Source organism: Coptis chinensis, chromosome 2, assembly GCF_015680905.1.
Source record: "Coptis chinensis isolate HL-2020 chromosome 2, ASM1568090v1, whole genome shotgun sequence".
Classification (NCBI taxonomy): Eukaryota; Viridiplantae; Streptophyta; class Magnoliopsida; order Ranunculales; family Ranunculaceae; genus Coptis; species Coptis chinensis.
In genome coordinates this window covers 77,933,385-78,004,522 of record NC_141457.1, presented here as the reverse complement: position 1 = coordinate 78,004,522, position 71,138 = coordinate 77,933,385, and the positions used below count along the sequence as shown (strand labels likewise).

Sequence of the window (71,138 nt, the reverse complement as noted above, 5' to 3'; positions counted from 1 at the left end):
TACAAACTTTTACTTCTTTTCCAAAAATATAATGGCCCATATAATAGGTTATATGTTTGTGAATTGAATTATAGTGTACTAACTAATTGGAATTGGAATTGTTTCAATTTGTGTTTTGTGAATTGTGATTATAGTGTACTAACTAATTGTTGGAATTATTTCAGTTTGTGTTTTCAAGGGAATGATCCTTGGTGGGAGCGACACCACATCGGTGGATTAACATCGGTCCTTTCTCTACTACTAAAGGCCCAAGACGAATTGGACCAACATGTTGGAGAGAGGAAAGTGGATGATTCTGATATTAATTATAACAATTTGGTTTACCTCGGAGCCATATTGAAAGAATAGATATGGCTATACTATTAAAATATATTATGCAATATCATAATATCTATTGGATTGGAATAGTCTAGATTTAGATTAGTATGGTAAGATTATATTTCTTAATCTAGGTTAATATGGTAAGATTTTATCTCTAGGATTTATTTATAATCCTCTCTGTCCTATTTTTCCATATTGATATACTCAGCCACATCTATTTAAACATTTGTTTTCTCAATGTAAATGATCCAACTATCAATAAATAATTCTCTTTATTTAAATTTCTACATGGTATCAAGAGCTTAGGTTCGATCCTAGGGTAATTTTTTTTTTGGCAGGTGGCCGCCACAATGCTACCCGCCAGACTATTTTCCACACTTTCATAAGATATTTTTCTTTGGCTTAATTGTTTAGTAGAAATAATGTTGTTTTTTATTCAACTTCAACTCCATCACCATGTTTGAACCAAAAGTATATTTTTGTATGAGTTTTATTTGCCGTCATTATCTCTTTGAGGGATTTAGTATTGGTTTTTGTTATACAAACATCACCATAATTTGATATACTCCGTTGTTTATGCTACCTCACGAAGAGGAGCCTTTTGTTGTTGGTACTACCTTATGAAGAGGATCCAACTATCAATAAATAATTCTTTTTATTTAAATTTCTACATAGTATCAAGAGCTTACGTTCGATCCTAGGGTAAATTCTTTTTTATGGCAGGCGGTCGCCACAATGCTACCCGCCAGACTATTTTCCACACTTTCATAAGGTATATTTTTCTTTGGCTTAATTGTTTAGTAGCAATAATGTTGTTTTCTATGCAACTTCAACTCCATCACCATGTTTGAACCAAAAGTATGTTTTTGTATGAGTTTTATTCGCCATCATTATCTCTTTGATAGAATTAGTATTGGTTTTTGTTTTACAAGCATCACCATAATTTGATATACTCTGTTGTTTATGCTACCTCATGAAGAGAAGCCTTTTGTTGTTGGTACTACCTTATGAAGAGGATTCCATCGTTGTTGGTGCTGTCTCAAAAAGAGAAGCCCTTTGTTTGTTGCTACCGAGACGTGTGTCCAGAGCTTGTTTATCGGGTGTTATCGTTCATGGATGGTGCTTTGCTACAAACAACATTTGTCACACTTTTGGACAGATTTTCCAGCTTCAAGTTTGACGACATTTTATTATGGTGTTAATCTCATGCTGTCTTTCAAGCACCATGAGATTAAAGGGGATTATTGAAATATATTATGCAATATGTGCATAATATCTATTAGATTGGAATAGTCTAGATTTAGATTAGTATGGTAAGATTATATTTCTTAATCTAGGTTAATATGGTAAGATTTTATCTCTAGGATTTATTTATAATCCTCTGTCCTATTTTTTCCATATTGATGCACTCAGCCACATCTATTTAAACATTTGCTTTCTCAATATAAAGGATTCAACTATCAATAAATAATTCTCTTTATTTAAATTTCTACATATACCAAGCTGACCTCTTTTCAAACGTGAGGCGACAGAAGATTGCAATATAGGAGGATTCCATGTTGAACGTATGGAAGGTGCAACAAGATCCTACCGTGTGGTCTGATCCTTCAGAATTCCGGCCAGAGACATACCTTAGTGGAAACTCGGTCATCAGCATGGATGTCAAGGGTCAGCATTTTGAAATTGGAACTCGTTCCATTCAATTCTGGTAGGAGGATGTGTCCAGGGCTAGGTTTCGCCCTCAATGTGATCCACTTGGTGCTTGCTCATCTCCTTCATAGTTTCGATATGGCAACACCATTGAATTCTAAGGTCGACATGACTGAAACTTCAAGTATTACCAATTACAAAGGGACCCTGCTCGAAGTGATACTCACTCCTCGGCTCAACTCTAGGCTCTATGATAATTAACTTGGCGACATGGAAATTAGAATACCCAATGCCATAAAAAAAAAAATAGCACTTTGTGAGGGAGTAATATACACTTACAGTAAATATTAAACACATGTCAAGCACTCCAGGATGATCACACGTAGCCACACGTCCGGGTCGCTGATGATTAGTTCATACAGGTTAAGCGACCTCATCAGCACCCTAAACACTTTTCTCCCAGAACGTCCGCGTCCAGAACGTCAAGCGTCCAGAATGCTAAATCTAGCCAGCATCCCAACGGCTAGTAATGTATGTTGCAGGTGGCATCATCAAGATTGGAGCTTCAGCTATGCACACCATTACTCCACCACAGGACGCCTTCATGGCTCATTAAATGTCATCAAGTCCAGAACTTGACCTAACGCGAGAAAGGAGGAGGCGAGGGCACCATTGCTTATATAAAGAAGAAGAGGAATTACGTGAGACCTAATTCAAGTCTCCCCCCTATTGAGAGAACTTGATACGTAGGCAGTTTGTCTAAATGAACTCGGTCAAACCCAATCAATCAACCCTTCTCCCCCAAATTGCCTACACCAGTAAGGTTAAACGAAATACAAACTTTACATTGGCGCCGTCTGTGGATGGAATTACTTGAAAATTCATCTACGCAAATTTCAATTTCTTCCAATCATCTTCATAAAATCGTCAATTTTTAAGCCCACGAAGCATGGAAAGCCTACAATAACAAATGAAGGTTATGGTCACCCAAATGGGAGCCATGAACGACATCATCAACAACTTGCGACAGGAAAACACGGCACTAAAAAATCAGGTCGCTACACAAAATCCGAATGGAGTCACCGCTGAGGACAACATAAACAAGGTGAACCAACAAATCAATGAGCTATCCCAGCATATCGAGTAGAGTACTGTGAAGAAGGACGCCACTCCGATTGTCCAGAAGATGTTGAAGACATACAGAGCGTCCCCATTCACAGCAGAGGTACTCAGTAAACCCTCTCCTCAGGACTTCATCCAGCCGCGCTTTACGATGTATGATGGCACTACGTGTCCCGTTCAACACGTAGTTCACTACATCTAAAGCCTCGCACTTTATAGTGCACAGGAGTTCGACCACCTGCAAGCCTGAAAGACGGAGCTCTCGACTGGTTCTATTCACTGGAATCGAACTCCATTGATAGCTTTGAGAAGCTAACCGATCAATTTGCTAGCCATTACGTCCACAATAGATGTAAAAAAGCCGACCTCGACTCACTCTTCCGGCTTTCCTATAAGAGCGATGAGTTAATATTCTCCTTCTTAGGACGCTTCAAGACCGAGTTGTTGTCAATGGACACCGACCTCAAAGAGTCCTTCGCCACCTTGGAATTCACTAAGGCTATACAGAAACACACATGGCTATACAGGTCGCTAACAAAGGAGCGTCCTGAAAAATTGGAAGACCTGTACGCTCGCGTGTACAAGTATATCAAGTTACAGGAAGCGCTAGACAATGAAGGCGAGCAAGGGGAAGTCACAGCAATCTCAGAAGCTGCCCCATCCTCAAATAAGCGACCTAGACCATAGGGACAGAAGTCTGGTGCCAGGACGCACAGGAAACGCGAGTTCACTGTGCTGACAAGATCTCCAAGCTATATACTGGAGAAAATAAAAACACAGCGGCCTATTACCAACCTGAGGTAAAACAGCCAGAAGACACACTAGGAAAGTCGTACTGCGCTTTCCATAAAGCAAAGGGTCATGAGACCAACGAATGTCGTGGGCTCAAGCACTACCTCTAAGACCTCATTGAGGCAGGGCATATCAAGCACTATACTAATATTACCGACTGCGACCTGCACCACAAGCTCATGGCTCGTAGAGAGCAAAGCCGAACTCCACAGCGCAACACCAATAGGGAACACTCCTATGCTCAAGGACGCTCAAATGAGCGATCTCGTCATGAGCGCCGCCAGCACTCATCTGACAGAGATAATAACATGACGATCAACCTTCCAGGGAGATTTTGTCACGTTCTCCAGGGAGACATAACCTTCACTAAGGTCGACCTCAACAAGGTTTGCCTCCCACACAATGACGCCCTAGTTGTCCACGTCAAAATTAGCGACTAGACAGTCAAGCGCTTCCTAATCGACCCAAGCAGTTCGTGCGCCATTCTGTTCTATCAAACCCTCAAAGAGATGAACTTGCCTAGGTCGGTCATGATTGATCCAATAGCCCCCCTCTATGGCTTCAATGGATCTCGAGCTGACCCAATTGGAGACATAATTCTACCTATCTCAGTCAGATCACACGAAGATAAAGTCAGCATCAACACGTGCTTCAGCGTTCTAGATGTCAACTCGTCCTATACTTCTATTTTAAGACGTTGTTGGATCCACAAGATGCAAGCAGTGCCATCAACACTCCATTATGTTTTACGTTTCCCTGGCCCCAGAGGCATGATGGAGCTCAGAAGCAACCATCTCGATGCTCACAATTGCAACCAGATCCTCTCAGTTAACAAGCTTGCTAGGGATTTACTCAAAAACAAGGGAGAGATCGCCAAAACGAAGCTGGCAGAAGACTTCATCTCTGAGGTCAAGACCCTGACCAAAACCCCTGGAGGCGATCTGCCAAAGGCAAACACTGGGGGCTCAGCCAAAAACATTCCTCCAGAAGCCAAGATCCCAGAGGTCGCCCCACCCCTTCAAGTCAAGGACGCACCTCAAGAGACCAAGACCCCAGAGGTCGCTCAGCCCACTGAGGTGGCTGCTAAGCCCGAATTGAAGGAAAAGGTCAACCTAGGAACCGAGGAAGACCTTAAGTTCATTTATGTAGGAGCTAACCTTGATCCTACTCTCAAGGCATAACTTGTAAGCTTTTTATTATTAAATAAAGATATTTTTGCTTGGTCGTACATCGATGTGCCTAGAATTAATCCCAATGTTGCATGCCATAAGTCAAATGTTAACCCAAATGCTAAACTAGTTCGCCAACGACCTCGAAAGTTATCCCTTATATTTCAAAAAGCAATCAATGAAGAGGTCAAAAATCTCAAAAAATTTGGCTTCATTAGGAAGGTCGATTACCCTGAGTGGGTCGCTAACATAGTAGCAGTCCCAAAAAAGAATTGCACAGTTCGCCTTTGCGTGGACTTTACCAACCTAAATCAGGAAACTCCTAAAGATAGCAAAGAATCGACCGACTTGTGGACCAGACCTATGGCCATGAGCTCTTGTAATTCATGGATGCTTATAGTGGCTACAACCAAATCCTACTGGCAGAAGAAGACCAAGGGAAAACCTCATTCGTAACAGAGCAAAGAACTTACTGTTACAACGTCCTCCCGTTCGGCCTCAAGAACGCTGGAGCAACCTACCAACGACTCATCACTGATATGTTCTAAGACATGTTAGGTGACACCATGGAAGTCTACATAGATGACAAGGTCGTCAAAAGTAAGAAAGCTGGAGATCACTTAGATCATCTCACACAAGCGTTCTCCAGACTTTGGCGAACTCAGATGAAACTTAACCTCAAGAAATGCCTCTTTGGAGCGTCCTCGGGGAAATTTCTAGGGTATCAGGTCTAACAACGTGGGATAGAAGCAAACCCAGATCAGATTTGAGCATTCTTGGACATGCCCGGTGATAAGTGCTCAAAAAGTACTATTTAACCCTCGATTATGCCTCTTGTTTAGCCATCTTAGTGGACTAATAGTGTTTATAAGTTGTGTTTTAAGACTCTACAGGTGAAAAAGAGAGTTTTTGTAGAATATTAGAGAAAATGGGGTAAAACGAAGCAATTCGGAGCATTAAGGATCACATGGGAGGCCCGTGGACAATCATGGAGAAGGCCAAGGAATTGGAGCTGTTAAATATGCGACTTGGACCTATATTAAAGTCTATTTGGAAGCCCAAGGCCAAAGGATTCGTTGCTTGGACCAAAGCCCGCAAAAGAGGATAGAAGGATAGAGCAAAAGAGAGAAAATCGGCTTATCGCGGCACGGGACGATGTATATCGAGCCCCCAGACGCATTGAATGAGTCAGGGGACGATAGATCGAAGCGGCCCGACGCATTTCTTGAGTCCGAGACGCATGGATAATGAGTCCGGACGCATGGATCGACATCGTAGCCAATTCCTTCTCGGTTTGGACATGAAGTTGGACTCGAAAAGAAATCTATTTGTATTAGGAAATAAATGACGGTTTGGAATGCTTCTAGAACTCATTGTAACCCCTATAAATAGAGGACCTAAGTGCCTCATGTAATTGGCCAATTCACTTATATTCTTGTCTCCAGAACTTGAGGCAGAGAGAGATTAATAATAAAAGATCGGTTTTAACTAGCTGAGTCTTAATAAGTTAGTCTTTCTAGTCTTATGTTCTTCAACTCTTCTTCTTCTCGTTCTTCGTGTTCTTCCTTCTTTATGGAAGGCTAATCTTCTCCTTCAAAGGAGGAGATGAAGCCAGTGCTTAAGGTTTAATGATTCTTCTGGTTTATAGTGTTCTTCAATCAGGTTAGTTCTTTATGTTTTTAGTTATTAGTTCCATTGCCCACACCAGGGGATGGAAGTATAGATTAAGGTTTTTATTTATTACAATTGAATATCATGCTAGTTTAGGGTTTTATTTATTGCAATTGAATATTTGCTAGTAACATGCTTTTATTTATTGCAATTGAATATAATGCTAGAATAGAGTTTTATTTATTGTAATTGAATATTATACTATTATTCTCTACTTTTCTTCTAGTTGTGTAGTGTTTTAGAGTAAGGGAAGTATTCCTTGTGTTTGCCTTAGATGGTGATTCATTGAATAGCTGCCCAAACTCACATAAAAGGAAAGAAGATACTAGTAACATGAACATAGGAACAACCTTAAGTAGAGTTAATTGTTTAACGATGTTTCACCTAAAAAAGGCATCTTTCACTCGATTGCCCGATTGTAGTCTACTTGGAGAACAACATGAAGCAAAAGGTCATTGAATAAAAAGCAATGGTGGATTTGAATCTCTTGAATCTATCTCTCTCATATTCTCTCCCTATTTCCAATTCTTAGCTTTAGTATAAGTTTAGTTAGTTTAGTTTAGTTTAGCATTAGAATCTACTATATCTATAATCATAGTTTTTAATCCCTCAAACCCCCTTTCCAGTCCTGTCCTTCATATAAACATACACTTAAAAGTGGAATGATACCCTACTCATCCTTTACTCATTGAGGGATAATTAGGTTTTGATAAGCTTCTCTTTTGTTCAACGACTATACCATTTACATACACAAAAGGAGGTTGTGTCAATGGCGCCGCTGCCGTTTTAAAGTTGTTTATGTTTAAGGTTTTCTTTCAAGATTAGAATTTTGGATCTTGAGGTAATTTTAGCCGCATCATCCATCCTTTTAAGAAAGAAAGAAGCTTGAAGGACATCTCGAAGACAAGATCTACCATCCAGGTTAGTCAAATCTTCATTCTTTTTATTGCTTTTTAGTATAGTTGCATCATAGTTTAGTTTTATTGCTTTCTAGTATAATTGCATTTAGGATCTTTTCAACAATTGAAGTTGTAAGCCAACACAGCGAAATATCAGACTCTAGTGTTTCTTGTCTGAATCTTGACAAACGGACTATCGTTTGGTGGGCGTGGTACTTAAGCAATCCAAGTGATTCACCATAGCCCTCGAAGAGACATTTTTTAGACAAACGGGCAGGTACTAGCTGCAAAGCCCAACTCAGTTGAAGAAAAGTAGTTTTACATTCTAGTATAAGTTAGAATAGTTGCATAGTAGGATAGTTTATTGTTATTTTCGCATAGAATTTTCTAGTGTATGCCCCGTCGTCCATATCATCGTCCAGTAAGAACACAACAGTGGACAAGGTTTAACAACCGACTCACAAGAATACTAGACGAGATTGATACAATGGCCGCACGCAATGATGGAGGTGTTGTAGACACCAATAATCCTGAAGCTATCCCACCCATGCAAGCACAACAGAGGAAGAAGTTGAGCGATTTCTATTCGCCAATCATTGGAGACCCACCTAGCAGTATTGTTTTTCCAGATCTGAAGCTAAACCGGTTTGAACTTAGAGCATCGGTAATCTCTATGCTTCCAAAGTTCAATGGTTCGCATAATGTTCAACCATATGTTCACATGAACAAATTTCTATCGATCCACCTCTAACTTTCAAGAACCAGATATCAAAGATGAGAGTATCAAGTTGATTCTTTTTCCGCTCTCACTAGAAGGTAAAGCATCTGAATGGTTAACTGCACAGCCGATCAATTCAATAGACAACTGGGAGAAGTTGAGAACAAAGTTTATGAACAAGTTCTACCCACCCCAGAAGACAGATGCCATGCAGCAAGCTATCAGCAATTTCAAAGGAAAAGTGACTGAAGAATATCATCAAAGCTGGGAGAAATTCAATAATTTGTTAGTCTCATGTCCACATCATGGTTATGATAAGAGCACACTTGCTCATTTTTTCTATCGAGGACTCTCGATGATGAACAAGCGAGATGATGATCCCAATGCACAAAGGCAAGTTTACATCAATGGATGGAGAGGAAGCTTACAACTTTCTCGAGAATTTAGCTGAAGAAACACAACAATGGACTACTAGCAACGAGGATGTCGCTAGCATGGAGGGGGAGCCAAAGCAATTTGGTTACCAAGCACATGAACAATCAGATCAAGAACTGAAGTCTACATTGGCCAGCCTGGCCACCAACATTGAAACTCTGAGTAAGAAATTTAATCAGTTCTCTATGAATCCCTCCAAGATCAACAAGTCTCAAGCTAAATCTCTCCCAATCATGCAAGCTAGCCAATGCTGCGAAGTCTGTTCGGACACTTCTCATGCAACTCTAGAATGTCCTGGTTACTATCAACATGCATCAGTTGGAGAGTACAATATAAACTCATTTCAGAGGCCCAACCAAGGTGGTAATAACTTTCAAGGTAATTATTGGAGGCGAATCTTTGGACCCCGTGTTCTCAAGATCAAAGTTATATTCCACAGACAAGTCAAGTTTCACAGTTGGTCCCTCAACAACAATTATACTCTCAACAAAATTCCAATACAAGTGGAGAGTTAGTGCCTGATCCTAGGAAAAATTATGCCGCACCTGCCAACCTGGAGAATGCAATTACTTTGCTATCACAGAAAAATCAGAAGTTTGAAAGTGTTCTAGAGCTTCTTGCGGTCTCTCACTCAATCTCCAAAGCCAATCTCGGGCAAGTCAATGTTCTAGAATGGAGTCTCTAGAGGCTAAGGTCGACCAACTCACCACCGCTTTGTGCAGAAGACACAAGCCACTCAACCTAGCTTATTGGAACCAATATTGAAGAGTGAAGATGTATGCCACATTGGGACAACTTCTAGTCTTGATCAACTCCATGATCATGTCATTTCGATTACTACTCCGGATCGATTGAAGGTTGACAACAAGGTTGACTTACCTTCTCATGATGACATTGCTACAGAGCAATCGGTCAAGATTTCAAATGAAGTTCAAAAGGAAGTGGGAGAAATCCTTTCCACTCCCATTTGTCAAGATGACCAAGACAAGATATGCAAGAATGCCAAAGAGAAAGAAGAGCAAACACATGCTGATGTGTGTTTGTACCGGCGCACCTTTTCCTATGTTTTTTGCTCAAAGCAAAAAGGACAAGCAATTTTTAGAGATGAAGGAGGCATTTGAGAAAGATCACATCAATATCCCCTTTCTCAAAGTGATCAAGCAGTTGCCATCATATGCCAAATTCTTGAAGGATGCATGCAACATAAAGAGAAGTACTCATGTTCCAAAGCAAGCGTTTCTAGCTGGACAAACAACATCTATTATCCATCGCCAAGCTCGGTCAAGCTCAAAGATCCAGGAAGTCCTACAATATCATGCAAGATAGGAGAAAAATTCACGGGTAATGCTCTTTTAGACCTTGGTGCTAGTGTTAATCTCTTGCCATATCATGTGTACCAAGCGTTGGGCCTGGAGAACCTAAAGCTTACAAAAGTCAAATTGAAGTTAGCTGACCGTTCTACCAAGATTCCCAGAGGCATAGTTGAGGATGTTCTTGTTCAAGTAGCCGATTTCTACTATCCAGTGGATTTCATTGTGATAGACACCAAGGAGGCCTTTGATAAAATTCCTATTATTCTAGGCCGACCTTTCCTCGCTACCTCAAAAGCTTTGATAAATTGTCACAATGGTGAAATGAAGATCAACTTTGGTAAGATGTCCATGGACATAAATATCTTTCACCTGTTGCATAAGGATTGTGATGAAGCCGAAGGTGGAGAGGTGTACTTCCTTGATAGCATGATACAAGAATTCGTCCCATTCGAAGATACAATTGAAAGTGCTCAATCTACAAAAAACTATGATGAACCTGAGAACCACACCACAGAGGCGTTGCTAGCCATGTTCTTGGAATCTCTACAGAAAATTCAGAATTTATGTGAGCAGAATGAAAAATTGACAGAGAGAGTATCATATCTTGAGAAGATGAACTCTACATTTCAGGATGAACAACAAACTACGCCCGAGAAAAATCGGTTACTAGAAAATCAGCTTAAAGAAGTTTTGAAAAACAACGTAATCTAGAAACTGAAATGAGTCTTCTAAAAACGAGAAAGTGAACCATATTGATAAGGAGAATTGCCCAGCTTCTTCTACACCATCATTGTGCGAACAAGAGAAGTATGTGAACGGTCCCATCGCCCACCCCCGCGTGTAGTCGACCCGGACATCCATTATCATCACCGTGGTGGTAAAGGGCACATCGATACTATTGTCTGTTAGAAAGAGAGATTTTCGTCAACCTTCTACCGCGGGGAACCACAAGGCCTATCACACAATCATCAGACCTGAAATAATGCAAGGTAGAGAAGCAACTTCACCAACAATCTTTCCAGCATATCAAGGAGTATTTTTGATGACCCACAAGGTGAGACCTCCTCGTCCTCCAAACATTCGTCAGATTTGGGTGAGAAAATCTGATCTCCTCACTCCAAATTGATAATGCATGATATATAGTCTTGAGAATCTGACTTTAAAAGACTCACATTACGTCTTGGGGATCTGACGTAAAAATTCGGCATCAATGGTAACATCTTCCCTTTTTCTCATTCATTTCATATACTTAATTTCTATACATTGAGGACAATGCATATGTTAAGTTGGGGGAGGGTATACTTGAGAAATGAATTTCGAAAATTAGTTTTCAAAAACTAAAATATTTTTGTTTCTATATCAGCAGCATGAGAAAAATGAATTTTAATGATGAGTCTGGGATATAGATTCTATACTGCTTAGTGTTGAGTTTGATAGATAGTTGATATTATTGATTTCATTACCGCTTAGACTATTTATTATGCTCGGACATAGTTCTTGTTGATAGAATTCTTTATTAAGGCACCACCATAATACTTGGTCAGTTTTGTGTACTTTTACTTGAAGAGAGATTTAAACCCCTAGTAAACTGGAAGTAGAATTTTTAGACTTAACCCGTGAGACTTGAGCTTTATACCCATTCTTTGGAGAGTTCTTACGAAAAATCCGAGTCTTAGTGACTCAACATCTTTCAGTTCTTTATGTCGTTGCAATATAGTCTCATTATTCGTTGATTTGGTTAATCACGAAGTGACATCAACTGGGGAGATAGCTATTAGGTCTTGTAGTCTATTCGAAATAGAGTATCATACTGATAAGTCAAGTAGTGAACCCATTCAGCCTTTATCCCACCTAGTAGGACCATCATGTTAAACCCTTTTGAGCCTTACAATAAGCCATTTTCTTTCATAAAACCCTTCACCCGTCACCCAACTCCAGACAAGGAGTATAGCCAAAATCTTTATCAGCCATACCCATATGTTTCTGAGAATACGAGGGGCACAAGGAGGAAGAAAGACCACAAAAGGAAGATTACAAGGAAATATCAGAGAGATACAATGAAGTCCATCATTCTGTTCAAAGTGAAAGAAGCTAGTGGAAAACAAGCATATCCCAGTACTAATCAAGGATATACCACCGAGCTTAAAAGCTTTAAAAAAAAAAAAAAAAAAAAAAAAAAGTTGAGCGAGAATGGATGGAAAAGCTAAGACAAAGGAAGAATTTTCTCTCAATACAGAATTTGAAGAAATCTTCCAAAGAAATAAGCAAAACCCTTAGTGTTTTTGAAACAACCTTAGAATCCTTTTTACCTTTCCTTCATAAACCAATACCCAAGCCAAGTTACAACCCATGACTTATCACTACAAGATGGTACCTAAGTCTAGAATAGGTGAGAGGATGCTAAAGTGAAGGACCCGACACTTCATATGTGATTGACATTCTTTCCATGAGACTACTTTTATTCAGAAGTCTGTCTTTCAAGGTAGTATGTGGGATGTTCGTATGCATTATTCTTTTCCCCACATACATGAGGTAAAATAGTAGACCATCTTCTGAGAGATTCTTTTTTCGAGAGTATGACCCGGTGAGGATTGAAAGTCAAGATTATCTACCTATGGTAAACTAGGGATTCCGTTTCTTGGATAGGAGAGTATAGAAAATTGACTAAGTACACACATAAGCCTTGATTGAGAATTTTTGTCAATTTTTACTATCTCTCATCATAATCTATGAGTCTTTTTGCAAAGAATGTAATTAGCAATGGAGATTGTCTATTGGAGTAAGCACAAAGTGGGTAAGGAATTTCTCTCACGAAAAAAATACTATCATTCTTGAACATGCTATTGATTGATTTTGTGGGTATATCACCGAAAAACCCTCACGAGACTATAACTTCGTCCTTTTGGGGAACTTAAAGGTTTAAAGCCTTGTTGCATATGGTAAATGCAATCGCGATGCCTGCGAAAATGAGTTAGGATTTTATTTTTGTTATTAGGATGTGATTTTGATCACTTATCTATTTTTTTATCTTATTTGCTAAGAGACTAGCAAAGGCCCAAAAACAAAGAAGCAGATACATAAACTGTCAGGAATGGTGGCAGCTCTAAACCGATTCATATCGAAAGCATTAGACAAATGTCGACCTTTCCTGCAAATTCTCAATAAGGGTGAACAGTTTTCATGGAACGAGCAATGCCACCAAGCGTTCTCTACTCTCAAGGACTACTTGTCAACACCACCTGTGTTGGCAAAACCAAATGATGCTGAAACACTAGGGCTATACTTAGTTGTGTCTGACTTCGCTATCAGTTCAGTTCTCTTCAAAGAGGAACATAATGCAGAGAAACCGATCTATTTCACAAGCAAGACATTGTTGCCAGTTGAGAAGTACTACTCCCACATTGAAAAGGTAGTACTTGCATTACTTTACTCAGCAAGAAAGTTCAGACCATACTTCCAAGCACATCCAATCAAAGTGATCACCGACCTCCCACTAAATAAGATCCTTTTTAAAGCCAACAAAACAACTCGCATGGCAGTATGGGTAGAAGAACTTGGTGAACACCACATTAAGTTCACCCCAAGAACCTCTCAGAAGGGTCAAGTCGTGGCAGATTTCTTAGCAGATTTCCCAGTTGACGACCTGAACTGGGAACCAGAGGTCGACTCCACGACCTCTACACAACATAATGCATTGGTATGGTCACTCTTCGTAGATGAAGCTAGCAATCCATGTGGCAGCAAAGTCGGAGTAGTACTAGTGTCACCAGATGGCTCTATGGTGGAAAAATAAGTTCGCATTGATTTTGCGACCTCCAATAATGAAGCTGAGTACGAAACCCTGATCATGGGACTCTGCATGTCATTAGAGCTTAAAGTTTAGGAGCTCAAGGTCTTTAGCGATTCACAACTGGTCGTTCGCCAGGTCGTCAATGAGTATACCACCAATAAAGGTAATCTTTCTAAATACCTCCAAGTTGTAAATCAATTACTACCTTCTTTCAATAAAGTTATCATACACCATTTTCTACGGGAAGAGAATCTCCATGCTGACAGCATGGCGTACCTCACAACCCGAACTCCAAAATATGACCCTAGGAAACTACTCATCGAAGTAATTGATAAACCTGCTTACTAGCATGTCCTAGAAATCAGCAACCTATGCCCACTCTCTGACACTCAGATAAGTCAAACATGGATGCAACCTATCATAGATTATATCCAGCTAGGCAAATTAAAGCACCAACAGATCGCACCAAGGCCAGACAGGTTCAATACCAGTCAGGTCGCTACTGTTTAGTAAACGGCAAACTTTTCAGAAAGTTCGCCCGAGGACCCCATCTAAGGTGCATAAGCCCAGCATGGTCAAATGATTTTCAATTCGCAGAGATCCATGAGGGTAAATGTGGAAACCACACAGGAGGTCGCTCTTTGTCTCACAAAGCGATCTCACAATGATACTTCTAGCCATGAATGTAGATTGATGCTAAGAAGTATGTACTCAAATGCATGAAATGTCAAATATTTGGCCACAATATCATCCAGCCAGCTCGAGCACTCATCAACATTACCAGCCCTTGGCCATTTCACATGTGGGGCTTGGACATCATGGGTCCATTCATTCCATAGAAAAGCACATGCTTCCAGTTCGTCCTAGCTACAATAGATTACTTCACCAAATGGGTGGAAGTGATTCCCTTGGCTCATGTCAAAGAATCTAATGTCAGAAACTTCATTTGGACCAACATCATCACTAGATTTAGCCTACCCCACGCATTGGTCATGGACAATGGCTCCCAGTTCAAGGGAAAACCATCAAGGAATTTTTGGCTAAGTGGAAGATCGTTCACGCGTTCTCCACCCCCCAGTACACTTAAAGCAACGGTCAAGCAAAAGCCAGTAACAAAGCAATCCTAGAGAATTTAAAGAAGAAGATTGAAAAGAACAAGAGCCAATGCCAATATAGCTAGAAAACATCCTAGGGCTCATAGAACGACAGTTTATTCTAATACAGGCGAGTCACCGTTCTCACTATGCTACGGTACTGAGGCCTTCATTTCTACTGAGTTAACAATTACGACGACTCGATCTGAGATCGCCGAATCTAGTCAGAACGATTTCATTCTTGCTCGAGAGGCTGACTTACTTGAAGAACGATGCGACCTAGCAGCCATTTGAGTGGTATCCTACCATCAAAATCTGAGGAAAACAAACAACAAGTGAGTAAACCCTCGAAGTTTCCAACATGGGGACCTAGTCTTGAAAAAGACTAAGGATGACTTGAAACTGGCACCAATATGGGAAGGCCCTTACATAGTTGAACGAGTCGTTGGCAATGGAGCATATTGGATCAAAACCCAAGATGGACAGAAATTACCACGTCCTTGGAATACTTTCTTGTTAAAGAAATTTTATCAATAAAAAATTCTATTTCCATGAGTTCTTACTCTTAACACTATACACATAGTTTTTATTTTGCATCAATGCATTACAGTCTCTCAGTGTTATTAAATAGACGCACAGCTCGCTCTCTAAAAGCAAAACGATAACTCGAACTAAAACACTCTCTAGAGCTCAAACGTTCTCTAAACAATTAAACGCTCACTCTAGCTCAGGGCTACTAGCTAACACACTTCTCACTAGTTGGATACCTACACTTCTAGGGTCAACTCAGAGCAGAACGCTCTCTAAGAGCCAAATGATTATTTGAACTTAAACGCTTTCTGGAGCTTAAACGTTCTACACAATTAAACGCTCACTCGAGCTCAGGGCTACATAGCTCACACACTTCTCACTAGTAGGATACCTACACTTCTAGGGTTAACTTAGTGCAGAATGCTTTCTAAGCGTAAACATGCTCACTTAAGCCCTAAATGCTTTCTAGAGTCAAAATGCTCTTCAAAGTAGTATGCTCAAGCGAGCCCAAATACTTCAATGCATCCTAAGTCTTCTTAGACGACAGGACATACATCTCCAGGTCAAAATTCCTACTGAGATGTCAAAATAACATGCAACAAGCATTCAAGCAAAAGTAAGCTAATACTTCAATGCAAACATGCATTTCATAAGTGCAAAATACGAACTGTCTGAACATACTCAGGAAACCAGTTCTTTAAAACTACCAAACTGTCACTTATGTGAAAACCAGTTCGTTCAGATCTCCAACAGATAATATAGCAGATAATAATGGTGAACTACTTAGGTCGCCCCAGGTTATCTGTTCTTAATGTATCTGGCCAAAGCCATGCAACAATAATAAAGGCGAACTGCCTAGGTCACCCCTAGGGGTGGAACTTGGGTCGGGTTAGCCCAAGCCCGATGGGCTAAAACCCTATTTTTGCTGGTCTTGGGCTTGCATTTTAGATCCATGGTCCGGGCTCAGTCTTGCAAAATGGAAGCCCAACTCGGTTTTGGGCTGGGCTCGGGTTAGAATATCAAATAACCGAGAAACCCGAGCCCGTGTACCTATATACATTCCTTCTTTCTATTATACACTTTCCTTCAGTAGATTTATTCTTATCAAAATTAAAATTGAGAATATCCTAGGATTATGGAATCAAATCAATCAACCACGTTACTTTCCCTCTCAATTAATCAAATCCCCTTGATTTTGTCAAAAGATTGCAACTACTTCGGTGCTATTTGCATATATAATTGTGAAAAGGTGTCGAGTTCTTTGCAATTGAATCATTCCTTCAGCTGCCTATTTGTTCATATCTCTTCTTCTCTTTTTACTGTATTTTTCGTTTTTGTCTTATTGTTTGTTCAATTCTTCACAATATTTTGCTAAGTATGAAACCAAAAGAAATATTTTGTCTTATTGTTTGTTCATCTGTACCTTGCAGAATAAACATTCTCAATGGCGGAAAATAATAATACCGAGAACAACAAAGAAATTGTTGTTGATGTGATTGATATTAAGCATGCGGACGAAGCAAAGAAACGTAAAAAGCCTTACAAAGGAACTTATGATGTTTGGGAGCACTACAAGAAAGTGTTGAAGCCTGATGGATCATCTTTTGGTCGTGCAAACTGCAAGTATTGTGGGAAAGGTCTAGGGGTTGTTAGTTCACAAGGAACTAGCACCTTATGGAGGCATACAAATAGTTGTAAGTTGAATCCCAATCGTTCAAATAAGGATAAAAAACAACTTGTTTTGTCATTCTCTAATAGTGATGGTGAAACTAATCTTTCTAGTTGGAAATTTGATCAAGAAGCATGTGTAGATAGCCTTGCTCGCATGATTATGATTGATGAGTTACCGTTAAATTTTGTTGAGCACTAAGGCTTTAGACGCTTTTGCAACCTTATGCAACCTAGGTTTCAGCACAGGTCCCGCCCTACTATTAGGAAAGCTTGCACGAGATTGTATCTGAGTGAGAAACAAAAGTTGAGAAAGATGTTTATAGAAACTGATCAACGAGTATGCATTACCACTGACATGTGGACATCCATCCAGAATCTTGGATATATGTGCATCACTGCACATTATATTGACAAGGACTGGAAATTACATAAAAAAAATTTCAATTTTTGAGTTAGTCCAACTCCACATAAGGGTGAGTATATTGGGAATGCTATTGAGTTATGTCTTTTATCTTGAGGAATCGATAAGTTAAACACAATTACTATGGATAATTATAGTTCAAATGATGTGGCTGTCCAATAATTAAAGAGGAAGTTCATTAAAAAAAATGGTTTGTTATTGAATGGTGAATTTTTTCATATGCGTTGTTGTGCTCATATCTTGAATCTGATTGTCAAAGATGGTGTTTATGAAGTTCGTGATGAGGTGCAGCGAATTCGCAGTTGTGTTAAGTTTGTGAAGAGTTCACCCTCATGTTTGCAAAGATTTATCCAATGTGTTAAGCATGAAAAAATTTCCAACAACAGGTCAGTGTGTATGGATGTCCCAACCAGGTGGAATTCAACATTCTTCATGTTACAATCTGCTTTGGAGTTTCAAAAGGCGTTTGATCGCTTAGAAGAGCAAGATCCACAGTTTCAAACTGAAATTGGGAATGAGATGCCAACTGATGATGACTAGGAGATAGCGAGCCATTTATGCAAGTTCTTAGAAGTGTTTTACAAGGTAACAAAACGCTTGTCAGGGTATAGGTATGTAACTTCTAATGCATACTTTCATGAGGTGTTTGCCATTAAAGGACTTTTAGATGAGTGGTCAAAAAGTGAAATTGTTTCTTTCTCTAACATGGCTGAAAAAATGAAGCTGAAGTTTAACAAATATTGGGGTGGGGTAATATTGATAAGATTAACATGCTTTTAATTGTTGCTATAGTTTTGGATCCTTGTTACAAGTTGGAATATGTGAGGTTTTGCTTTCTGAAAATTCATGATGAGAGTACAGTTGAAGACAAGATTGACAAGGTAAAAGCTGTCATAGTTCGTCTTTACGAACAATATCGTTCTTCTATTTTGCTTTCTAACTTTGTTGGTGAAAACAAGTCTCAAAACAAAGGGAGTGATGGTGGTTCAAAATTTACGTTTGGGAAAGCAGCAAATGTGAAGAAAGCTTATAGGCAATTATTGCAAGAACAGCAAGGCACTTTAAACAAATCAGAACTAGAACGTTACCTTGGTGAGGAAGCTGAAAGTGATGATGAGAATTTTGATATATTGAACTGGTGGAAGCTAAATCAATCCAAATACCGAGTTCTTTCACATATGGCGCGGGATATATTGGCCATTCCAATGTCAACAGTAGCTTTGGAGTCAGCTTTTAGTACCGAAGGTCGCATACTTGACCATTTTCGTAGTAAACTGAAACCTGGATTTGTTGAAAGCTTAGTTTGTGGGCAAGATTAGTTTTGCGTTTCTACACCACTTGAGGAGGATGAAGATTTCGATGAAGAGGAGGAAGGTATGTACAACTTTACTTTATAATATCATATAATAATTTTAGTCCATACATAATTCTTGCCTTCTAATATCTTTACATTTTACATTTTCCAGTTGAAATTATCGAAGGCAACCATGCCGGTTGAGTTGATATTTATAGCTGTTTCAGTAGGAATGGTTCATCTTAGTCTACCTTGTTAGGTAATTGGATTATTTAATTCAAGAGTAAGTTACTGTGATACTCATCCCTTTAGTTGCTAACCATGTCTAATAGTATTTTTCTGGAATATTTTCAAGTACTTAGCGATGGAATGTGCGTGGATGGTTCATTGACTATAAGAATAAAGCTAGGCATTGATCTGTTGCTGCATACATCATCTCAATAAAATAAGATGTTTGAGATGAACTTTAGAGATTTGTATTTTTATTTATATTGAATAATCCCAGTTTATGTAACTCCGAAAGAGTAAATGTTATTAAATCCTCATTATGAGGAACTTAATCAATTTGATGCAGTTGTTTTATTTAACTTTTCCATAATGGTTTTGTCATTTTGCTCTCTAGTTATATGTTTTGCTTTGGCTGTTTAAGGCTATATGTGAGTTGTTGTTCCTTTAATCATAATGTCCATGGCAATGTATCTGACATGTGACTAATTCACGGCCTATCTTTCACTGTTTTATCAGAAAACTCGAAAACCCAACCCAACCCGACCAACTCGAGTAGGGCTTGGGTTGACATATTTTGGTCGGGCTAGGGCGTAGGCTGAAAATTTCATGACTGACTAGGGCTTGGTCCCGGGCTCGGGTTGATACATTTGAAACTCGAGTTGGGCTCGGGTTATAGGCCTCAACCCGACCCAACCCGCCGGAGCTCCACCCCTAGTCACCCCGGGAAACCAGCTCTAATGTTTCAGGCTCAAGGCCAATCAAAAGAAGGTTACTCATACAACTTCCTTAAACAACATTGCTCAAAAGTGTCAACCTGAAGCGGTTCCAATTCAGTAGATGAGACAAGTTCAGTCGAAGTCACAGCAGGAGGGACCACAACGCTAGTTGCCAGTTCGTTATCAGCAGGAAGGTTATCGACGAAAGCAGCAACAACAGGCACAAAGGAAAGAGCAGCATTGGCATCTACGACTGAGAGCACCTCCCTCCCACCTAAAGACACATGAGCATACTCCTCCTTAAGCTGCTCATGCTTCTGCTACAACTCGTCTAATTCGACGCACATCGAATCATACGCCTTCTTAATCTGTAGGATGACCATTTTACACTTCTCAACAAAGTCGTTAACTGTGGCCATCTTCCCCTTCAAGTCGCTCAACTCATTAACCACGACCGTTCTCTCCAAAGTCATAGAAGCGATCTGAGTTTTTAGATCGTTGAGCTCCATCTGCTCAGACTGCTGCACATCACGAACATTGGCCAGCTCGTCTTTCAACCTTTCGATCTCGCCTTTCTCCACCTCAGCAATCTAGGCCGCAGTCTTCAGTTTTTGGTAACCAGCTATAAGCTGCACCCAATTACACACGATTACAAACCCAAACACAGCATGTACAGATAAACAGAATCAGTCAAGCTGTGAAAAGCTTGGCACTTACCAAACAGTGGGCCAGGTCCATCGTTCTCAAATTCTCTTCCAGGTCCTTAGAATCCAAGTCCTTCATGTCCCTGTCCAGAATCATCCCCTCCAACAAATAGGCCGCTATAGGTGCAATCGTGTAACTACAGTCCGACCTCTTAACAAGCCGTTTCTTCCTCATGCCCTCATCTACATACACCAGGTTACGTTCCAGGTCGTCCTAACCTTTAATAGAAAGACACTTCCCAACCTCCCTGACATCCAGTCTCTCCTTCCCTTTACCACAAACAGTATCCCCCAAAACCCAGGACACTAAAATCGACCTAGGCCCTCGACCTCGGGACCCGCACCATTTTCTCCCTAGTTCACTCAACACTAGCAACGCCAGAACTGCTCCCAAGAACGTGCTCAACCGCTTTAGCGACCTTTGCAGCTCTCCCATCAAACTCATCAGCCTTTTTCTTCAACAAACTCTTCCGTTCACGAAGACTGGCGGAGATGTCATCCAGATTGAAGGGGGAGTCCTCCTGCCCTCTCCCCCCTTGGAACAGCCTCATACCTTTCCACTTCAAGTCGCCTCACCGACCTACTACCACCAACACCACCGCCAAGTCACACCTGCCTAGACTGGCTCCTATTCCTAGCCTTTCTACTGACAATACCACTGTCTTCACGCTCCATGCTTGAGTCACTCGACGATCTGATGACATCCTGACCTCTTGACCTCTTCTTCTGTTGCTTCCTCTTCACTCTGATCCCTCGTCCTCCCCTTTCAACGAAGTAGCTCGCTACTTCTGGCAGTTTCTTCCTCTTCTCAACATGAGTAAGACAAGCATACTTCTCGATCACACCACGTTCTTTCCTTCTGGTAATAGCGACCTCTGCAACATAAATAGTTCAAAGGTCAATTCGTTATAGCACATATTTCTCAGTATACAACACAGAGGCATGATACAACAAACAACCTAGTACGTACCAAAAACATTACAACCCCTAGTCTAGACACAAAACCCAAAAGCACAATAATTCCTAAGTATCAACAATAGCCTCTTCTCCCAAGGTTCGTTACTAACCCCATCCAGAACGCTTGACTTTCCAGTCAAAGTCTGTAAGCTAAAGTTGTTAGCTCTAGATCGTTTCACAGCAAAATGTTCAGCAACATCAGCGACCTCAATATGGTACTCACCACTTTCATTCAAAAGGTCGAAGACTCTAAGCAAACGCCACGTGTTTCCAATGAGCTGGCACGGTGCTTTCTCACATAAATTTAAAAAATCACATGTCAGCCTCGACAACAGTAACCTCAACTCCACTCTCAGTTGCCCCTTGCAGATAACTATCGCATAATCCCGGGGAACGAACAAATTACTAAAAACGTTAGCGTCCTCTCCCAGTTCATGAATTTCGACGTCGCTCATACGAATATCATACGCACGCCTCAAATCAGCAAAGCTTCTTAGAGCTCGCTTATCTACTATCCTAGGAGGCAAACCACTAGAGGATTGTAGGGGATTTTCTGAGTATCCCACAATCTTTTGTTGATGTATTCACACCGTGTTCTAGTTCAAAGCGTATCTACTGAAACCAATAGGAGTGTTTGATAATATGGACTGAACCACGAAGTGGCTGCCTACGTATCCTCTTTCAGGAATCAAGTCTGTCGTAGTTCTTTATGGGGCTGAATAGCATACTAAGTGGGGAAGAAGAGATGACCAAAAGTTGGCCTCCAGAGAGCCGCCTTTATAAATTGGCCATTAGGGATCCGTCCCCTCTTCTCATATTGTTGCTTCCTATATACAGTGACCTGTGGAAAGCCCTATAATAAGGTTTCCTTGGCTATCAAGAAACCATCTTCTAGTTAGGGTTTCCTCTTTCCTTCTCAAGATAGGATCAACATCAGAATATAAGTTATCACATAGAGGAGACATAGTTGGACTAGGTTTCCATAATAAGCCTTTAGACCTAAAAGTTTGCTATAAATGGAACACCTATTCTAAACATGTCCAAGAGTCCTTCTAATACTGAAATACATATGTACAAGGTCGTTATCCAGTTCTTGACCAATTCCGAAACTGACCTGCCCAGTTCCCGAACTACTTCACAGAACTGACTAGTCAAACTAAAGGAACTGTCCTGAACTCGTAGGAATTGACCAGAACTTACCAAATCAGTTCTAGAGCCATTATCTTATGCTCCATTCTCTTTCTAATAATGATCCTTCGGTGTAATCTCACTCTACCACGTGTCTTTAGGACACTGACAAAATATTACCCCTACAAGGATGATGCAACCCTATCACAAGAACTGCTCGCCACCGCGACCACAGAATCAGAACCAACCTCCTCTACCTCCTCATTCAATGAAACATCTCAAATCTCCTTAGATTGAGTATCATCTAAATCAGACATACTTCCTCTTCTTATATAACTCACCAACAACAAAGAATGACAGCTAAACCCTAGCGAACCCAACAAAAACAACTAGCAAAGAAAATAAAAATGCAAAGAAAAATGGCAGAAACTAACCTGTATCTTTCGAACTCAAAAGGTGCAAATGAGGAACGCTTCACTTCTCCAGGCGTATATCACAAACAACTGGTTCGTTTTCCAAAGCAATGCAATCGTTTTATTTAATCCTAACGTGCCACGTCTCCCCACAAAACGAGGTGGTTCAATTGCGACCTTTCAAATCATCCGTACCACGTGTCATCCACGTGCTAATTTAAATCTCTCACCAGATCACTATCCATTACTTAACGACCTGCTGAGAGGGGGCTATGTGAGGGAGTAATATATACTTACAGTAAATATTAAATATGTGTCAAGCACTCCAGGACGATCACACGTAGCCACATGTGTCAAGCACTCCAGGACGATCACATGTAGCCACACGTTCAAGTTGCTGATGATCAGTTCACACAGGTTAAGCGATCTCATCAGTACCCTAAACGCTTTTCTCCCAGAACGTCCGCGTCCAAAACGTCAAGCATCTAGAACGCAAAATCTAGCCAGCATCCCAACGGCTAATAACGTATATTGCAGCTGGCATCATCAAGACCGAAGCTTCAGCTACGCACACCATTACTCCACCGCAAGACGCCTTCATGGCTCATTAAATGTCATCAAGTCCAGAACTTGATCTGACGCGAGAAAGGAGCCGCGGGCACCATTGCCTATACAAAGAAGATGAGAAACTACGTCGGACCTGATTCCAATCTCCCCCATGTTAAGAGAACTTGATACGAGGCAGTTCGTCCAAACGAACTCGGTCAAACCCAATCAATCAACCCTTCACCCCCAAATTGCTTATACCATTAAAGTTAAACGAAATACAACATTTACACACTTCTTTGTACATGTTTACAAGTGTAGCTGAGAGCCTGTGACGCTATTAATTACGTCATGATACGTAGGCTCTTTATTAAAGCAGTGGTGTTGTTTGATTCATTGTTGATCGAGACGGCGATGGAGATTGGATAATAAGTAAATACTGAGAATTCTAGAGAAATCAGTTAATCATAGAAGTATAGGATGGAGCATTAAATATTGTTATAGACTTGTCTAGCGCTTCTCTAACCTCCATTCCTCCACAGCCATTAGCCTAGCAGCCCAAGATTAACACGAGTTCCTAAACATAACATTTGACACGTGCAAGACTTCCATGGTGAAACACAAAAAAGGAATGTTGCACACGAATAAAAATCTCAAAATAAGAGAAGCCTCCAGAAAAATAAAGACAATTTTCTACTCTAATTAGAGTCTAAGATCAGATGACAAACGATAACACGCTACAAGGCCTCGGAAGCTGGATCAAATCTCCATTTACAGCTAAAATACAGCTAAAATGGAAGAAACAAATCAACTTCCCCATCCATGTCCAAGCCCATAAGCGTCCATGTAGCTAGGTGCATGATGATGCCCATGCCCTTCATGGTGTTCATGACCATGATGGTGGTGGTCATGGTGATGCTCACCACTCTTTGCCTCATCAAGCATTTTCTGAACATGCTCTGGTACAGGTTCTTCAACTTGTCTATTGGATTTAGGCAATGAAGAAACAAACCGGGTAATAGTTTCAGTTATCTGTTCTGCAGCATCTTCCTGAAACCAAAAAGCATCATGATCATATAAAACCAGTAAGCTTTTAGAATATTTTTTACATTAAGTACATATCTCCCAATTTTCCTTAGGTTCTAACAAAATGATGTACAGCAACCTATGTAATTTGGAGCACTGACAAGTTGGCAGCAAGAATGAAGAAACAACAAGGAGTGGTAAATGTAAGTCAGATAATTGTCAAGTGAACAGAAAAGAGTTTAATCAACTTAAGATCGAAGCTTGAAGCTTCTTATTTTTCAAACAGACGAGATACGTGCTGGCCCGATCATAAAGAAGCTCATGTAGCTCTAACTGAAATGTGCAGTTTCATTTAAAAATAAAATAAATGTTCATAAAGGTAGATCTCCCAAGGAGTTCTCTTTCCTTTTGCAATCTATATAGAGACAACAAATCAACAATCAGTCCATCCAGATAAAGCAAAACTTTTTCCAGTAATAAGTATCATGGCATCAGTTTTGGACATTTGAACAACCTAGGATAATTCACAACACAGATGGAAAACAAATAAAACGAGTAGCTAGTCATTTTATTGTATTTGAAGGAAACAGATCATGGACAAAATGGACATGGCATACACAAACAAAGAGCATAGCAGTTTCGACTTTCTACAACAACACGAAGCTATGAAGAAATAAGAACAAAGAAGGGTGTTAAGACATTTTCAAACCTCAATGAAGAAATTGAGTGTTGTATACGAATGAGAGAGATGTTAACTAATAGAAGGAATAGAGTGTAATGCAGTGGTCAGGCCTGACGCCACTCGCTCCTAACGTCAGGAATGATGGCCCATATATGGACGAGGCCAGAGTCTCATTAAGCTGTAATCATGGATCATCAACAAATCCCTAAATGCTTCTTTATACTGTAGCTGGATTGCCCGCCCAATAAAAAGGGGGTCTGCTTTGATTTTCTCGAACAGTAAAAAACACCCTGTCCACTCGAACATAAATTGCCTTAGCAGTATTAATGGAGGGGGATTCATTAATATGTAGGGGCATCAATTTCTTAGGAAACCAAAATTATGGGATGTCTTAAAAAGGCTCAAATTGCGACCTTTTAAGTTGTAGTTTCATAGAAACAATCATGGGACCGGCCGATTTCTTTGTCACCAAACAAATACAATGAGTCCCCCTCAACACAAAAGCTTCCTGATTCCTTACCCACATCATTCCCTTGTGACGTTCACAGGTTTAACATAAAAGAGTATGGTGTAGCCATTATGATGGCCACAATCTCATCAAACTTGGCATGTGTCTAAAGGAAACGTGATAGATCTTACAAGTAACCTTTTATCTACTCACACAGGAATTTTAAATAAGTTGGATCCATGAGCTCTTTTAAAGAAGGGGGTGTTTCAAAGACAAATGGGAAAAAAGGGGTAGAGATATTTGTAAAAGGAATCATATTTGCATTTCTTAATGTGCTCCTCTAGCTTCTGTGAACACGATAGATATGGTGATCTGCACTGCTGCACATATGAAGGATCAACTGTGATAATCTAAGACAACAACATCCTACTATTACTGAAACAACAAGGATTTATGAATAAGATATGGTGGATAATGCTTCTCATAGTAGTCAACTCAGAAGAGATGAGGTTTTACACGACAGTGTTTAAATGCGCCCCCCAATACAACATCCATACAAATGATATTCCCAATGCAAGATAGAATTTAGAGATGCCCCGTCTAGTTGTAATTACCCTGAGGCACCTCCTTTTTAGAAGGGACACACGGCAACCATTCAACCTGTTAGTTTCTCAAGGCAAAGGATTTTAGTCAATGTATTTGTAGCAGACATGATGCATTTGGGCAAGCATGTGGCGAACTGGCACTATAATAAAATGGGACCAAGAAATATGATGAAAACATTGGTCCACAGAAATTTCAATCAATTAAAAGTTTTAAAACTTTTAGACCATAAGTCGGACAAGAGGTGGTTGTGCTCATCCAAACAAATTATCAGTAAAATTTCAGCATTGGTCAGTTGATAAGCAGATATAATAGCATGAAAAATAGCAAGCAAAATATAATAACACCAAAAGAAAGTTGCACCTAAAAAATATTAATTTTACCTGAGGCCACCTTCCACCGGAATGCATAATGAATCTTGCTTGGGGAAGTGCACTGGAAACCAAGTTTCCTTCCTTGCTCCACTCTTCCGACCAACTACTAGACCAAAGCACTTGAATTGGGACACTTTTCACTGTCTCCATACCAGCCCACTTCCCCAAATCAAAAGTAAAGTTCATTTCCTTCCCCACTCCAACAATAGCTCTCCTACCATCCCTACCATTCAAAAGAGCCCTATGAGCCTCCACAACATTAGACTCAATCGTTCTCGAACAACAAAACCTAAGCAACCTACTATAAACAAATGAAGAACCCAACACAAACTCTCTAATAACAGGCATTCCCAATAACCCTAACGGCAATGCCATCAATCTTGGACTCGAATCAACCAAAGTCAAGCTACTAACCACTCCCACATTCTCTGATACCCAATTCGCACACATCCCCAAAGCGGAATCATGTAAAACCAAATGCACGGGTGATAAATTCATAGAATCAATAACTTGTCCAATAACTCGACCCATCTCTTCTGATCCTAATTTCAACGGTTTAAGACTCTTACTATAAATCACCCTAGTTTCAAGCTCTTCATAAGGTATTCTCCCTTGTTCAACAAGCTGATCAAACCCCCAAAACAAACCTTTCTCTTTAATCTCACTATACACATCCCAAATCCCACCCCACCTCTCATTTTCCTCAAAAGAAGACTTATCCGAAAAACCCGAACCCGGTATATCAATAGCAACAACATGGATTCCGCGAGAACCCAAATATTTAACCACATGACGAAATGAATATGAACTACAACCCAACCCATGGACTAGTAAAACAGTTTCTCCATTTCTAGGACCGTTTTCGATTGCGAAAACTTGTATAGGTGGACTAGTTGGGCTAGTTTGAACTTTAATTGTTCTACCTTTGGAATAATGCTGACGTAGATCATTGGGCAAGCTTAAAAACCATGATTTATCATCTTGTGGGGAGAAAGAAGAGAGGAAAACAAAGAAAAGTGTGATGAGTGAGATGAATAGTGTGAAGTATGCCCAGAATATGAAAGCATTTGCTGTTGGAGAATCATGAGCTGGTTTTGAAGAAGGTGGTAGTTGTGGGGTTTTGTTGGGTGTGGGTTTTTCTCCTTCTTTGATGATTGCCATTAATGAATGGAAATTTTAAGGTGTTTTGGCAGATGTGTTTTGAGTTAAAAGGTAGAAATGTCGGGAGCGTGTTACGTGAAAAGTTGGAGAAATAATCGAAAATATTGCCATACAAATTGACGTCAATAAAATTGTGGTAGAGGAGACTAATTTTTCGCTTCTTACTTTATATATTTATTATGTATTTTTGGTTTTGCAGTGTGGCGATATTTCTTTCGCTTGTTTTCTGATTGTAACTACAGGTCTACAGTATGTGCGATTTTTTACAACAGAAGGAAACAAGAAATAAAGTGTTCTTGAAACAGTGCATGTTTCACAACTAATCGCTTAAAAGAAAGGAAAATAAGCAAATAGTAACACGGTGTTGCAGTCAAAAGTTGGCTTTGCCTATCTGTATCTGTTTACAAAAGTGTTTCTAGACTGAGTACTCTTCTAGACTTTCAGCAACTCCTGAACATCAAACACAAGATGAGAGCATGTCAGAATTTTTTTTTTGAGAAGACCTTCAACAGAAAATCCAATGAGATCGTTAATATGTGAAAATGTGGAGCATATCAGAACAATACGAGTGACAATTGACTTGAAAAACAAGCTAATGTCTAGAATGCCATATATGGCTGACTGAGTTGTAACGTTCTTTGTGCTATGAAGTGTTGTTATCGTTAGAGTTATTTTTTTTAATTAGTATACAGTAACACCCGATTTCTACCCTTTGTTGTGAATCTTAAATAGTCAGTTTTAGAATTAGATATTAAGTATGGTTTACCTTCTCCTTCTGTTTGAAGATTGAATCAATCTTTTTCATGTATTCATCTGTCATTTTCTGCACAGAAAACCAGTCTAAAATGTGAGGAGGCAATTGTAGCAAAGAGGAACACAATCAAACTTATTGGCAAGTTAAAGCTGAGACAGAGATGGAGAGAGATGCAGCGTCACCAAACCTATGACAAAAAGTTTTGAACAATAATGAGTGTCAGAAGTTGCAAGCATACCTGCAAGTCACCTGACAAGTCTTTAACAATGTCTTCAGATAGTTTTTTCTCCTGATGGATAATTTTATTACAGAGTAGAAGACATTTAATCATCAATAAGATCTCAAAATAATATAGAATGAAAGTGACTTTCTATACTTTCAAGTAGTATTAGAAATGCAAACCTTCTCAAGTTTCTCGTAGGATTTTATGGCATCTCTTCTGATATTCCTTATTGCAACCTGCATAGATTAGATACGTGTCGAAACACAGTTGCAAAGATACGACGACTTCTCAGAAAGCCATTCCCGGAAAATTCAAGCTACCAGCGGAGTGTATCATATGGCACATATATGGAAAAATATAGAACCTTATAATATCTATTCCTCACTTTATTATAAAAGGACTCTACCTAACAAAGTTAACACTTTGGGGAATGGGAGCTACCATTCAAATAGCCACTTGCTGTGGCCCAAACTTTGAGAATTTTGGCAACAATTCCATACCCAAGCAGCAGCTATGGCCTGATTATCCATACCAGATTCCCAAGCACATAACCGGTTGGGACTAAGCAGCAGAATACCTACGTGGTTGGGACCAAGCAACAGAATTCCTACGTTGAGCCGAAAAAAAGGTTGAGCACCACTCTCAACCTTATTAAATGGTGGTAAGACTGTAACAACGGCAGGAACTATAGTAGCTCTTTCATGGGCTGCCACCTTAAAGCATGTATTACTCTTCTTCTTCTTCTTTCTTTCCCTTTTTCAAAAAAATAAAATAAAAATCCGGTAAAACAAGATTTGAAATATATAATAATCTACCATCTTCATCCTGGGTAAATGCAGTTCAAAGCCGAAACACTCACCAGACCCACGGCTTATTTATTTGGGTCAGAATACACCCAAGACTCATGGGTGATGCAGATTGCATTGTAAAGTTGATAACTGAAAATCGCCAAGAACCATACATACCTTTCCTTCTTCAGCCTGTTTAGCCACAACCTTTGACAACTCCTATATCAATATAGAAGAACAAGGGATTAGAAATGCATGATGGTTTTCACGAGTATTAATCAATAAATATGTGTTCGTAAGGAAAATCTATTTATCACATTTGTTTATGACGCATAAAATCTCTCTCATATGATTATCCAAAAGTATCACTAGAAATAGCGTATCAATAAATTACGGCAGTACTATTTAACCAATATATACTGTTATACTAACTGCATACAGTATTTTACAAACTAACATTTATAAAGTTGGACTTCAACTGTAATTGATGCATAACAATAAAAGCCAAAAGGTAAAAGCATAGGAATGACACACATGAAGATGAAAGTACCAGGTCAGAGATGATTTTTCCATTCAAAGAGGCATAAATAAAGGACATTTGAGTGGTCGAGGAAAGAAAATAAACCAAAAGGTAAACTCTTCTCCATTTCTTTCATTGTGCATTTCTTGTCACAGTTGAACAAAGTTTTAATAGCCAAATCATATAATTACAATATATTCAGAAGGCTAATACGCAAGAAGGAATTAATAAGAGATAAAGATACATAACACACTGCATCTTCCATGCTTGGCATTAATTCTGCATGGACACTGATATCTTCATATTTACCCCTAAACAAGAACCGTCGAAAGAAACTGTAGTAATTATAGTGGTGAGATTTATTCTGGAGATGGGTACACTTTAGATAATCAATCAGTGTACGGCATGTAGCCTATAATAAACAGCAACTGCAAGCTATGTGGCAAATGAGTCCACGAAAGATGGGTTTAAAATTAAGATTTTCCTGTTACTAAATTCTTAAAAATTTATCGAGAATTCTTGAAGCATGTGATTGATAATATTACACACCTTCCTTCTATCTGATGTCAACTGGGGAACAGATAACCGGATAACTTCTCCATCATTGTTGGGATTTAAACTACGATCAGAACTGACTATGGCCTTCTCAATGGATTTTAAGCTGAAAACAAGTGAAATGTGTCAGGGAAAAAATACATTCAAACAAAAAAATGTATTACCAAGCTTAATGCGCTAATCATAAAATTCAAAATTATTCTCGAGATGCCTGAATGACTCTCCAGTCTCCCCAATTCCCACGCCGTAGACTTGGCACCACGAAAAAAAAAGGTCCTAGCAGGAAGTTTTGTGAATAAAATATGAGAGGAATTTTAACATATCATGCCTTTGGATAGAATGGATATGATTAACAAACCAGAAAAATGACATCCGAGTTATTGTGTCTTCAAACAGGTGATTTCTGCCCCTCCCAATTCAAAATATGTAAAATGAATTCAAACATCAAATTCCCAGCCTTCAGTCACCCACATCTCTGTATGCAATATTCACCTTGGGTGTAAAGGGAACAGAAGAAGGCACAGACAGAAAGTCACATCTCATAAGTACCTAGCATTTCAACCGTGTCACAAAGTTTGTACCTAGATTTGTCGTATGGCTGAATGAGGAGAGAGCTTGCGTCTGGAGAACTGATCTGTGCAATGCTCTTTAAGCTGACTGGTGTCCCGTAATACTCAACCTAAAATTTTGTGGAACATACGAGAAAATTCAATGAATGTACCATGAATTTAATAATTGACTAAAAAACTATGAAAACTGGATAAGAACAGTAAGGGATAAAAATAATCGCGTAACAACAAACTATCAATTTCAACCCACTTAATTGTTGAATAACACACCTAATCAAGCCTAGCTGAAAGTTAAAATAAAGCCTAACAGGCTGACGCCAATGAGATCAAAAACCATAAACTCTGATAAATCCTTCTAACCAAAATCGGATTGAATTTCATTGGTCCATGAAAAAATCCTGAATCTACTTGGCTGGAAGTAGTTCCAATTAAATTTCTAAGATCCTCAGCATAAAACAAAACAATGAAATCCCTAGTAAAAGAATTTTCAGTTTCAACATTCCTTCAATGCAAAGCAGTAACAAGAACTTCAGGGACAGCATACCTCGACCCGATCAAGCATGGAAGGGCTTGCTCTTCCTGTCCTCACAGCATTGAAATTTTCTCGAACTGATTCAATTGTCTTTTCCATCCTTGTTTTCTAAAGAATAATGAAAATGATGAATGTTTACACATAGTTAGAACTTAGAGCACCTTGTAAAATCCTTACTAGCATTGATCATAGTAAGAGTATCTACTTCAATTTTACGCAGAAAGTTTGGACTTACAGCATCTTTCTCGATACTAGACTTCTCAGCTTCTATTTCTTCAATTGTTGCACACTTCCAAATTCCTCTTCTGAAACAAAACGTAAACTCGATTTATGGGGATAAAAGTCCAGGTGTGCATAATGATGAACTTGCTGCACTTACAAGTTTTAAACAAAATTAATTTATGCAGTTAGACTTGCCTTTTATGCACCAACGGCTCTGTGACAAAGGGCTTATTAGAAAATTGGGAGGCGCCAACCGTAAGTCTCACATAATTTGAAGCCGAGCTCCATGTGCACGCATTCTTAGAAATGGGAAAGCAGTTCGCCTTACTCGCTCCTCGTTTATAAGAATCTGAAAATGTTATATTCTTTTTAACGACTCTATAACACTGCTTGATTCACCACTACTGTTCATTCTCATTATCATACAATAAAAATAAAAAGTAACATTTTCAAGTATGTGTGTACTCACCTTGAATTGGTTTGTAGAGTGAGCCTGCTGACGACAGCGAAATAGCCATTTAATAAGCTTACCAGAAAATTATGGAACCGAACTCAACTTTCTTTTTAAGGTCGTGTTTTAGGGCGAACTAGAAAACTGTCGAAAGCAGGCCTTGTCTAAGGAGGAAATTGGATAAGGTGGGCTACTCACTACTGGGGGGAACTTTACCTCACTGTTACTTTTTTTAATGGTAATTAACTAATTACCTCAACCTTGCCACGTGTAACTTGTACCCGGGCATAAATACTGCGTTAGTCTACTGCACTAGCGCATACGGCATACATATTCGAGTTGCGTACTTGCATGATCTGAAAACCAAGGGCCATATACATGTGAATGCAAGGCCCAAAATATCGACATCGATCAATATATCGGTGTACCCAAAAATCGATATATATTGGATATATCCATTATTTTGGTAACCATTCTAAATTATTTAAAATATCAGAAATATCAGATATATCGGACATATAATATCAAAAATATCGGAAATATATTGAAAATATCGGATTTATATTAAAAAAATGGTCAAAAAGCCAACCGATATATATCGTAAATATTGGATATATCGATTATATCGGTGATATAAAGTTTTATATCGGAAATTTCAATATATATCGGAAAAAAAATATTCTATATTCGGTGGATATATATCGGAAATATCGATATCGGTGTACCAAAATACCGATATATATCGGATATATCGGCGATATTTTGATCCATGTGTGAAGGTACTGCTGCCAGACATAGAGTAAAAGTGGCTCAATCACTTGGTAACAATTAAGTTCATAACAGACATTTTGAGTATAACAGATAATTGTGTCAGTTTTGCTAAGGAACAAGCAATGCGTGAATATCACTTTTGATTTTCTATATTTACACGTTTAGCTACCTCATCTCTCAATCTCCGCCTACTACTACTTTCTCATACGTTACATTGCTGTTCTCAGTTCAGTTTCAGCAGTCATGGGTTTTCTTAAGAAATTAGCTTTGATGTGTGCCGTGCTAATGGCAACTTTACAAGTCTCAGTGTCTGTTGTTTACAAGGTTGGAGATTCTTCTGGATGGACTACTACTGGAAATGTCGATTACAAGCAATGGGCTGCTTCCAAAACCTTTAACATTGGAGATACAATTGGTAAATTTCCTTTTATTATTCAAGCTTTTGCATATGAACGTGTTGCACTCCTTAGGTACCCCGTACCGGTGAAATCTATGTCACTGTGAGTACATTTTTTCTACGAATTTGTTCACGTAACATTTGTGCATTAATCAGCCTTTTAGAATTACAGTGAAAAAATCGAAAAAACTATATTCATTATATGTAGACACTAAAATTGGCGACGACTTTTTTTGGTGGGGGGAGCGGCGGCGGCTATCCTTAGAATTACAATTTCGCATAAGAGCACGTAAGACTTCTTTATAAATAGATCATGCATAACACTAGAAATGCCTCAGGGATTCAGGGGGTATGATAGGTTGGAAACCACCCATTGTACACCATGAGAGCACCCAGGATATACACGCTAGCTGGTTTGGGGTTTTGGGCCATGTTAATGTACCATTGACTACCCAGTTGGGATCCTCAGCATGAAGTTGCTGAACTAATTAAGTACGTACTCTTAATTACAGAATGAATTGCATACACTGATACACCCCAAACTTTGTCTTACCATAAATAACGTTAGACCTGTGAATTCACAAAGTGCACCTGAAGTTCTATTTCTGTGAACAAACAACAGAGACTGTCTTTCAAGTTTCAATTAGGTAGTATATATGTATGCAACTCATTTATGATGGATACCATTCGCTTAAAATTTGTAATGTGGCATCAAAGAGTTACCAACTCCAGTACAATTGCTGCTCCACAGCAATGACTCAACAAAATTTGAAGCATGACTGTAGGTTTTTGTTTGCACCTTTCTAATTATTCTGGTGACATAAAGGGCATAATTGTGATGTTCTAACTTCTAAACGGGACATAGTTCACTACATCAAAATGAATTATATAATTAAGCTAGTCGATTGACTCACATGATCGAATTGTACATGTTGTTTCCAGTTTTTGAGTACAATGCAGAATTCCACAATGTGGTTCAAGTGAACCATCAAGACTACACGACTTGCAATGTACCAGTCACTCCACTAGCTGCTTACAGTACCGGCAATGACTCAATTACCATAAAGAGATACGGCCATTACTTCTTTGCTTGTGGAGCACCTGGTCATTGCAAAGCAGGCCAAAAAGTTGATATTAGAGTTTCCCATTCTCATCCAAAAGCTCATAGTCCTGCTCCATCTCCTTCTCCTTCGTCGTCAGCAGCAATGGCACCAGCAACTCGTCATACAAACAGGGCTTCTCTTCCTTCAGAAAGCCTTGTTGCACAGATAGTTCTGCTTCTAGTTATGTTTACCGCATTAGCTAATTTTGTTGTTTAGAAGAATAGGGTGTTGGGCAATTGGCTGTTTTAAATGGAAACTAGTTTTGGGTAAAATAAAGGTATGACTGTGTGAGTGTGCTTAATGTGTATTGGAGAAATATTTCATACTAGATCAGTAGATAGCTAGTTACTTGTTGAGGGGTAACTTGATTTTGTCCCTAGTTATTTTTTCTTATATAAATATATTGCGTCCAATACTCCAATGTAGTGAAATCCGCCCCACAAATTGATCAAGAAGAATAGTGTCCGGTGGTCGTGTCGACCAAGAAACTATCACAAGATTGCTGCACATATTCTGTTCGCGGAAAAAGTGATACCATTTAGGCACATTCTGTTCGCAAGAAATACATGGGCTGCACTGCTGAAGCAGCGAAAGAATGTAATATCTTCTGAGAAGTGAGAACACGGAAAATTGTGTTATCCTAGTGCCTAATTTTGACTAATGTAACAGCATCTTAGAATTTGGATTAAAAAAAAAATAGTGTTGTATGTTGTAACATGCAAAATGTATTTTTTTAATTGCATTGCAAGCAAAAGCACAGCAGACTAAAGACATGCGTAAAGGAGCGTTTTAGTCTACCTTTACATACAAGATTGGGAGGAGAAGAGGATTGGATATTGGAAAGACCGAGTTCGTTAATGAGCGAACTGCCTACTTATTTATCTCTCAATTCTGGGGGGGGGGGGGAGAAGAATCAGGTATTTATATGGGAAGTATTTATAGCTGGAGAGTGTGGATCTCTATCTAACACGTGTACTGTCAAATACAAATGTGTGGTCAAGATTGAGAAGGAGTATGAGAATGGTGTTAATAGGAATTCTATAATGATGGGGATTAGTTACGGTGGTTAGTAACTTGCGGTAGTGGGTTGTGTAATTATGTGCAGCTTTGGTAATGATTGCTTCTAGAAGATAGGCTGAGTCATGATATAGAACGATCTGCGTGGTGATGTGCGAGTCGATCTGTTCTAGAGCGATTTCGTAGCTCGTGGACGTGAGCTAATGATGTAGGTCGTTCCGAAGGTAGGTCGGAGAACTAGGTCAGAGGTCGGTGTGGTATTTCCACTGTGTTGAGCACGTGCTTGATATTCCTGAATGAGAATATCACTCCCTCACACAGCCCCCTCTCAGTAGGTCGTGCAGTACATTGAAGCGACCTACTAAGAGAACACGGTAGCGCGTGTTAAGCATGAATGACAAGGCGAACTGATGTAAATGGAAATACCCAATGAACTATAGAGGTCGATTCGTGCTGTCTGACGAACTGGTGTGTGGTGATAGTTAGCACATGGATGCATGGCATGTGAGCAAATCTGAGCAGTTATTGAGAAAACGTGTCACCGCATTTTTCGGACTCTTGAAAAGACAGGTCCTTTGTACACGTGTGCGAGCTAGGGCGTAGGTTGTAATCATAATGCATTGGGAACTGAATGGGCGATTATTCAAAATCAAATTTTGGATAACTGAAAAGTCATTTTCCGTCTTCTTCTTCAACAAAAACACAAGCTAGGGTTTCTCAGGTTAGTGCTTTTGCTGCTGCTGCTTTTTTGTTTTTCCTTTTCTTTCTTCTTGTTCAGGCGTTGTGTGTCTAGTAGCTAGATTGGTGTTAGATTTTGTTGCTTAGTTTTGTGTATTTGATAAGAAAAACCATGAGATGTCTGACTCTGACGATACTCGATCAGAAGAAGTTCAGGAAGTATCTTTAAATTGTGGTGAATATGAGGAAGATAAAGAGGAGTCGGTGGGTTTTGAGAGTTGTGAGAGTATTTTATTGGTTCTAATGTTTGTAAGTTGTGCTACATTAGAGCTGGTTTCCCAGGGTAACTTGGGCAATTCGACTTTCTCTTTTATGGTTGTCAAAACACTAGGCGAATTGGCTCCCCGTATTGTTATGGGGAGCTCGTTTTATGATGAATGGTGATTAGCCGAGTTGGATTTCCTAAGTAGACTCAGCAGCTCGGCTAGTAGATGAATTGGGGTCTGTATTTGGTCGAGCAGTTCGGCCTTTTACTTTTATGAAATGCTAGTTTTTGCTTGTCCATTCTGTTTAGCTTTTGATGGTGTGAATGTGTGATTTTGATATCGTTATAATGGTCTGGCTGTGTGGGCGACCCTTGGTAAGAGTGGGTGAGGCTCAGTAACTTGTGACCCTGAGTGAGCGTCCTAATCTTTATTCGTCCTTAGCGGTGTAGGTCGCGACTAGTGAGAATTAGTGAGTCTGTACGAACTACAGAGATTGTAGTACGTATGCAGCATCCTCCATTTTTTAGAGCTGAAGTTACCTCCGCACGTGCATGACACGTGTAGGAATATGAACGGTTAGAGATATGCAATGATAGCTGCTAGGTGGCCTAACGTTTGGCGTCTCGATGTCATTATGATGCGCCTAGGGAAGGTGCATTATTTCTTAAAAATAAGAGAACTATTGTTAGAATTTGAAGGGTATTTGCTCGTCTTCTCTTCAAGTTTCTCTGTTCTCCTTCAAAGTTCTTTCGCTCCTTCCTTTGCGGATCATCTCAGGTACGTGTTCTTCATTGCCTGGTTCTCCGTTTGAGCGAGAAAGCTTTGCTCTTGTGTTTGTTCGCTGATCGTTGGTTTCGTTTGCAAATTCTATTATGGCCCGAAGACGTGGAGATGTTGTTGGTGATGAGGGGGCAAGGGAAGCCTCTCCCCTTGTGATGGAAGAGATGGAGTTCATACCCCATCCTCATGGGAATCGTGGAAAACGCAATGCTGTTGCCTTTGGTTCAAAGAACAGCAAACGTGCCAAGGAAGAGGGTCGCGAGCGACCTGGAGGTATTATGTTCAAGTCTCCCAGTCGTGGAGGGGGTAACAATCTGAACCAGGAGGAACATGGCGACCTGGGTCAAGGTCACCATGCTGCTGCGGGCAGTTCATCCCAGCGCTCTGGTGATGTGGGGAGCAACTTCTTCTACGTTGGGAAGACGGGGAAGAAGCGTATGGTTAAGCGTTCTGACTGCAGCTTCCATTCGACCTCTATAGCGACCTGCCTCCTGGAAGGAATGGTGCTAGATGGTGATAAAGCTGAGCTTGAAGATGAAACTCTTGAGACAACGTTGAAGACCACTGACTTGGCATGTTGTCTGGTGAGCTTTTTACTTGTACTGATTTCTTGTTGTTTGAATGGCGAATATTAACATTGGCGTTTTCTTTGTAGTTTCTAGCTGGGTACGATAAGCTGAAGCGCACGGTTCAACGTACTGATAATGTTGATAGTGACGCGGCTGAGTTGCATGCTTAAGGTGCATACTGTGTGGGAAGCTGACAAGAAGAAGCTGAATGCCTTGAGGAAAAAGCATCAGGACGCGCTGGAGGAGAAAACGGTATTGGTTAGTTCGATGAAGGACATGCGTGACAAACTGGCCTCCGTGACTAAGGACGCGAAGCAATGTCAAGGTATAGCACGAAAAGTGCAGAGGGAATATGGTCGAGTTTGTGAAGGGAATATGATCGAGTTTGTGAAGATCATGCTGTGCTGGTGGAGATGTATGATGAATTACTGGAGAAGCAAGATCGTGAGGCTAAGGGTACTGCTGCACTTATTGTACCACGAGATGCAAGTAATGTCCCTTCTACCAGCATTGCTCCTACTGATAAACACGTTGTTGTTGATGTTGGATGATGATTGTTGGACTTGTCTTTGTAAGTTATGAAATTTTTTGGATGTTTTGTCAGTTATCCTCTCTGTAAGAGAGTTAAACAATAGAGCTGGTTTCTCAGGCTCGCCTGGGCAGTTCGCCTTTTTGGTATAGATACAGAACGAACTGGTTTCCACGGGTGTGGCAATTCGATATTTGCAAAGTTGTAAAGAAAATATTGATCTGGATTTCCTGGGTAGACCCAGCAGATCGGTTAATTCGCGAACTGGTTTCCTGGCTCTATTCAGGCAGTTCCATTGATGAATGTGTATGGAATGCATGTTTTTGCTTATGCTTAATTGCTTGTAGCTATTGTTCTGTTGATAATGCATATGGCATATAGTGGCTAAGAAGCCTGAGATTTATCTTAGGGAAGCGTTTTGCTCGTAGATAACGTTCTCATTTGTGGGTTGTCCACTTGTAAGAACTGTATAGGCTGTGAAGCCTGGTAGCTCGAGTGAGTGTGCTAGCCTAATATAGCGTAGGGTTCGCTGAGAACGTGCTCACTGAGCTGATCCTAAAATTATAGGTAATGAACTAATGAGGATTGGAGAGGCTCTGGAGCTTATAAGCTCAAGAGAGCGTGCTACTCACGGAGAGCATGTTAGCTTATGAAAGCGTATTGCTCACTGAGAGCGTTCTCACTTAGTTGATCCTAGAATTATAGGTCCTCAACTAGTGAGAATTAGAGAGGCTGTGGAGCATGTAAGCTCAAGAGAGCGTGCTGCTCGCGGAGAACGTGTTAGCTTATGAAATTGTATTGTTCACTGAGAGCGTTCTCACTGAGTTGATCCTAGAATTATAGGTCCTTGACTAGTGAGAGTTGGAGAGGCTCTGGAGCCTATAAGCTCAAGAGAGCGTGCTGCTCGCGGAGAGCGTGTTAGCTTATGAAAGCGTATTGCTCACTGAAAGCATTCTCACTGAGTTGATCCTAGAATTATAGGTCCTCAACTAGTGAGAATTGGAGAGGATATGGAGCCTGTAAGCTCAAGAGAGCGTGCTGCTCGCGAAGAACGTGTTAGCTTATAAAAGTGTATTGCTCACTGAGAGCGTTCTCACTGAGTTAATCCTAGAATTATAGGTCCTCAACTAGTGAGAATTAGAGAGGCTATGGAGCTTGTAAGCTCAAGAGAGCGTGCTGCTCGCGGAGAGTGTGTTAGCTTATGAAAGCGTATTGGTCACTGAGAGCATTCTCATTGAGTTGATCTTAGAATTATAGGTCCTCAAGTAGTGAGAATTGGAAAGGCTATGGAGCATGTAAGCTCAAGAGAGCATGCTGCTCGCAGAGAGCGGGTTAGCTTATGAAAGCATATTGCTCACTGAGAGTGTTGAAACTCATGAGAGTGCTGAAAGTTTGCATATACTGGTGGTGCTTGCAGTGTGAGTGCCATGTTTTGTTGATGTATTTTAGCGGAGTAAGTTGTAATTGTAAACATAAGTAAACTACACCTAAATTTGCAGTAAATAAAAACATGGAATGTACAACAATGCATTTTTATTGATAAAATCTCTTTAACAAATAAGTGTTCCAAGGGCGTGGCAATGGTTTCCCCTCCTGAGTCTTGATCCAGTACGCTCCATTGCCAAAGACTCGTTCCACTATGTATGTATGGTCCCTCCCATGTTGGTTCTAGCTTGGAGTCATCTTAAGTCTTTTTCAGAACTAGATCACCAGGTTGAAAAGATCAAGGATTGACTCGCTTGTTGTAGGACTTCTTTAATGTCTGATGGTAAGATGCCACTCTGATGGCTACCAGGTCACGGCGTTCTTCCAATAAGTCAACCTCTCGAGCTAGGACGAAGTCATTGTGTCCAGACTCAACGAAGTTTCGACCGAAGTCGTAGTGTAGTTGGATCGGTTCCGGTGGGAATAATGACCTACGTGCCATAGCATAAGGAGAATGGCGACTCGCCTGTGCTAGAGCGAGTTGTAGTGCGGTGAGCCCACAAAATGTTCTCTAACTGATTTGGACATTGGCTCTTGTTCTTTTCAATCATTTTCTTCAAATTCTCCAAGATTGTTTTGTTACTAGCTTCGGCTTGGCTATTACTTTGAGCGTACTGATTTTCCACTTGGCCAGAAACTCCTTGACTATTTTCCCCTTGAATTGGGATCCATTGTCCATCACCAGTGTGTGTGGCAAATCAAATATGGTGATGATGTGAGTCCAGATGAAGTTTCTGACTTGTGATTCCTTGACATGTGCTAAAAGAATTGCTTCGACCCACTTGGTGAAGTAATCAGTTGCAACTAAGACGAACCGAAAACCAGTACTCTTTTGTGGGATGAACGGTCCCATGATGTCCAAGCCCTACATGTGAAATGGCCAAGGGCTGGCAATGTTAATTAACTCGCGAGCTAGCTGGATGATATTGTGGCCAAAGGTCTGGCATTTTATGCACTTGAGGACATACTTTTTGGCATCGACCTTCATTCGAGGCTAAAAGTATCCCTGGGAGATCGCTTTGTGGGCCAAAGAGCGACCTCCAGCATGATTCCCGCATTCGCCCTCATGAATTTCAGCAAAAATCAACTGACCTTGTTTTGGACTTATGCACCTCAAGTGAGGTCCGCCAGTAGATTTGCCGAATAATTTGATATTGACCAAGTAGTAACTATGTGCCTGATATGGAATTTGTCTGGCTTTGGCACGCTCTTCTGGGAGTGTACTGTGTTGGATGTACTCTATGATGGGCTGCATCCATGTTTGACTCATCTGATCCTCAGAGAGTGGGCACAGGTCGCTAATTTCTAGGACGTGTTTAGCTTAATAAGCAGGTCGGTCAATTACTTCAATGAGTAACTGCCTAGGGGCGTAGTTCAGTATTTGAGTAGCCAGGTAAGCTAAACTGTCCGCGTGACGATTTTCATCATTCAAAAAATAGTGTATTGTGGCTTTCTTGAAAGAAGGAAGTAATTAATAAACAACTTGAAGGTATTTATAAAGGTTACCTTCATGGGTAGTGTACTTTTTAGCAATCTGGCAAACAACCAATTGCGAGTCACTAAAGACTTAAAGTTCTTGCACACCAAGCTGTAGCGCCATTCTAAGCCCCATAATTAATGCCTTGTACTCCGCCTCGTTGTTGGAGGTTGCGAAATCGATGCGAACTGATTTCTCCATCATAGCTCCATCTGGGGACACTAAGACGACTCCAATTCCACTTCCTCCAGGGTTGCTAGAACCATCCACAAAGAGAGACCAGATGGCCTTGTCTTGCTTCTTGGTAGACGGGATATCTGTTTCTGGTTCCCAATTTAGGTCGTCGACAGGAAAATCTGCTAGAAAATCTACAAGGACCTGTCCTTTCTGAGAGGTGCGTGGGACGAACTTGTCGTGATGTTTCCCGAGTTATTCTGGCCATACTGCCATGCGAGTTGTCTTATTCTCCTTGAGAAGGATTTTCTTCAGTGGGAGGTCGGTGAGTACCTTAGCTTGATTGGATGTGCTTGAAAGTAAGGCCTGAACTTCCTTGCAGAATATAACAATGCGAGTACTACTCTTTCAATGTAAGAGTAGTTCTTTTCTGCTTGAGTTTGCGTCTTACTTGTAAAGTAGATCGGTTTCTCTGAGTTATTGTCTTCTTTGAAGAGAACCGAACTGATAGCAAAGTCTGATATTGCTAGATAAAGCCCCAGCGTTTCCCCATCTGTTGGCTTTGCTAGGATGGGAGGTGTTGTCAGATATTCTTTGAGAGTGGAGAACGCTTGGTGGCACTAGTCGTTCTACGAGAACTGCTCACCTTTTTTAAAAAGTTGCAGGAACGGTCGACACTTGTCTGACGCCCTTGATATGAATCGGTTGAGTGCTGCAACCATTCTTGATAGCTTATGTATTTGCTTCTTTATCTGTGGATCGGGCATGTCCAAGAACGCTCAGATTTGGTGTGGGTTAGCCTCGATCCCGCGCTGTGATATTTCGTACCCCAGAAACTTTCCGGAGGACGCTCCAAAAAGACACTTTTCTGGATTCAGCTTCATCCGAGTTTGTCATAATCTGGAGAATGCCTGCTCTAGGTGAGTGAGGTGGTCACCTGCTTTCTTGCTCTTGACGACCATGTCATCGATATAGACTTCCATGGTGTCACCTAACATGTCTTGGAACATGTCAGTGACGAGTCGTTGATAAGTCGCTCCAGTGTTCTTGAGGCCGAACGGGAGGACGTTGTAGCAATAGATTCCCTGTTCGGTGATGAATGACGTTTTCTCTTGATCTTCTTCAGATAGTGGTATCTCGTTGTACCTACTGTATGCATCCATAAATGACAATAGTTCGTGGCCACAGGTCTGGTCCACAAGTCGATCGATTCTAGGCATAGGAAAGCTATCTTTAGGTGTTTCTTGATTAACGTTGGTGAAGTCCACGCAGCGAACTATGCCATTCTTCTTTGGAATTGCTACTATGTTAGTGATCCAGTCTGGATAATCGACCTTCCTGATGAAACCGACTTGCTTAAGTTTGTCGACCTCATTATTGATTATTTTTTGAAATCTCAGGGATAATCTTCGAGGTCACTGTCGAACTGGCCTAGCATTAGGGTTTACATTTAGTCTATGACATGCAACATTAGGATCTATACCCGGTACATTGATATACGACCAAGCGAAAATATCTTTATTCATTGCTAAAAAGTTTACAAGCTGGGCCTTGAGTGTAGGGTCAAGGTTAGCCCCTACATAGACGAACTTCGGATTATCTTCTGTTCCTAAGTTCACTCGCTCCTTTTCTGCAGGTTGAACTGCTGCTTTTGGCGATGATGCCTCTTCAGGGGGATTAATCTCTGATGGTACTTTGTCGATCTGAGGAGTAGCAGGAGGGCCTTGAGCGACCTCTATGGTTACGACAACAGGGGCTAATGTGACCTTTGTGGTCATGACAATAGGGGCTGGAGTGATCTCGGGAATCTGTGTCGGTTGAGTAACACATGATGGAGCGACCTTTGGGGTCCTGACTAGAGGAGTAACTAATGCTGACGCGACCTCTAAGGTCCTGACTGGTGGAGTAACAACTACTGAAGCGACCTTTGGAGTCCTGACTGGTGGAGTAACAACTGCTAAAGTAACCTCTGGGGTCCTGACAGACGAATAGACTTTTTTGCTAGAGCCCCCAGCGTTCTGCTTTGGTGCTTTGGCCTTGACCTTAGCGACTAGGTCTCTAGCCATTGTGTAGCTGGTGGGCTTGTTCCTAATACTGATAGGTGGGTCGGCGGTCTTGTTCGTTGATAGAATCTGGTTACAATGATAAGCCTCGAGCTGATTGCTTCGAAGCTCCATCATGCCCCTGGGGTCGGAAAAGCGAAATACTTTATGCAGTGTGGATGGTATAGCTTGCATTTGGTGAATCCAACGTTGTCTTAGGATGGCGTTGTAGGACGATTTGATGTCTAGAACGCTGAAACGCGTATTGAAGCTGACTTTATCCTCTCTAAAGCCCACAGAGACTGGGAGTATGATGTCACAAATTAGGTCGGCTCTGGAGCTGTTGAACCCGTAAAGAGGAGCGATTGGGTCTATGAAGACCGACTTGGGCAAGTTCATTTCGTGAATAGTATGGTAGAACAAAATGTCACATGAACTACCAGGATCTATCAGAATACGCTTGACTGTCCAGTCACTGATTTTGACATGGACTACTAGTGTATCGTTGTGAGGGAAGCAAACCTTGTTAAGGTCGGCTTCCGTGAAAGTTATATCCCCTGAGCTGCGACTTGAACTTCGTGGGGCAGGTGCGGCCTGAGAAGAAAAGTGGTAAATTTCTTGAAGGGCGCCTACGCGCCTTCTTTTTCTCTGGTAGATGTAACTGAATCGTCTAGAAAAGTGATCATATGAATGGTTCTGTCATTATCTCGATCTGACGAGTGCTGATGGCGCTCATGGCAGGAACGGTCTCTGGGATGTCCTCTGCTACGGGAGCGAGCTTGGACATTGTGGCGATCATGGCGAGGTGGAGATCTATTGCGCACCCTGTGAGCCATGAGTTTATGGCGCAGGTCACCATCATCGATTTTGGTGTACTGTTTGGTATGTCCAGATTCAATGAGGTCTTGGAGGTAATGCTTTATCCCCCAGCACGCATCGGTCTCGTGATATTTTGCTCGGTGGAAAGCGTAGTAAGGCTTGTCAGGTTAATCTGCTGGTTGCCGCACGTCAGGTCGGTAATACGCAGCTCGCTTTATCTTGTCCAATATGTAACTGGGAGATAGTGTAAGAACAACGAACTTGCGATTGTTGTTCGTTCTATTCCCAGACTTCTGTTCCTGCGGTCTAGGCCGCTTTGTAGGTAGGGCGTTGTCAGAGATCGCTGCCACTTCCTGTTGTTCTGTTAGGCCTTGACGTTTCAGGCCTTCTTGCAACTTAATGTACTTGTCTACTCGAGCATATAGCTCAGACAGCGTTTTTAGACGTTCTTTCATCAGCGACCTGGAGAGCTCTGTGTTGCGCACTCGATAGGCATTAGAGAATGGCAGTGTGGCAAAAGATTCTTTGAGACCACTCTCCATGCATAACAATTCGGCCTTGAACCGACCTACGAATTGGCGAATGGTTTCATCCCCGCCAAATGAGAGCTGGAAGAGCGAGTCAAGATCGGCTTTTTTAAGTCTATTGTGGACGTACTGACTAGCAAACAGATCGGTAAGTTGCTCGAAGTTCTTTATCGAGTCTGGCTCGAGTGAAAAGAACCAATCTAGCGCGCCATCTTTGAGACTGGCAGAAAACAAACAACAATGAAGGTGATCGAACTCCGGTGCACTATAGAGTGCAAGGCTTTGAATGTAGCGAGCTACGTGCTGATCAGGGCACGTGCTACCATCATACATTGGAAAACGTGGCTGGATGAAATATGGAGGAGAAGCTTTGTTAAGTACTTCAGCAGCGAACGAGGACGCGCGGTATGTCTTTAGCATCTTTTGAACAATTTGACTGGCGTCTTTCTTGACTGCACTTTGGTTGATCCTTTGTGACAGTTCAATGATTAACCTCGTTGATGTCATCCTCTGCTAAGGCACCAGGTGGATTCTGTGTGTCCACTTGCGCGCGTAGCGTGACATTCTCCTGCCTTAGCAGGGTGATTTGCTCGTTCATTGTACATAATTGACCTATCAAACTCTGGATTTGAGCTTCGAGGCTTGCCATGCTTCGTGGGCTTGAGGATTTTTTTTTTTGGTTTTAGGATTTGTGAAGTGGTTTCTCAAGAAATCGAGACCATAGACAGCACCAATGTAAAGGAGCGTTTTAGTCTTCTTTTACATACAAAATTGGGAGGAGAAGAGGATTGGATATTGGAAAGACCGAGTTTGTTGATGAGCGAACTGCCTACGTATCTATCTCTCAATTCTAGGGGGGAAAGAAGAATCAGGTCTGGCGTAGTTCATATGAAAAGTATTTATAGCTGGAGAGTGTGGATCTCTATCTAACACGTGTACTGTCAAATACAAATGTATGGTCAAGATTGAGAAGGAGTATGGGAATGGTGTTGGTATTGGTAGGAATTCTATAATGATAGAGATTAGTTACGGTGGTTAGTAAATTGCGGTAATGGATTGTGTAAGTGCTGTTTTGGTAATGATTGCTTCTAGAAGATAGGCTGAGTCATGATATAAAACGATCTGCGTGGTGATGTGCAAGTCGATCTATTCTAGAGCGATTTTGTAGCTCGTGGACGTGAGCTAATGATGTAGGTCGTTCTGAAAGTAGGTCGAAGAACTAGGTCAGAAGTCGGTGTGGTATTTCCACTGTATTGAGCACATACTTGATATTTCTGAATGAGAATATTACACCCTCACAACATGCATGATGCCATGTCCACATCCACATTGTCTAAAACGAAAAACTAAAAACATTGTCCAAAGCGTCTAAAGAGGAAAACGAGAAAAAGCTCGTGTATTGAGTTCGATACACAATCAAGTAATAGCACCATAGCAGAATATATAGGCAGTGATTCGGCAATATTAGCTTCATTATTCATTATTCATCACATAATTTCCCTTTCAAAATGACTTCAAAATGTGCCTATCCCTAGGATAAAAAAGGAAATTCCAGATTTCACTTTAATGTGGATCTGTGGTTGCACAGTTAACGATTAGCCGGGAAAAAAAAATGATTGCACAGTTAACCCAAAGCCCAAAAGAAAGCGAGCCCAATGAAGCGTGAACGCCACAAAGCCCGAGAGAACCCCTGTGGCGAACCCAGAAGGCCCAATTTCCTCCCTTCTTTAGAATTAGGAAGACAGACCGACTGACTCTATAATTAGGAATTCCAAAAGTTGTAAATAAAAAAGAGATTAGATTAGGAAACTACATTTATTTGGTTACTAAATTGGGTTCAAAAGAAGTGGTGTATCACACTATCACCCACTTTTGTGAAATTCAAATTTAGAAACCAAATTTAATACTAATTAGAAAATGAAAACTTGGTATTACACAGGTTATAAATAAGGACGTTTCAGAAGACTACTACGTTCACTTTTTTTTTATCGAATCTCTTCCTTCCGCTTGTCTCTTGCTCTTCTTCTATTAGCGTTCACTTTTCAGTCATGGATTGTGTTAAGAATATTATGGTGTTGTTCTTGGTTATGGCATCGGTGCATGTGTCCATGGCTACTGTTTACAAAGTTGGAGATGCTTCTGGTTGGAGTACCCAGGGTACTGTTGATTATAAGAAGTGGGCTGCTGAGAAGACGTTTAAGATTGGAGATGTTATTGGTTAGTTTTCTTCTCATATCTAATGATTAATATGTATGATAATTCCACTAATAAAATATTCGTAAAAAGTCCTTTAGAAGTTTAGATCAGTCTATTTAGTTTTATCTCTTTGTTTTTGTGTGCGTATTGATAGGACTTTTTCTGGAATAATCCTGTTTGAATCAAATATTGACAATAATGATTTTTTTTAAATAAACGATTTTACGTAGACAGATTGATATGCTATGCCAAAATCCCTGTGAAAAGTGAAAACTAATTTGCAAAGCACCAAACAGTACTTTCTATGATAAATAAATTTTCTGTGTGATCAAATAAAACGTTCAAGAAAATAATAATAATAAGTTTTTCTTCCACCAAAAATCTTTTGAATTTTACTTTTCCTTGAAAGTATATTTCCTTCTAAAACGGCACTAATAGTAGTGTCTTAATTAGGATTTGAGGGATCCCAAAAAGATTGAAGTCTTATCTGCTCAAATTATTTTGATACTTTTCTACTGATGTAGCAACATATCTAAAAATTTAATAGAAATATAAATGGATTGATAGAGACTATTTGTGTGAATACTGCTCACATTATAAACATGCAAAATTATGAAAAAAGGCAATCTAAATATAATAGGCAATCAAGTAGACAAAATATACTGTCTATATTTTGAATTATTCTGTGTATAACTGTATATAATGTAATAGCTGTATATATGGATTTCCTGGCCACCTAATTTGATTGAGATGATTTCCAATGAAAACTCAAAATTGGTTTAGATCCTTACGGGTCAATAGTGAATATTAATTAGGGCAAGGACTTACTCTTTTTGGTCTAACTAAATTTCACCGGTCGTCTTTAATTTTGTTACAGTTTTCGAGTACAATAATCAGTTCCATGACGTGTTGGAGATGAGTCATAACGACTACGATACATGCAACACGAAGGCGGCACTTAAGACGTACAAATCGGGCAATGACTCAATCACCATCAGCAGGTATGGCCACTTCTACTACCTCTGTGGTTATCCAGGTCACTGTGAAGGTGGCCAGAAGGTTGATATTAGAGTTGTCAACTCTTCCAAGGCACCATCGCCTACATCGTCACCTAGACCAGCTGCTGCACCAGCTTCTCATCATCATCATTCTGGTTCTGACGCACCATCACCCTCCCCTGCACCTTTACCTTCTTCTCCTCCCAAGAAAAGTGGTGCTTCTGTTTCTTCCAAGGGTGTTCTTGGGGCAGCTTTTGGTTTGGCCGTGTTGGCTATAGCCCATTAGGGTCAGTTAGGAATTTCTACTTTATTTATTGAGTGTCAAGTGGTAATTGTCTAATAGTTTGGATTTTGAGTTTCTAGTGAGTAAGATGATCATTTCATTGTTGTTATTCTATTATGGTTTTATTTCTCGAATTGATATGTAGACTACCAAGGATTTTCTGATTTTTGAACTGGCTGGCAAAACTATGTCTAATAATTACTTGAAAGTTTTGCTATTTTCGTTGTGTTCTGATGCCAGATATAAAACTGTAAGATTCTCTAACCATATCTTGTGATGCGATGATATCTATTATGAGGAAACATATTAGACACATACAGCTTTTGAAAAGATTTGGTAAATTTTTCCCTCAGCGATTCTACAGAATTCTACAGAGGCATTTTGGCCCGGTTTAGTGACTGACTCTCTCAAATACACTACTCAAACAAAGAAAACAAAATTACTCTACTACCCTTTTTATTTCCAATTATGGAAAATTGAGAACCCTCCTCTGCACCCATTTAGTCATTTACCAACATCCCACATTTCAAATTATAAATTTTAGATTGTGACCGATTTTCTTCTATTTTCTCATATATATATATATATATATATATATATATATATATCTTAATATTAAAGCTCCCGCAAGGGGTATTTTTCGAGCTCTATTAAAATTCCACGTCATCTCCTATTAAAACGAGAATTTCTCTCCTATTTGAAAAACGGGAATTTCTCTTCTATTATAATGAGAATTCTTCTCATATTAAAACAAATTCTAACACTTTTAATTAAAGCGGGGAATCCTTCTCCTATTAAAATGAGAATTCCTCTCCTATTGAAAATTAAGTTTAAAATCTAAGCGTATCTAATTAAAAGCGGGAATCATTCTCCTATTAAAACATAATCTCTCTCCCAATTGAAAAACAGGGTTTTAAAACTTAATTTAAAACAATTTGTTATAAAATTAAAAATAGTTAGCGACTAAAACGGTAGTCCCAATTTTTTTAAAAAAATATAAATGTTTTCAAAAGATTCCACAAGGGGTATTTTTCGAGCTCTATTAAAATTCCACGCCATCTCCTATTAAAACGAGAATTTCTCTCCTATTTGAAAAACGATAATCTTTTTTTATAACGGGAATTATTCTCCTATTATAACGAGAATTCCTTTTCTATTAAACAAATTCTAGCACTTCTAATTAAACCGGGAATCATTCTCCTATTAAAATGGGAATTCCTCCACCATTGAAAAGGGAAAATCTAGCATATCTAATTAAAATGTGAATTATTTTTTTATTAAAACAAAGATCTCTCTCCCAATTGAAAAAACGGTTTTTTAAAACTTAATTAAAACAATTTGTTGGAAAATTAAAACGGGTTAGCGACTAAAACCGAAGTCCCAATTTTCTAAAGAAAATCTAAATATTTTCAAAAGAGCCAGTACGTATACACGGGCATACAAGCTAGTATATATATATATATATATATACCGGTCCACATACAGATAAGAGAAAGAAATATACAATCCCACATAATTTGGTTAATAGGGTCAACAACTCCACTTTAATAAAATAATAAATAATAGAACAAAGAAAAAAAAATGATTTGCTGGAAAAAATGATTTAAAAAATTTATTAATGAAAAAAGATTTTCACAAATTTTGCATTTGTAAAGAGATTTTGTCTCCAATTAGAACATAAAAACACCCTCCTCTATTTTCTTTTAAAAAAACCCAAAATTAGTCTTGTTCACTTTTCACTAATGGAAGAGAGAAGGAGAATTGGGATAAAGTACAAAGGAAGGGATTGGGGGCTATTTTTGGTTTTTTAATTTTTTTTGTCACAGAAAAGAAATTAAAGAATTAGAAATAGTTTGCCACATCATCTGTATCACTAAACCATGCCAAAAATAATGTTGCCCTAGAATTATTGTAATGGATTTCTTGATGGCCATTCTTGAATCTGGATCAGTTCCACTATTCATCTCTATTATCCCTTTAGACTTTGCTAATTTTAGCAGGATGCCTGAACAACTCTCAGCAATGAATATTGATCTAGGCTCTCACATGGATGAAGATGTAGCAAAATGCAATACGTACTTGGTATTTGCATAATCATGTGAACCATCGAATTTGTAAACGCAAATTGCTCCCGAAACCGTTAGATCCCACTACACTGTTGGATGGGGAGTGGAGATCCCCCCCCCCCCAAAGCACAATCCCTTATTACTTGATTCCTTAAATCGTTGGAGTGAATGTTCATCCAAATCAAGCATCAACTACTTTTACCCAAAAAAAAACTTATTGCAACAGCATCAAAGGTCCAAACTTGCAACAAGTATACGCTAACCAACATCCAAGCCCAACGCCCAAATTCAAACCCAAATTCGGGAAGTTGGGCTTGGATAACGGAGTCATCGTAGGTTCGTTTGCACCTGGCGCGGATAGGTCTTCTTATGGGCAACTGGATTCTTACTGCCCAATCCATGTCCAATGACAACAAAAATATTCTTGGAAGACATTGGCAATGTGAAATTTCGTAGCACTTCATGTATAAATCTAGTATCGAAAAACAGTAATAAGAAAGGAAGTAAAACTTATCACTGAGGATTGTGCTCGGCACAATTTCCTTAAGGCAAAAACGCCCGCCCGGTATGGTTCTTTGCCGGCCTCAAGCGTACGTCTCCCAGGATACAACAGTGGATGAGCGTGTCACCAGCCAATGACCAGCTCTGCAGGAACTCTCAGCATACTCCAGACCAGTTTTTAATCAGAGGAAAATAATGTTGTGTTTTTGTATTTTCTAAAACAGGAGAGACCTTAGTTTTATAGATCTGAAAAAACGCAACCTCAGGCTATTGCCTTTATTGTTTGACTCGAATCAAGGAAAGACTGTTACAGTTTCAGTTTTGGAAAGAATACCAAAAACGCAAAAACAAGCCCAGTACTCGCACCCACGCGAAGCCCAATTGGGTGGATTTGCACCCCTAGCGGCGTGTGTGGGGGCACCGCAGCACTAAGGTTTTCTGGAGCTCCCACCTCCCGAGAGCCCCCAAACCAAGGAGGCCTTGTGTGCGCGCGAGCACCTCCTTATATCTCTCTACACTATCCCTCCATAAGGACACAACCAATATAAACTTAAGAGTCTTAAGTTTAGTAACCAATAATGGGACTAAAGCCCCCACATTAGAGTGTAGTAGATACAAAAGGTCATGGGTTCAAACCCATGAGGACACAAATTCATTCACATTTCCAACAATCCCCACATGAATGGAATTATTAAGAAAGCGAAGAAAAGAAAAAAACAAAACAAGAATGTGCGGAGTATGAAGAAGTTATGAATGGGTCAAGGTGTCATACGACTTGAACCTTCGCTTGGTGTTTGTCTGTCGGGATTACTAGTTGACCAGTGACCTTAGTCTTGAACTGTTCAACCTATATGTAAGCCTAGTCAACAGGTAACACACATAACTTCAAAAATCATCATAGAGTTCCCTCGGTTGTGCTTTCAGATAGCCATGAGCTTCCTGGGTTTCATGAGTGCTCTAGAGAACAAGCCTATAAGTTCTCATAGAGGCGGCTTTTACTTCCTCACTCATATAGGTGCCTCTATCGAGTGTAATTGTATCTTTACACCCCAATTGGAAAAACCGGCTATAGAAAGCATTAAGAGTATTCACTCATCCTTTAAATGATCTGAAGGTACTACTACACATCATAGGGATGGGTACGAGTTTTCACTCTAGGTGTAGTACCCCCCACAAATCCGCCTTGAGATAACTTGTTTCCCCATTGAACCTTGATCACGGGATCTCCATTCCGCGAAGGTTGGGTGTCGGTTATCGGTGATTTAATTAAATAGGCAATTAGTCTTTAATAGACTTTAGCCCCATCCCCTCGATGTACTAAAACCACTCTCTAGCTAGGCCTTTAGTTAAAGGATCGACTAAATTTTCTTTTGACCTCACAAAGTCAATAGCTATGATCCCATCTCTTAACAAGCTGTCGTCGCGACGGTGTTATGTCTTCGACGAATATGTCGAGATTTCCCATTATAGGAAGTATTTTTGGCCCTCAAGATAGCGGCTTGGCTATCACGGTGAATAGAGACGGTGGAGCGGGTTTAGGCCAAAGCGGGATATCCATCAAAAATTCGATCCACTCTGCTTCCTCACTAGCTTTGTCTAAAGCTATAAACTCGAGATTCCATAGTGGAACGGGCAATGCAAGTTTGCTTAGATGATTTCCAAGACACATAAGCACCCCCGCCATAGTGAACACATAACCACTAGTGGATTTAGATTCACGAGAATCAAGCAATCCAATTGGCATCACTGTACCCCTCAAGCACGTTGGATATCGCCATAATGAACACCATAATTTGAAGTATATTTCAAATATCTCAATACCGATAAGAGCATCCCAATGCTCATTCTTTGGGATTTATGGTGTATCTACTAAGTTTGCTTACGGTAAGCTATGTCGGGTCTAGTGCAGTTCATAAGATACATGAGACTACCTATAACCCTAGAAAACTCTCTAAAGGAGATACACCTAATCCGGTATTTTTTTGTCAAATGTATACTAGGATCATATGGTGTTGTTCGGGCGGTACACGATCAAATTGATTAAATCTTTTAAGCATTTTCTCTACATAATGAGATTGAGACAAAGTAATTCCATCAGAATTATACACTATCTTAATGCCAAGAATGACATCAGCGATACCCAAATCTTTCATGTTAAAATGCTTACTCAAAAAAGATTTAGTCTTATTGACGGTCTCTAAACTGGTTCCAATGATCAACATGTCATCCACATATAAACAGATAATTACACCAGATTGTTCCTCAAATTTGCAATAAATACATTTATCTGCCTCATTAATATTAAAACCATTAGAGATTAGCACACTATCAAATTTCTCATGCCACTGTTTAGGAGCTTGTTTGAGACCGTAAAGAGATTTCTTTAGCCTACAAACTTTTCTTTCAAGGCCTTCTAAGACAAACCCTTCTGGCTGATCCATATATATCTCCTCTTGTAATTCCCCATTTAGAAATGCCGTTTTAACGTCCATTTGGTGAATTACGAGATTCTGAAATAGAAGCAAAGGCTATTAACATTCGATAGATGTAATCCTTGTCACAGGAGAGTAGGTATCAAAGAAATCAAACCCTTTCTCTCTGTTTATAGCCTTTTGCTACTAATCTCGCTTTATATTTATCAATGGATCCATCCGCTTTAAGTTTCTTTCTAAATAACCATTTATTCCCAATAGTTTTACAACTGGGGCAACTCAACCGGCTCCCAAGTGTTATTGGTTATAATGGACTCATATTCACTTAGAATGGCCTCTCTCAAAAAAAAATCGCATCGAGGAAGATGACATGGCCTCTGAATAGGTCTGAGGATCCTCCTCTACTAAGAAAGTAAGGAAATCAGGTCCAAAAGAGGTGTTAGTCCTAGGTCTCTTGCTCCTCCTGAGTTCAATTTCATCTTCATCAGAAGAATCTTCTCGAACTCTAGGAGCAAGTGTAGAAGAACTCGGAGTCCCTCCCGATCTCTCAATAAATGGGAATTTATCCTCAAAAAAGACAGCATCCCTAGACTCAATAATGGTATTATCATCAACAAATTTATTTTTAGATTTGAAGACTAAAACACTCAGAGCCTTTGCTATTTCATGCATACCCAATAAAGACACAATCTACGGTTTTTAGGGCCAAGTTTAGTCCTCTTGGGTGTTGGTATAGATACCTTAGCCAAACACCCCCACACTTTAAAGAATCTATAAGTCGGTGTCCTATTTTTCCACATCTCATATGGAGTTTTATCTGTGTCTTTAAAAGGTATCTTATTCAGAATATAACGGGCCGTTAGCAAAGCCTCCCCCCATAGGTTCATAGAAGCCCCAGAGCTATTGATCATTGAATTGATCATATCTTTGAGAGTCCTATTTTTCTCTCTCGCTATCCCATTCGATTGGGGAGCATAAAGGGCGATGGTCTCATGTACAATACCATTATTTTCACAAAATTTATTGAAAGGACCAGAATATTCACCTCCTCTATCAGACCTAACTATTTTTATTTTCTTGTCTAACTGGTTCTCAACTTCAGTTTTAAAGGAAATAAATTTAGCTAAGCTATCATCCTTACTCTTAAGAAGATAAACATGATGAAACGTGAAGCATCATCAATGAATGTAACAAAATATTTATTACCTCCTCTAGTCATGTAACCTTTAAGATCACATAGGTCAGTGTGAATCAATGCCAACAACTCAGTGTTTCTTTCTACCTTTTTGAAAGGTTTCCTAGCATATTTAGATTCTACACATACTTCACATCTCTTATTTTCAGAAATAGTATTCTTGGATATGTTACCTAGATGCATCGGTTTTTAATTGAAACATTATTAACGTGTCCAAGTCTACTATGCCACCATCATCAAATGACTCAACCATATAAGAAGAAGTAGATGCTTTATTTAAATCGAGAATCGGTTACATTGAGCTTAAACAAGCCTTCATCTAAATAACCTTTACCCACAAAAGGCTCCCCCTTTAGTGAGAACAAATTTGTCCGACTCAAAGACAAGTTTGAACCCCTTCTTACTTAAAAGGGAACCGAAACCAGATTTTTCCTAATATCGGGGAACATAAAGAACATCCTTCAAATTAAGAACATTTTAAGTGAACTTCAAATTAAGTCCCTTTTCCTTCAACTCTAGAAGCGGATGAGTTACCCATGAGCGGACTTTCTCCTTCTCCCGGAGGAGTGAAGGACTATAAATGCACTTTTAGTGCCCACGGATGTGTTTGGTGCCCCGAGTGTCTACCCACCGGTCGATCATGTTACTCACCAAGTTAACCTCGGTAACCAATGAGAAAAGTTACCATCCCGAACTACATTTGCTTGTGCCTTGTCTTTCTTCCCATCATTCGGACCTTTTTGAATTTCTGATCCGGGGCTATATGACCTCGAGATCCACACACATAGCAATGAATTTCAGGATTGTAAGGTTTCTTTTTAAAGTGAGGTGGGACTATTTTATTCTTGTTCGCGATATGGTTTCTTTTTGACGGGGAATTTAGTTGATTTAGACTTAGAAGAACTAGCGTTACCTTCCACGAGTTAGCCTTTAGCCTTCATTTCCTCAAGTCTCCACATTGATTTCAGCCTTCTGTTATCCTCCTCGATCCGAAGGTTGACGATCGATCTTCTAGTGTCATCTCTTTCTTCTTATGTTTGAGAATTTTTTTGTACTCCTTCCACGAGGAAGGGAGTTTCTCAATCTTTGGAAGCAACACCGGAAGCCTTTGCAGATTTTATAACCTTCCGCAAAATCTCATGAATAATTATTTGCAGCTCCTCCACTTGAGAAACAACAGATTTCCCATCTTCCATCTTGAATTCGAAACTTTCCTACAAGAAACTTCTTAGAAACCGCATCTTGATAGCATACTTCTTATCAAGTAAACTCCACAATTCAAGAGTAGCGATCATTACCAAAGATAAACATCATACAAATCAAGGGAAAGACAATCAAGTATATAATTTCTACATAAATAGTCTTTCTTTTCCCATCATCCACACCACCCGAGCGACACTGGGTTCATCTTCATTTTCATTGTAAATGGGTTTCTCAATCGAAATCCATTCAACCAATTTCGAGTAGTAAGATAAAACCGCATTTTCATCGCGGTAGCTTAAAATTTCTGCCATCAAAAATCTCAGGTTTGACAGACTTACCACTAGGTTTTTCCATCTTAGCAGTATTAACAACAACGAGCACAATACTAGATAATAACAGATCGTTATTAGACAATCGTTTTTTCGTCTTAAGATCGTATAAATCTAGTATCGAAAAACAGTAATAAGAAAGGAAGTAAAACTTATCACTGAGGATTGTGCTCGGCACAATTTCCTTAAGACGAAAAACGCCCGCCGGTATGGTTCTTTGCCGGCCTCCGCGTCGTCTCCGAGGATACAAATGATGGATGGCGTGTCACCACCAATGACCCCTCTGCGGGAACTCTCAAAGATACTCGGACCGTTTTTAATCGAGGAGGAAAATAATGTTGTGTTTTTGTATTTTCTAAAAGCAGGGAGACCTTAGTTTTATAGATCTGAAAAACGCGCAACCTCAAAGCTATTGCCTTTATTGTTTGACTCGAATCAAGGAAAGATCTATTCTGATTTCAGTTTTGGAAAGAATACCAAAACGCAAAAAACAAGCCCGATTACTTCGCACCCACGCGAAGCCCGATTGGGTGGATTTGCACCCCCAGGCGGCGGCGTGCACTAAGGTTTTTCGGAGCTCCCACCTCCGAGAGCCCCCAAACCAAAGGAGGCCTTGTGTGTAGCGAGCACCTCCTTATATCTCTACACTATCCCTCCATAAGGACACAACCAATATAAACTTAAGAGTCTTAAGTTTAGTAACCAATGTGGGACTAAAGCCCCCCACATTAGAGTGTAGTAGATACAAAAGGTCATGGGTTCAAACCCATGAGGACACAAATTCATTCACATTTCCAACACTTCATAGACCCTGTCTAGATTGTTAAAATCTTGAGGACCTTTTTCTTTTTCTTTGATTTCTTTGCTTTGTCTAGTTGCAGAATTACAGTGGAAAAAAAAGAGAAAAGGGATATCAGGACACATAAAATTTTCTACGAAGTTCTAACAAACAACCGTAGACATGCCTCATGTTCAAAACAAGAAAATAGTCGGAATGGAACAAGCACAAATCAATGAGTGAAGTACTTTTCATTTGAGTGTTGCCAAATTGGACCTAATCTGTACCAGTAAATTTTATAAGGGCATCTCCAATGGGGGGTGTAAAATTACACCTCCACCTAGGCTCCACGTAAGTGCCATTAGGATTTTACACCTCTAATTGTATAGTATTGTGTAGCTTATAAATATCCACACTCTATACTCTCCAATGGAAGAGTGTAAAAAATATATATATTTTAAACTCGGACGTCACTCCAAGTGGCGCCCCTTTAATTCGTCACTTGGGTGGCGTCCGGTTAAAAAAATTACTTTAGAATTAGAAAGAGGCGTTACTCCAAGTGGCGTCCGAAAAATTATTTCACTCGGGACGTCGGTTCGAAAGTGTCGCCCGATTTTTATTAACTAATGGCGAGGGAATTCCCACCCTCTCTATTAGCTAATACACTATTACCTACGGTATAGCACCCCCATTGGAGAGAGTTTTTTGATATTTAGAGTGTAAAATTTCCACTCTATACAGTTTACACCCCCCATTGGAGATGCCCTAACCAATCAAGCTTGCTGGTAAATTTCATGGAGTGAACCATTCTAAGAAAGAACATAGAAGGGGACATGAGTTATGGGAATAACTTGTTCTTCTACAAAGGAAGAATCCTATGTCACCGTCCTGATGTTCATAGGCAGATTTCACAAGCCAAAAGACATGTTTCCATATGGTACTCGATATCAAGGAGGGGACCGATACTTCTTTAAAAAATTGGTTGTGTTCCTCTAAAATACGTTTCACTAAATCCTTGGCTCATGAAAACTAGAGTTCTGTCTGGTCATCTCTTGAAAATAACCAAAATATGTCTAGCACCCAGTCAATGTCTAAGACTCGGTCTATATGTACTTAATAGGCAGATTTCATTTACTTTGCTTTGGGAATTAACAGACTACGCGCAACATACCATACAAAATTCCATAGATTACTGTAAAGAAAAGAATTTGATGAGTATTAACTCATGGTCTTCATCTTTGGTTCCAGACATCTTGCTCAAAAAATGCGACTTCCATGTTTTTTTCTTCTTCTATCGGTTCCATAATGGATTTGGCGCAAAGATTAAAAAACACACACCCAATAAATGGAGGGAATCCCACACACTTAACATGGGGCTTCAGAAAAATCAACCATCCCATCTCATGGGCCGGGGTTAGACTTTGTTTCTGGTGAACTTCTTATTGGTCCAATGACGGCCCAAGAGAAAACCACTCCGCGCATCAAGCCGACTAAAAAGCCGAACTCTTAGCAAAAACTCTTAAACCAATCAAACCTCTGAGAGATACACGTGCGCACGACGGCAAACTGGCAAAGAGCCTTACACGTGCCTCCTATTCTCTACTGCATCAAAACTGTAAAAAGTAATTAAACTCCATTAAAATAAGAAAACTAACAGAGATAAAAAGAAAGCGATAGGAAACAGAGAAAAAAAGAATCAGAATCTTTTTGTATAAAATAACAGCCCCCTTAACCTAAACCTTAACCTTAACCCTAACCCAACCCTTCTCTCTCTCACACTTGTTTGGGCTTTTTTTACTCCCTCAACTCACTTAACTCTCCATTCGCCATAACAACTGTAAACACAAAGAAAGCTAGAGAAACATTTTTCGATATTTCCCACCATTAATGCTTCTCACTAACAAAGCGTGAGATCATCTTTAACACTTTCACGGATCTTATACACACATCCAGCGTTACTACTTCACTTCACCTTCAACTACTCTTCAAGTACTTGTTCATCATGGAAACAGTTACAACAGAAATGGAACTAAGTAAGCTTACGTTAGAGATTTTCTCAACACTTGAGCAAAAATGGCTCTCACATTGTGACCAAGGTAAGAAAGTACGTATTCTTAGTATAGATGGTGGTGGAACTAAAGGTTACATTTCAGGATCTGCTTTAATCCATCTTGAAGATCAGATCCAACTCAAAACTAGCGATTCCAACTCAAGAATCGCTGATTTCTTCGATATTTTCACTGGTACCGGCATTGGGGCGCTTTATGCCGTAATGCTAACTGCTGATGATGGAAATGGACGTCCATTGTTTACAGCTAAAGAAGCAGTGAACTTCTTGACGCGTAAACAGTCAGAAATGTTCTATCCAGTTTGCAGTGGTATTGTTCATCGACGTAAAAGATTTTCCAACAAAAGCATTGAGAAAGTGTTAAAAGAAGCATTTACTAGAGAAGATGGCAAGATTTTAACACTAAAAGACACTTGTAAGCCATTGCTTGTTCCATGTTACGATCTGAACAGTTCTGCTCCGTTTGTATTCTCAAGAGCTGACGCTACTGAGTCACTGAGTTATGATTTCGAGTTATGGAGAGTTTGCCGTGCCACGTCAGCGACACCGAGTCTTTTTAAGCCGTTTGAGTTAAGTTCAAGTGATGGGAAAACTAGTTGTTTAGCAATTGATGGTGGATTAGTCATGAATAATCCAACGGCTGCTGCTGTCACTCATGTTTTGCATAATAAACGTGATTTTCCGTCAGTTAACGGTGTTGAAGATTTGCTTGTTCTTTCACTTGGTAACGGATCGTTGACTTGTTCTTCTCCTATGAAACTGTCGCGTAATGGCGATTGTTCTACGCCATCTGTTGTTAATATTGCTCTCGATGGTGTTTCTGAAACTGTTGATCAAATGCTTGGAAATGCGTTTTCTTGGAATCGTACGGACTACGTTAGAATTCAGGTAATAAATTATTTCCTTCAATAATAATAATGACCATTCTTTAATTATTAATTTCATTGGTTAATGATGTAATTAATGGGAAACAGGCGAACGGTTTTGTAAAGAAAAACGTGGAAGCGTCGGTGGAACAAGTGTTGAAAGAAAGAGGAGTGGAATCGTTGCCGTTTGGCGGGAAACGGTTATTGACGGAGGGTAACGGAGAGAGAATCGAGAAGTTTGTGCAACGACTTCTAGCATCTGGGAAAAGTAGTCTGCCGCCAAGTCCATGCAAAAACAACAACACTGTTAGACCACTAGATGACGGTCGTTAGTTTTTTGTTATTTTGTTTTGACCTTTTTCTTCTTCGTTTACTTCTTCAAAATTTGTGAAATAAATTTGTATTTTAGTTTCTCTGCCAACTTAGAGCCTTAGATACAGATTCTTGAGATTAACTCTCTCGAATTTGTGGCATTTTCAATTCAATTTGACTAGGGATTCAAAAAAAAATCCTGTCAATTTGACAATTGGGAATTTGGGATCAAGGGAGATATGTAAACGATTAATTTGATTAATGGAAAAAAAAAATTAAAAAAATAACACGGTGTTGGCTATGAGATTGGTTTAAGAGTTCCACTGGTGATGTATTGAGCTATACGATTAACGCAACTTTTGAAGTTATTGACGTACGTCTTGGAGCGATGAATAGCGTAAAGTTGCATTTGCAAAGTTCTGCAAAATTAGCCTGAAGTCCTAAAACACAGTAGACTGGACATTGGAGTATTGGACACATCCTGCTTTGGCTATGTTTTGAAATGTGTTGCACATTGTACACACTAGAAGTCTAAATGTGTTGGGACAGCAATTAATTAAATCAGAACCGTAGAACTTTATTTCATCAATAATCAAGGAGCACGGTGATAGATCACTTTCATGTCTTTCAAAAAGAAAAGTTCAGATCGTTCGGTCCTCGTCTGAAAGGATTTCATTTCTATATAGTATCCGACCGTATATTTCGTACACACAAAAATAGGTTCTTCTACTGAGATTTCAAAGCTGTCATGAGGGTGGTTTGGAATCTTGGATTACCTTGTTTTTTTTTTGGATTACCTTGTTAGTAAAAAACTTTTGACATTTCAGCTTGTACTAGAGCATTTGGTCCTATTTGGCCAGCTTCCAGCAACAAAATTACAAGATATCTAAAAGGATTTGAAAGGTACAACAAGAAGCAATAAAAGCTATTGTTGAGTGAGCATTATATTGACAGAAGTTGAAATTGCAAGGTCATCAAGATTTAACTTCAACCAAAGGGATTCACAAGTAGGTAATAGTGAAGACAAAAAAATCGAAACTTATTTTAACTGGAAGATAGATTGGTTGATCCCTATTAAGTTTTAGAAATCTCTAAGTTTTATTCGGTTCTTAATTGGAAGAAACAAGAGTTAAGCCAAAAACCGGCAAAATCCATTTTCGTATTGTATGTAGTCTGTACTAGGAATCTTGGATTGCATCATACATATGTGCACAGTTAAATACTCAAATGGAACCTTAAAAGGTACAGCTTAAAACAAGTGTTCCAATTCTTTCAAGTCCGGCTACATTTTGAGCGTGAAGAGACACAAAATTGAGGTACTAAGATCCACATCTGTATCAATGTTTGAAAACCCAATGCAAACAAATCATTTAAAAATTGATCCATCAAGTATTCAAGTGTTTGTTCGGAAGAAGTCCACTCTTGCGATCCTGATCAAGTAATATTGCCCGTCACAATGCTTTTAACCAACCTTATCTGTAGAAACTGACGGTTGTTATAAAATGTTGTTGAACTTTTGCGCTGTATGAGTTGAACTTTAAGAATGGTAGTTGGCTCGAACATTGTCTCATCAGAGGAGTTAATTGTCATACAAGCTCCTTCCTTACAAACAAGTACGTACTGAGTATAGTGTCATTAATTATTTAATTTCCCGTTAAAAATGCTATGAATGTAGCAGAAGTGATTACCTTCCTTTCCTTTTATCCTATTGAATTTATACCATTCCGTGAAAAAATAGTACAAAGTCTTGATGGATGCCAACTAAATGCATAATATCTATATTTTTCTTGTGAATGGTCACCACAATCCAACTCCAATCCAAGTGTTGCCATTATAAAGAAGGTGCCTAGATGGCTAGATGATAGCTAGGGAAAATAAAAATTATATGTAGTATTGTCTATTTTGGTAGCTGGGTCACTTTGGTGCTATAGCAAGTTCAATGGGAATTGCTAAAACGGGCCATCTAAAGTTTTTTTTAGCAACTTTAGTCAGCCAAGTCAAATTTGTCATGTGAAAACTGAAAAACAATTCCAATCGAGATTTTAAAGTTGAAGTGTCAAATTTGACAAAAAGTGTGTCATCCGTCTAATATTTTCTAAACTTTAAATTGAAAGTTAAAGCATAGAGAGCAGAAAATGTGTCGTTTGTTGAAATTTAGCGTACAAATAGCATAAATTTTGTCGTCCATCTCTTGGAACATAATTATAGCAACTACAAGACAAGACCACAAATTTAACTTGGTTTATCACACCAGCCAAATTTAAAACTTTTCTAACAGCCTGATATTTTGGTGTTTGGAGTCCTATATGGCATTTAGCAACCCCATATAACATCATATTGGACGTGCTCTTAGTTGATTATGTTGTACTTTTGGGGGTCGGGATCTAGGGGATATCCTGTTTTTTACATGAAGTAGACGTGAGTTTGTGACTTGGGTTAGCTGGATCAACTTCTTTCTCTGTGTTCTAAGATTACAGTAAATTTTATTATTATAAAAAATGCTGCACTTTCGCACAAAATAAATCCAATTGTTTAATGTTTCAATAAAAGAAAAAAATAAAATCATGTGTGATAGTAGTAGCATTGTAGCACGGTAGTATAAGTTTTAGCATTGCATAGTAGGGTAGTGGTGAAGGCATTATCATAATCTGAATTAATTCTCACATGACATCAAAGATGTGTCCCATTAAAATTATTTTAACATTGAAAAAATAAATAAATAAATAATTAGTCTATTTTTGGTAAAAATAAAAATAAATGATTAGTCTCGATCCACCATATAACCATAAAGAAAAGAAAATTAAATGTTACTCTTAACAATTGTAAGGTTGTGCCTTAGAACAAGGGGCAGGGCGGATGGATCTAGCTGCCCATCCTAACTTTCCCAAAAATATGAAAGTAGTAGTAATACTAATGTACTATTTATCCACCAAAAGTTGTAGTAATCAAAGACCATGAATACTCAATGGTTGAGAATGCTCTTAGTAAAACACGTCAACCCCTTTTTTATTCTAATAGAGACACGTCACCGTCCGCATAAAAAAAAAAAAGCAAATCCACGCCCTTTTCAATAGTTCGTAAAAAAAAAACAAAAAACCTTTCTCTTTCTCTTATCTCCATTCTTAAACAAACATAAACCTGAAAAGTGAACCAATTCCACCCACTTCAAATAAACCTCCAACTCTAAAATCTGTTGCTTCCTCCATTTCTCATCCATCACCTCCTTCTCTCCACCACTCAAAAAACCCAACATCGATGAAGAATCACCCCCGCCACCAAAATTCATCGCAAACGGATTCAACCCCCATTCCTCCAAACCCTATAAAATTCCCAGGTCCATTAATAGCAGAAGCCATCAACTCCTTAAACAAAGGCGACAAACAACTCCTCACTGTTTGTTTTTCTTTTTGGTTATAAGGTTTGGTGTGAAGAAAAAGACCATTCGTCTGAAGACGTTACACTATTGAAAAAGCAAAGCATTGCAGTTTGGTAGAGATAGAGAGAGAGTTTGGGACTTTGGGGAGGAAGGTATTAGATTTTCCTCTCTTTATTTGTATCTCTGCCTTTTTTGGTGTTTTTATCTGAACATTCTGATGATAACCAAAACCAAAACCAAACCCAAATTCTTTTTTTTTCATCTCCTAGATTTGTGATTTATTGGGGTTTGTTTAATTTCTGAAATTAATGATGGGTTCTGAATATGAAGGTGTGGAGATGATCTTATTGATTAAATTGAAATTAAATGATTCTTTTTATGTGAATTTGGGTTTCCATTGTTTTTGTTTGTTTGAGATTGATTCTATTTGGTGGGGGCACATTTGGGAGCACAAATATATCTTGATGCAAGTCATTTGATGAGTATTTTTTTTTTTTTTTTTTTTTTTTTTTTTTTTTTTTTTTTTTTTTTTTTTATGAATAGTGGGTTACAAACAATTATAGCACGTAGCCTATATCACAGAAGTAATTTACACTTTGCTACAACCAATATGGTATTACATTCATATAGTAGTACATTCACTGCATCCAGGTAGTTGGAATTTTACACAAAAAATAGTTCATTGGAAAAGAAACTAGGTGTTCAGTATGACTTTTCATTGGAGACAAAACTAGGTGTTTAGCATGACTTTTAAGAGTTAGATGTTCTTTGTCAAGAGAATGCTTCCTTCTAGGGATCTTTATTCCTTGACTTATTGACTAGGAGTTCAATAGAATAAAGGATTTAGGTTTTGCTTTGATGTAAATTGTTAAATGTTTGAAGTGTTGCATTGATAATTTTTAATTGCATTATATAATCATATTAATGTAATTGCATGGTGGTTTTTTGATTGTCATTTGGGATTGTATGTCGTAAGGGATGAGAATGTTCACTAAGAGTATCATTATAGGTTAATTAAGGGTATGTCTTTGGAGTATTGAGAATCTGAAGATGGGGATCTGTAAAGGTACTATTCTTCAAGTTATATTAAAGGCAATGGGATTCCATGTGCGCCATGGTAATTTATAGACCATTCTTCAACCAGGAGATAGTTGTTGCATTGTATTTGATGTTGCATCAATGTGTCTGCACTATGCAAGCATTATTCACAACTTTGACCTATATATTCTTTGGAACAGGATTATGTAAGCACATACTTTGCAAAATTTACAAAGTTTCTCTGCTTTTGTTTAAGATGAAATTTAAAGCAGTAATTTAAACATTACATCATCATCGAAAAAGTGTAGCATTCCAAGAAAATCATAGAATATCAGAAAATGGTTTGAATGAACTTTGCAGGTCTAGCATGCAGAAATCAATTAAGACTTTTGTTGTTTCAAATGTTGCATAACTCAAATATGATCCATCAACCATGGTAGTCTGCTCATGAGGTATATATAAATCTAAATTTGGATTTATTTCTGTTTGACTTATGTCTAAGGTTATGTGTCATATTAAGTTGAATTATTTTCTTCTTTTAGTTTTTGGCCAAAGCCAGTCTAGACATAACATTCACGTTGAAGAAATAGAATCTCTGCTTCCACCTTAATTACTTTGCCTTTTATTTTAATTTTTTATTTGACAACTATTTTATAGATATTCCTTGGTGACCATGAAACTAATCCAATACACAGACCATAAAGTCCCAGATTGTCATTTAAAAGCCGCTGACCGTAATGGTTTTTGAAGTTTGAAGCCATAAATTATGTGTAAATATCTTAGGTAACCTGTTGAGTCAACTACTATGCTAGGTGTTCATTAACAGTTTGATAGTATGTCATGGGGTTATGGGAAATACAATTAAAGGCACACATGCATTAGCATGGAGAGGTAGAATATTTAAGGTTGGGAAGAGGATATACTTTGCCTTAGTGTGTTTTTGGCAGTTTGAAGAAGTGCAACTATTGATAGGGTGGATGAGAACGACTACATTGAATGGAATATCTTGCAGAGTTAATGGATGTGGTTGTCTGTTGGTATAAAATTTTACTCCTGTGGACAATACAGAAGGCAATCAGTTATGTTTACTCATCGGAAACTGTGAAAATAATGTTGCAGGAGAAGAAATCAGCGTCGTTGAGGCCATTGAACATTGCAGCTGAAAAAGAACGCTTGATGAGAGAAATGGAGGTGGCAGAGAGCAAGCGGAATAAGGCGGAAGTGGAGAGGATCCAGGCCAGGCTGAAGGAACTGGAGGCAATTTCTAAGCAGAAAAAGGGATTGGACACCAAGGCTGTGAGGTTGGTGGAAATGAACAAGAAAAAGAGGGCGGAGAACTTCAAAATGGCATTTGAAAAGAAGGCAATTAACACGGGCTTGAGAGAGGGTGAAGAAGGATATGATCCATTCTCTAGGGGATGGACGAGGTCAAGAAACTATTATGTATCAAACACCGCAGGAGGAGATGAGGCCGCAGCTTACGCAAATGAGGACGTTCTTCTTTGAATCGAGGATTAGGTGTAGGTAGTGGATCATTAGTAGCAGGGTCTTTGGAGTGGCTAATTTGAGTACGGACAAGCGGCAGCTTTGGAAGCGATAGCCAATGCAAGAAAATTGGTAGATACAAATGCTCCCGTTGATCAAGGAACCGTGGTCAAACTCCTTGCGCAGTTTCACCGCTTGAAATCTCATTTGGATAATTTTGAAGCGATTCTTAGGGATTCCGCAAAGGATATATGGGAAGAAAGCAAAGGATAGAGGCCACCATTGGGCGCAAAGTCCCAGAGAATGATGGTAAGAGGCACGCGCTCACACTGACGGTTAGTGACAACAAGCGACGCAGAGGTCTTATGTGAAATATGATAACAAGGAAGTATTGTATGAGTAAAAGCTGATTGATGTCCTATTCATACTTCAACGGAATACCTGTTGTTAAGAACCTAAGTTATTCATCTGGGCATATCGAATTAAAATAATGTTATTGCTGTTACTATTAATAATGCAATTCTTCCTTTTCCGGAGTGACAAACACGTAGTGGGTGGCATCTTTCTTCAGTCATAATACAAACCGATACTTTACAATTGGTCAGAATTCATCAAAATATTCAGATCATCTTTGCTTTTGCGTAATATTTATTAGTTATTGCCACAACATACTTCAGTGAAGCATAAAGAAGACAACATGCGTATCTAAGTATAATCTCACTAACTTCCACACAAACCACAAAAACAACAACATTGAACGTGTAAAAGAAAAATATTTTTTTAACCAATCAAGCTTTACAACATCAAAGTAAATACAAGGATAGGCCTCAGGAGCGAGTTTGTCTTATTCACATCATGAGTTACTCTGTCAAAGTTTCTATGCCAGAATTCTTTACTCACATTAACGAACCTTCTCCTTATGCGCTAATGAACTTTTTTTTTTTTTTTTTTACAAATCATACTACCATATATATATTGCAAATATCACACAGACATTGGATAGCAGTTTGAGACTAACATACACCTTGGAAGATCAGACCTTCCTAACTGTTGATATGACCAAGTAGCTAGCGAGTCTGCATCCCCATTAAAGCCCCTACTGATCCATCTAAAAGCAAAAGACCTAAGACCTGACCCTAAGGATATAATATGATTCTTAACCCCTTCCCAATTCCATCTACAAGAGCTACCCTGTAAGGCTCTAATCACTTCAAGATTATCCCCTTCTAACACAAAATGTTGTCTTCCAAGATGCTTTGCAAGCAGCATTGCGACTTCAGCTGCTCCCAACTCAATTTCTGCCACTTCCAAAGCTTTAAACCTTCGAACAGCTGCTCCTACTATGACTCCCTCACTGTCTGCAGCAATAGCTCCAGCTCCATCCCATCCATACTGCCTGTAAAAGGAAGCATCAAATCTAATGATTATACTATCATTTGGCATAAGAGGAAAAACATTCTCAAAATTATTCTCTACTATATCTAAAACAGGTTTTGAGTTGAGATAATCTTCTCTAAATGCCAGATAGCATTTCTCTGCCAGAATTATGCTTCCCCTTATCAGCTTTTCACGATTAGCTTTCCTATTTTCAAATTTAAGGTAATTCCTAGCTTGCCAAATCTGCTGAATCAAGACAACAATGTGGGTACCAGGCAGCCTAAGCTCTGTGTCAGAACTGCAGCACCATGCCAAGATCAGATCAATTCTTTCTCTCAAGGAGATATGTTGTTCCTTGTGCATTCTCATGCCAACATGAGACCTAAACCACACTGTCCTTACCCATTCACAGGTAAAGAACAAGTGTTCTACTGACTCCAGCTCCTTGGGATAGAAAAGACAGGAGAAGTCCCCTTTTAATCTTCTTTCTGCTAGGACATCTCCCATAGGTAATATCTGCATGTATAGTTTCCAGAGAAACATTTGTATGTATGCTGGGATAGGAGCCTTCCAGATATGCTTGAGGGTGAGGGGGTTACAGCTAGAGCTTTGGCCCACCTCCTCCTTTGGCTTAAGAAAGTTATAAGCTAATTTAACAATAATTTTTCCATACTTGTCTTTCTCCCATTTCATTTTGTCAGTAGTATTCACCTCAGGTCTGACTTTGACTTCTAGAACCTTGCTGCTAATAAAGGGGTTGAGATGAAGGCTAAGTTTAGCCTCATCTCACCCACTCTTATTTGGCATAAACAAGTCAGAGACCACATATTTTTCCAAGGTAGGTGCAAGCACCCACCCCCAACTCCTCCAGAGTTATAGGTTTTCCATTACATTTCAGCCATGGGTCTTTTAGGGCTGAGATAGAATTCTCATTGCCTATAGCCCAGATCAAACCCCCACTTATGTCATTAAAAGTCTTATGGATGCCTTTCCAAAAGTAAGAAGCTTTGTCTGGGGGTTTTTTAACATCCCCTATCCAATGTTTACCATAGATGCTAAACAGAGTTCTAGTCCAGAGAGACTGAGTATCCGTAGCAGCTTTCCATGGTAGTTTAGCCAACATGGCTACATTCATATCTCTAGCTTTCTTTAGACCCAACCCTCCAATATCTTTAGGTTGGCATATTTGCTCCCACCCTATGGTGTTGACACTTTTAGTTTGTTCCTTGCCTGCCCACTAGAAGTCCCTACATGTCTTATCAATCTTAGTGCAAGTTGAGACATGGAGCACATAAGTTAACATAGCATATAGGGGGGTAGACTGAATCACAACTTGGATGAGAGTTGTCCTGCCATCTTGGGACAGAACCTTAGCTCTCCATCTTTTAATTTTGTTATGAATCTTGTCCACCAAGTAATCAAAGTCCTCAGACTTTTTCCTTGATAACATGATGGGAACACCAAGATATTTTTCTTTAGGAGCAAAATTCCTAACTTTTCAGAATCTTTTAAGTCTGAATTTTTGTCTATAAGACACATTTCTACTAAAGAGCACACTAGATTTTTCAAAGTTTATCTTTTGGGCAGAAGCCTCACAATAACCATCCAGAATTCTTTTAAGGTTCCCTGACTCCACCACATTTGCTTTTGTGAAAAGAATGAGATAATCCGCATAAAGCAAGTGTGTTAGAGCAGGGGGATTGCCTTTTGATATTTATGCCATGCAACTCCTCTTCCTATTCAGCTTTTGTGACCATCCTAGATAGTGCCTTAGAGACAAGAATGAACAAGTAGGGGGATAGGGGATCCCCTTGCCTCACTCCTCTTTCAGGGACAAACTTTTCTAGAGGAGACCCATTTAACATTACTTGAAAGGACACAGTAGAGACACATTGCTGAATCATGTGTCTCCACTTCTGATTGAACCCCAACTTTTCAAAGATGCTATCTAGAAAGACCCATTCCACCCTATCATAAGCTTTAGCCATATCCAGCTTAAGGGCAATCCAGCCCTCGTTCTTAGATTTCATATTTTTCATATTATGAAAAACTTCACAAGCTAGCCCCACATTATAGCTAAGAGGAACCAAAAGTAAAAAAAAAAACAAAATGTCTTCATCACCAGACCCATAGGCTACCCTCTCTAATGCATCAAATATGGGCTTAGCTCAACACAAGAGTTGACAGCATTCTAGGGACAGGTGCCTAAATCCGTTCATGGAATCAGGAAGCTTACCCAAGAACCCAAATAGCCAGAAAACTTCTCGATCCAATCAAATAAAAAATTGTACGCAACCATATAGTGTGAATACATAATTACTTGACTTTAACAGCCATACTGACATCAATAGAAAAATGTTGTTTGAGTCCTCAGAAAAATTACCTAAATTCTTGCTACTATATACCTTAATTAAAACTTGGGAGTTGATACACGAGAAACAAAACTGGAAGGTTGAGGCAATGATTCAAGCGTCAAAAAACATAATTGTTCTTCCCTTGAAAGACATCTAGGGGATGGAGATTGCAGATCGAAACTATCCCCATATAGTTTGCCGCTCACTTGGCCTCAAATTAACAGCTACTACAAATTTTTAATCAGGGTTCACTCTCCAACTTTGCATCGCACAACAAGGTATGTACGCCTAAATGGTACACTCCCACTTAATGTAAATTTCAAGGTCATAGTTCCTGGGTATTCGTACATCTTATATATAAAATAGGAAGCATTTGAAAGGAAAATCATATAATTGGTAACAAAACTAAAGCGAGAAAATAACCATTAAGGAAACCAACTAAATAAGAATGTGGAAATGTCAGTACTTTAAGGACGCAAAAAGGTTTGCGTCCATACTTTACTTATCCTCAATCATATAACAAGTGTTTTCCATCTTTTGTAAAGAATATCATCTTTCTTCTTTCGGAAGCAAGGATGATCACTTTCCCAACCTACTACTACATACCTATCCCCGATACCTTTACTACTTTCACATAATATCGTTTCGGACTTTAAAACAATAAAACATACCCGAAAGGAGTTTTTTTTCTATCATGGCAGAAAAACAGTGCATCAAAGTACCACAACAAGAAGAAAAATGAGTGGAAGGGAAGAATTTGGATGTAGTGGTGATGGGGACTGAAGAATTTGATGTCAAACCAAGGATTACTACTTCTCCACAGCTTAAAATTGTGAGTACACGCATACTTTAGATGTCCATATGTATGAATTTGCTATTTGTTTTACTGCTTAATTCTAAACTTGGATTGGATAACATTGCATGACTTTGTGATTTTGTCGTATTTGTCACAAACTGAATTGTAATTGTGAATGTGTGATAGAGAGGAGAGAGCACAAGAATATCTGAGTCGAGTGACTAAATAGCTAACTTTGATTTACTTTGTTAAATAATTCTCGAACCTAACTAGCTGATAGGCTAGCCACTGGTTGCTCACAGTATTGTGGTTTCTTATTGTTAATCGTCTATGTGTTAATGTAGGAGCAAGTCGGAATGT

General features: G+C 39.3%; 7 protein-coding genes, 1 long non-coding RNA gene and 1 pseudogene across 8 annotated transcripts; 7 read left to right on the top strand and 2 right to left on the bottom strand.

Moving 5' to 3' along the window:
- The first annotated feature begins 17,816 nt into the window (after positions 1–17,816).
- On the top strand, positions 17,817–18,137 carry LOC147518008 (zinc finger BED domain-containing protein RICESLEEPER 1-like). The gene has a single exon (XM_086593776.1). It carries the CDS (start codon positions 17,817–17,819, stop codon positions 18,135–18,137), a length of 321 nt encoding a protein of 106 aa, XP_086449902.1.
- A 127-nt stretch (positions 18,138–18,264) lies between these two features.
- Positions 18,265–18,916, top strand: LOC147518007 (zinc finger BED domain-containing protein RICESLEEPER 2-like). Its single transcript, XM_086593775.1, has 2 exons — positions 18,265–18,279; positions 18,362–18,916. Exons 1-2 carry the CDS (start codon positions 18,265–18,267, stop codon positions 18,914–18,916), a joined length of 570 nt encoding a protein of 189 aa, XP_086449901.1.
- A 5,113-nt stretch (positions 18,917–24,029) lies between these two features.
- On the bottom strand, positions 24,030–28,010 carry AXR4 (alpha/beta-Hydrolases superfamily protein). The gene is made up of 2 exons (XM_086590022.1): positions 26,726–28,010; positions 24,030–24,633 (listed from the first exon to the last, which is right to left on the bottom strand). The coding sequence occupies exons 1-2, from the start codon at positions 27,875–27,877 to the stop codon at positions 24,391–24,393; spliced, it is 1,395 nt and encodes a 464-aa protein (XP_086446148.1). The 5' UTR covers positions 27,878–28,010; the 3' UTR covers positions 24,030–24,390.
- Positions 28,002–32,673, bottom strand: LOC147518005 (ribosome-recycling factor, chloroplastic-like). The gene is made up of 11 exons (XM_086590023.1): positions 32,510–32,673; positions 32,236–32,389; positions 32,054–32,123; positions 31,831–31,926; positions 31,299–31,396; positions 30,712–30,823; positions 29,820–29,861; positions 29,034–29,090; positions 28,870–28,920; positions 28,644–28,700; positions 28,002–28,327 (listed from the first exon to the last, which is right to left on the bottom strand). Exons 1-11 carry the CDS (start codon positions 32,556–32,558, stop codon positions 28,310–28,312), a joined length of 804 nt encoding a protein of 267 aa, XP_086446149.1. The 5' UTR covers positions 32,559–32,673; the 3' UTR covers positions 28,002–28,309.
- Positions 32,674–33,379: 706 nt separating this feature from the next.
- LOC147518004 (mavicyanin-like) lies at positions 33,380–35,184 on the top strand. Its single transcript, XM_086594723.1, has 2 exons — positions 33,380–33,677; positions 34,602–35,184. The coding sequence occupies exons 1-2, from the start codon at positions 33,506–33,508 to the stop codon at positions 34,976–34,978; spliced, it is 549 nt and encodes a 182-aa protein (XP_086450849.1). The 5' UTR covers positions 33,380–33,505; the 3' UTR covers positions 34,979–35,184.
- Positions 35,185–47,061: 11,877 nt separating this feature from the next.
- Positions 47,062–48,805, top strand: LOC147518003 (mavicyanin-like). Its single transcript, XM_086594722.1, has 2 exons — positions 47,062–47,342; positions 48,199–48,805. The coding sequence occupies exons 1-2, from the start codon at positions 47,174–47,176 to the stop codon at positions 48,603–48,605; spliced, it is 576 nt and encodes a 191-aa protein (XP_086450848.1). The 5' UTR covers positions 47,062–47,173; the 3' UTR covers positions 48,606–48,805.
- Positions 48,806–50,613: 1,808 nt separating this feature from the next.
- Positions 50,614–50,763, top strand: LOC147518002 (5.8S ribosomal RNA; annotated as a pseudogene).
- Positions 50,764–51,131: 368 nt separating this feature from the next.
- On the top strand, positions 51,132–51,488 carry LOC147518001 (uncharacterized). Its single transcript, XR_015213978.1, has 2 exons — positions 51,132–51,216; positions 51,258–51,488. It is a non-coding gene; the product is annotated as an uncharacterized LOC147518001 (long non-coding RNA).
- Positions 51,489–58,949: 7,461 nt separating this feature from the next.
- On the top strand, positions 58,950–60,451 carry PLP9 (PATATIN-like protein 9). The gene is made up of 2 exons (XM_086594721.1): positions 58,950–60,062; positions 60,149–60,451. The coding sequence occupies exons 1-2, from the start codon at positions 59,109–59,111 to the stop codon at positions 60,371–60,373; spliced, it is 1,179 nt and encodes a 392-aa protein (XP_086450847.1). The 5' UTR covers positions 58,950–59,108; the 3' UTR covers positions 60,374–60,451.
- Positions 60,452–71,138: the final 10,687 nt, after the last annotated feature.

Bases quoted from the DNA above. Each gene is read 5' to 3' on its own strand.
- LOC147518008 (XM_086593776.1), top strand. From the start codon at position 17,817: ATGCGTTGTTGTGCTCATATCTTGAATCTGATTGTCAAAGATGGTGTT.
- AXR4 (XM_086590022.1), bottom strand. From the start codon at position 27,877: ATGGCAATCATCAAAGAAGGAGAAAAACCCACACCCAACAAAACCCCA. The intron at 24,634-26,725 runs GTAAAATTAATA...TTTTGGTTTCAG, and splicing joins CCGGTGGAAGGTGGCCTCAG to GAAGATGCTGCAGAACAGAT.
- LOC147518005 (XM_086590023.1), bottom strand. From the start codon at position 32,558: ATGGCTATTTCGCTGTCGTCAGCAGGCTCACTCTACAAACCAATTCAA. The intron at 32,390-32,509 runs GTGAGTACACAC...TAACATTTTCAG, and splicing joins ACTCTACAAACCAATTCAAG to ATTCTTATAAACGAGGAGCG. The intron at 31,397-31,830 runs GTATGCTGTCCC...ACAAAATTTTAG, and splicing joins CCATGCTTGATCGGGTCGAG to GTTGAGTATTACGGGACACC.
- LOC147518004 (XM_086594723.1), top strand. From the start codon at position 33,506: ATGGGTTTTCTTAAGAAATTAGCTTTGATGTGTGCCGTGCTAATGGCA. The intron at 33,678-34,601 runs GTAAATTTCCTT...TGTTGTTTCCAG, and splicing joins TAACATTGGAGATACAATTG to TTTTTGAGTACAATGCAGAA.
- LOC147518003 (XM_086594722.1), top strand. From the start codon at position 47,174: ATGGATTGTGTTAAGAATATTATGGTGTTGTTCTTGGTTATGGCATCG. The intron at 47,343-48,198 runs GTTAGTTTTCTT...ATTTTGTTACAG, and splicing joins TAAGATTGGAGATGTTATTG to TTTTCGAGTACAATAATCAG.
- PLP9 (XM_086594721.1), top strand. From the start codon at position 59,109: ATGGAAACAGTTACAACAGAAATGGAACTAAGTAAGCTTACGTTAGAG. The intron at 60,063-60,148 runs GTAATAAATTAT...AATGGGAAACAG, and splicing joins CGGACTACGTTAGAATTCAG to GCGAACGGTTTTGTAAAGAA.